At 44.5% G+C, this 60,948-nt stretch overlaps 1 protein-coding gene across 1 annotated transcript; it reads left to right on the plus strand.

The window, feature by feature from the left end:
• Positions 1-17,303: 17,303 nt before the first annotated feature.
• Positions 17,304-57,335, plus strand: TBX1 (T-box transcription factor 1). The gene is given in 8 exon segments (XM_072983741.2): positions 17,304-17,681; positions 17,683-18,038; positions 27,345-27,446; positions 37,520-37,691; positions 41,254-41,409; positions 48,510-48,577; positions 49,854-49,954; positions 56,457-57,335. Coding segments are annotated over 8 exon segments (1,653 nt in total). The 5' UTR covers positions 17,304-17,432; the 3' UTR covers positions 56,906-57,335.
• Positions 57,336-60,948: the final 3,613 nt, after the last annotated feature.

Below are 60,948 nucleotides of genomic sequence, written 5' to 3' on the forward strand. Positions count from 1 at the left end.
AGGCCCCCACGAGCGCTGAGCCCAAAGGAAGCAAGCCCATTCTTATTAAGTATTATTTTATTTGAGTAGCGAAACGTTTCAACCTAACAAGGAAGGAGTCCGGTGGCCATGACTCAACTCACAGATATTTTATTTTTATTACTAAAATTTGAACCCACGCCCCTCAATCCAAACAGACTTTAGAAGAAGGTGGGATCTGAACATCAAAGTCACATCACTCCAGTTCTGAACTTGGGGAATCTGTTCTACAGGTGAACAAGAGCGAGCTTTTCAAAGGTCTACTTATCATTTACAAAGGACATAAAATCTAGCAGTTTCTGGGCAGCCACCAAAATATATGCAGCGTTTCCAATGAATTTAAATGCCATGTGTTAAGTAGGGGCTCTGTAAATTTTAAGGAGTTCTAGACCTCTGTAGCAACTGGTACTAGTGAAGGATTAATTGAAAATATTAATCTCAGTTGATTGGGGTTATTAAAACAAAATTAGAAATCATGATATACTAAATAGTTATAGTTACATTTAAAAAACGACTGTTACTACTGCTCAAGATACTAATTCTTAAAGTATGTAGATTTGTATCAATTTTATACGCACAGGATTCTGCTAATCTTCCTTTGCTTGAACTCCAGGGAGACCACAGAACAAGTTCAAAAACTTGGCAAAGTAGTCATATTTTAGGAGAAAAGGCGCCCCTTCTTGCTAATATTTGCAGATTACAAATAATCATTCCAACTCAATAATGAAGGCTATCCCTGGTACAGAACATGTTCCAAAACAGAATGTTAATCTGTATCCCATTGAAACCACAGCATGTTCCCACCTCCACCCCATTTTGTTAAGGTATACAGCGCAAAATCAACACCAACCCACATACAAGGATGATCGTAATTAGAAAAACACCGAACCCCACCTAAATTAGTTCAGATGAGGTTGTACCAAGGCCATCTCCCAAAAGGAGCATCCTGAAATCAAACGAGAGGAAAAAAGTCACCCTACAAGCATGTAATGAGTTCATCCCTGAGGTTGGTATGTTTTCTCCCAATAATTTAATATTTTTCCGAATAATTAGCACCGATGGCAACTCGATTTTAGAAAAGAAACGCCATGAAAGAAATCTCCTTTTGTTATATGAGCAGGAGATTTTTACTAGCTGTGTGACACACATCTAGACGTAGGTAGAAAATAAAGGGAGTGTGCATTATTCTTTAGGACTTTTGTGGGTTCACACCCCACAGCCCAATAGGATGGGTCCATCCTCAGCTAGGCGGTTATCAATACTCCTCCGATTAAGACGTGTATGACTGGGTCAGCCCCTGCCCCGTAAAGAATCTTCTCTCTCTCCCCCTTCGAAGGTCATATCAGTGCCCGGCGTTCTCAAATTTCACATGGATTTTTCGTTGCCCTTTCGGTGAAACAAACCCCTTGATTCCAACAGCATTAAAGGAGGTTTAGGAAAATGGAGACGGGTGCAAATATTTTTAAAAAACTGCCCTGTTCAGGTCTTGTCCTAAGTCAGAGCAACACTAGGGCAGAGACAGTCAACATTCCCTTTGATTTTATTCCTGCTTTCAGTTTGTTAAACAAAGTGCCTTATTACACATAGATAGAGAGAGCAGACTTGAATTTTCACAGAGAGCTAGGAAACGCTCCCATAATTTCTGGGGCAATTTTTTCCCATTTCTTTTTTTTTAACTTCTATTTATTTTGACTTTGGTCAAAGGGGCATGGATAGGACCCCCTTCCCCACTCACTACCAGAGGGATTAATGCAGCACCTTAGGTGGGTTCTCAGCCTGTTATTTCTAGAAATTAAGTTTTAAACCCCTTTGACTACTTGCAAAGTAAAACAAGGGTCTATATATCCGGCTCACTGTCTTCTGTCTTCCATTGCAACCAAGAATGGCAGAGAAAACATGGCAGATCACAAAACTTAAATTTTTTAAAAAACGAACCTTTAAAAAATTAATTGAATGATATTAACAAACCAATCCTACACATATCTATCTGGGGTAAAATCCACTCATTTCTCTGGCTCTTACTCATGCAAGATCATGATCCAAAGTGACGGGGCTGCATCTATTAGCAATACTCTACATGTTTACTCAGAATAAACCTCACGGATTATTGACTTGCTAAGTGTGTATGCAGGAGTGGCAGCTCCCCGGGTTCTCGATTGCATTGAATAAGTTTACACACGTAATTACACACATGTACGCACATTAACCCCCTATCATTAACAAGTCTACCGAGAGAAGCCAGCCAAGCCAACATTTCCTTGCTTGCTTTGAAATTTGTGAATACAGTGGTGCCTCGCTAGACAGTTACCCCGCATGACAGTTTTTTCGCTAGACATTGACTTTTTGCAATCGCTATAGCGATTCGCAAAACAGTGATTCCTATGGGGTAATTTCACTGGACAATGTTTGGTCCCTGCTTCGCAAATCGATTTTCGCTAGACGACAATTTGCTTTTTGCTAGACGATGATTTTGCTAGACAGCGATTTCAGTGGAACGGATTATCATCGTCTAGCGAGGCACCTCTGTATAAGGAAAGACTCAAACACAAATCGCTTGGGGATGAAAACTCTACTCTTTGGGTTGATCTTGAGAAAGGATGAGCAAAAGGCTTGGGGAGGTGTAGCAAAGAGTCAGAGACAGTCAGAAAGAAAGAAAGAAAAGATTAGAAACTGCCTCCCCCAGTCTGGCACTCAACCTAATGATGAAGATTGTGGTCAAAACTATCTGGAGGGTGCAGATATGTTTGGAGTATAGTTCCCACTCGTTTATCCTGGTATCTGCCCTAAATAAACAGGTGTGTGTGTTCACATGGGGGCAGAATAAAGGAGAGCATCTTTTCACATTAACTTTTTATCTTGGAACACCGGAATAATATAAAATGAGAAATAAGGACGGTGCAGAGATCTGCCCTTCTTGTTCTTCACCCTTCCTTCCTTCCTGGTTTACAGGTCCCCCCCCCTTTTTTTTTTTTGGATAAATCAGGAAAGCTGGACATAATTTGCAGATGGATGGTCTTGTTGAAAGAAAGTCAGCAATTGTGTTCTTCCCTAAATTCAGAAGAACAGCTGACGAGATGAAGCAACGATGGGGGGAAGCCTTTGGTGCATGCTAGGTTTTGTCATGTGGGTCGAACAAAGTGTGGGGGGTGGTTGATCAGAGACAGGATCTCATCATGATGTCTGATAGAGAAAAGAGCATCCCACACATCCCATCCCTCACAGGCCTGGCTGAAATTATGGTCTGGCTCCTGTCTGTGTAAATAGGGCAAAGCTGGACAGAAGATAGATCAACACTGCTCGAAAGCTCAGTGGTTTAGGTGGAGCCAGAGGTTGGGAGTTCGATTCCCCACGGGGGCCTCTTTGACTTGATGATCTATAGGGTCCCTTCTAGCTCTGCAGTTCTAAAATAAGATTATTATTCCTATTAGAGCTTTGGGTGTCTGCAACACAGAAGCAAAGGCTTCTTTTGAATTCCCAGTCGTTCAAGAGTAGGTGCAACCACCGGCTTCCCCTCCCCTTAGCTTATCTTGCTGACATGGAGAGAATATGGAGGATAACAAGGAATATATTTGTGTTGGGAAAGTTCAGAGTTTGGGAAAGTTTCTTTTCGGATTACAAATCCCAGCATTCTGTGCATAGTAGGTGCAAAAAATACAGCCAGCAGCTTTTCCAAGATCTTGAAGCTGAGGATGAACTGAGGACAGTCCGAAATAGATGTCTAACTAAAAATGGGTGGTTAGATTGCAAAATGTTTTTTTCCCCAAGCACCTGGCTGTAATTGATTGATCCTCAGGTTCTGTTCAAAAGAAGAGAAAGGGGAGTTATGGACCTCCCACCCATTAAAAATATCTCTCTCCTTCCATTCTTAGTGTCCTTCGGAGCTGAGGAGCGTGGACTGTCTCTAAATTTGCACAGACAATTGTGTTTCACATGTAGGTGATCTTGAAAGTACTTCCAAATTATAGGGTTCATTAAGGTACATTTAGACCCATGGAGAGCATTGAGAAGACCACAATGTTTCCAAAAGTGTTTGCTTTGGGTAGGGGAGCTACAGAGGTTCCTGGAGAATCGAGCCTAGATGTAAGCTGCACCCATTAAACCAGAGTCTGATTTCCAGTTTTTGAAGAAGCAGGCAAGAAAATATCAGCCTTGTTGCTTTTCTGGATTTGGTTCTGTCTCATCAGGTTGCCCCTGACTTAATTATGTCCCTATAAATGAGGGGCCTCCAGAAGATTTGGTGATTAACAGCCCTGCTCAGTGTTTACAAATTCAAGACTTCAATTCTTTTATGGAGTTAAACCAACCCATATTTGGTTTTCTACTTTTCCTGTTGCCTTCAACTTTTCCTAGCATTATTGTCTTTCCCAGAGATACTCGTTTTCTCATGGTGTGCCTAAAGTATGATAACTTCAGTTTCATCATCTTTTGCTTCCAGAGAGTGTTCAGGCTTAATTTGATCTAGGACCCATTTGATTGTCCTTCTGGCAGTCCAGGGTATCCACAAAGCTCTCTTCCAGCAATAATATGTATCACATGCTGTCAAGTTCATTCCAATTTGTGATAACCATTCTTAGAGCCATCTAGGTATAGCATACTCAACCTGCAGCTTGCTCAAGGCCACACAGGCTGGTTCTTCTTCTGAGGATTAAATCCCTGACACCCATCACAGGCTGCTTCAGCTCACTGAGCTATCCAGCCAGCTTGATGTCGGTTAGAGACCGGCTTCCTCCTTAGGGCTTCAAAGGCGTCAGGTTCAGATTTTAGGGGGATGGGGCGGGGAGAAGCAGAATAAAACTCTGGAGAAGAGTCTTCAGTTCAAGAGGGGGATCTGTGCAAAACAATAAAGACCATCTGTCTTGAAACACTCAACAGTCCATGAAGACCATACTGCGCTTGATGGAGCAATAGTTTGATTTGCTTGGTATAGCCTCTTAGGTTCCTATCTTCAGAGAAAATCCATCAATTCAGTGGCAGAAAACCTGCTTGACATAATGAGGTTATCAGATCCAGTCCCTTGTATTTCTTAAAATGACTGGGAAAGACACTTATCTAAAACTCTGGAAAGATACTGGCCATCTCTGTGTGTCTACCAAGAGGTGGTCAAAGAGGCTGGGTGCGTGTTTGTTTTAGACTACAATATCTTATTAGCCCTGTCCAGCATAGCTGGGGGCAAGATAATGGACTTTGTAGTCCCTAAATATCTAGAGAGCCACATCTGGTGGAACAATGGTCTGATATAACATAAACTAGTTTCTTGTGTTCCTGCTGGAGATGGGTGTGTATGTGTTTTCTGGACTGTAACTCCCAGATCATGGATAAAAACTCTCAGTGACCAGATTTCCTGAAGAATTCTGGAAACTGTAGTCCAAACCTCACCTATGATGAGTTCAAGACTTCCCATGAACCCAGGAGAGGCACAATACGAATAGTATGAACTTTGCATATGCTTTGAGAAACTTTTTTTTTTGCATCTGCTTAGAGAAAACTCTCCCCCCCCCTCCCCAGGTATAGAAAACTGTTTGGGAGGCCAAGCCTTGATTTGACAAGATTTATATTTGATTCTTTCACGCACTGCTCGCTCGTCTTTCAAGACAGGAGTCCTTTCAAGGCGCTGAAAATCTCAGTCGGGCAACCCAATGTCAATATAACACGTTCATAAATCCATTTTAAAACAAGTTAAAATGAGTCGGTAACAAAAGCTAAGTAAGTAAGCCTGTTTCGCTTGTTTGCCCGTGGAGCAGGCTTTTAATAGGGCTGAAGGGTGGGTGACTGCAAGACTCTGAATTTTTTTTTATTTTTATTTTTTTGACTGAGACTGGCACCTTCGGCGGCATAAACTAGGCGGGCCAGGGTGGATGTGCATTGTAGTTGAACTAAATCTAGGCAGCCAGTGTTTGTTTCTCAGTCTGAATCATGGAAGAATCCTGTGCACATTTATTTACCTGGGGAAAAGTTTAATGGATCATAGTGGGATTTGTTTGAAGGAAGATTTGCATGAGTTGAGAAAGTTTTGCTCACAGACTGTGCTAGAGATTAGACACATTTATTTAAATGATACCATGAAATAGAAGGATATGCTGAATTATGCTAGAACGGACAAACATCCCCTTTTCAGGGTTGTTGTTTATTTCAGACTGATGAGGAGTGCTGTGAAACACAAAAGCTTTCACGTGTCCTTGTTCATCCAAAGGGAGAAAATATATCAAAATTTCAAGGGTAGTTTTTTTAAAAATAGCCTTTGAGATTTGGCTACAGACATAAAATAGGCAATTGACACCTTTTCAATGGAGTAAGGACTGATGTATTTCAGCATAACAAAAATGTGCAAGAAGTTTTCCAACACGTGAAGATGAGCAGAATTGTTTTCGCATGAGTTCCCCCCCCCCAATGAAAGGCAGGATAAAAAACATTTTAAATCAAATTGAATTAAATAATTTTGAGGGGGGGGGGAAGAGGGGACTGCCATTTGCAAAAGTGTTGCGATTGAGAAATCTGCCGGAATGGATCTTCAGCCCGCCACTCTCCCTTCTGTCCAGCTGTGCACTGGACACAACTGTACAAAGGGTCCAGTCCATAGGCTCTCCCACAAGTCTATCTGGTAGCCTTCAAGGGATCTGTTTTATTCATTTGTTTGTTTTTTAGGTGTCTGAGGGAGAGCAGACAGTTCTCCTCTGCCTCACAACCTGGCTGTTGTGTGCCGGCTCAGACATGTTGAGAAGTTGGTGGCTGTGAGATGAATGAGCCAGGACAGACCTATCATCTCCTCAATAGCAGTCTCTAGTCTGTCATAGGTCACCTCGAAAGCAACATCTTCTAGCTGAGCTGCTTCACACCTTCATTTGGGTGTAAGTCATCCAGTCATGGACGTGCATCTTTAAGGCCAACAGAAAGATCCAGTAATATCCGTGCTGTTTTGCTTTGCTTTGCTTTGCTGGCCAGAATCCTGTTGACTGGCTATGCCTGCATACTTAGAATCTCAAAAACTTTGCTTGTTTGTTTACAAACAGTATTTTTACCCTGCCTTTCTCCTTTAAAAGGACCCAAGGCAGCTTCCAATCATTAAAAAGACAATATTTAAAAGCAAAAACAGTAAGTATACAAATACTTTTTTTTTCCAAAATTAGACAAATATTATATTTAAAATGTTGAACTGTGACGGTGAAATGGCACTAGTGAACAAATTGTAACTTGCATCCACCACCATCCACCAATTCATGTGACTGACGCACAACTAGGGGATAAAACTGGCAATTTGTTAACTGCCAGCAATTCTCCCTGCAATTTACATCGCTGCAATTCTGCCAGCGTAAGTAACCAATATGATGCTAGTGTTTTGCATTGTAGCAGAATTATATCACACACTTTCAATCAAGAATGTCCAAGTACTATTGAAACCCAGGTGTATATAAATTTAACAAGTCCCAAAATGAGACCTATATCTAATACAATCCTATATACACTTAGTTAGGATTTTGTTGAGTAGATCTACTTACATCCACTGGGACTTACACCCAGGTATGGCTATGTATTGATAGCCAATATGTGTGGTGGATATAATGCTGGACTAGGACTCTGGAGACTTGAATTCAAATCTCTGCTCAGCCAGAAAAAAATTTGACCATGGAATCTCTGCTCAACCCAGAGGAGTGCAGCTAGCACGAAACACACCTAAAATATCTCACACACTTTGAACCCCCTATTAGGGTTGCTATACGTCATGTACGATTCGATGGGACATAACATACATGTTTACATAGCCCTCCAAATTTGGGGGACTAAAACTCCCGCCAGCTTCAGCTAACCACTGATGGAAAGATCATGAGATGTGCAAGCCAAAATATTTGGAGTGCTTGAGAGATTAATTGAAAGCCATGTTGAACTTTCCACAAAACAGCAGAATATGGGTGGGTGGGTGTGCATATGCATGTACATGCGCGCACATGCGCATGTGCTCGTGCGCACACACCCTACTCAGGCCTTGTATTTTCTCCATATCTGTCAATAACATCCATTTTTTTTTAACGATATGCCTTTTCTCACTTTCCTATCCATCAATACATCTTTAGCTTTCCTTGATACCCTCTTTACTGTTATGGCGAATATGTGGACAGCTGCATTCCGTTTATAAATGTGATTTTTTAAAAATAAAAATAAAAATCCACATTGAACATAAGTTAGCCTGCTAAAACATCATTGGATTATTGGAGGTACTAAAAAGCAAATGGGAAAACACATTTTTTGAGATAAATTAAGGCCCTTGTGAATAAGATTGGTGGGATCAAGGAGGTGTGTGTGTAGGGGGGCGGTAAGGTAAGGGGCTCCATGGGGTGGCCCTCCAGGGGGTCCACCCTCGGGGGGGGTATTTTTGGAGCGGGTGGGGCGAGGGGCGTGGCGTGGCGGGGCTCCCTCCGGCCTTCACCCCACGCCACCCGGTCCTGTCCCCCGAGAGCCTTGCGCGCTGGCCGGACTCCCGCAAGCGGAGCGTCTCGGGTTGCAGGCGCGCGAGGTCTGGGGCCGGGGCAGCTCCGATTTCCCTTCCTTTCCCCCCGGGCTGGCCTTCTAGGGTTGCAGCGGCGGGCAGGCCGCGGCCGGAGCCTCCAAAAGCTGGCCTCTAGGGCCGGCCGGCTTCCCCTTCCTTCGACAGAGAGGCCCGGGAGCAGCCTCAAGTCTCCAAGGGACGGGCCAGGTTGCCCGGAGGAAAGAAAGGGGTGTCCAGACTTGGCCAGTTGCTAAGTCGATTCTGGAGGGGGCCCACGAAGCTTCCAGAATCATCATCCTCCAGGGTACCAACCACCCTTTTCTTAGGAACCATACCTAGAAAATCGGCTCAGAGGAGCGATTGTAGAACAGATCTGTTGTCCGCCGACAATATCCAAGTTATTTCTTTTGCATTTCTCTCTAGAGAGGAAAGGATCCAAAGTTATGGGACTTCCCATGAGATTCCTTCTTTCCTTCTTTTTTAAGTCCTAGCGTTTTCCTCCTCCTCCTTGATCAACGCCCCTCTTCCGTGCTCTGTCCAGGTTTCACAAAACCTCAATGATTCGCGTGTACACTGTTTGTACGTTCATAGCAAAACGTAAAAACACGGCCCCCGACTCATGCCGATCATACAACTTAGCAAGAATTGTTATGATTAACTTTTTCAGGCTGTGATGAACTTGACCGATGGTCCTACCGGAAATTGATTTAGCCTTCTTTAAACTAAGGACCTCATTCTTCAATTGCTGTATGATCAAAATTCATTTTCAATACGGAATCGGAATCAGAATAGCCCACCATTTTCGTGGGGGGGGGGAGGGGTCGATTCGGATTCGGTCATCATTTCAGCTCTGGGACAATTTTGCTTTAAGATGTATTTCAACGAGATGTATTTAAATAGACCCTGTCCGCCTAGATAAGTGTTTTTTTAAAAAATTCTGTTATCACAAATAAGCAGTTTAGTTGAAGTTCTTGGCGGCTTACAAGAGGCGTGGGGGGATTCTAAGAATGGCAGTCCACGACAGTAACTTTCTTGAAGGTAGCTCGGAATGAAAATCCAGACAGTCGCTGGCGAGTCGAAAATCTTTTGCGTCCCAGGATTTAAGTTCGCGGCGGTCTAGAGAGTTCAGGTCTGCAAGTTCGATTCCCCCACTGTGCCTTCTGGGAGGAGAGCCAGCCTGGGTAGCCTTGGGCAAGCTGCACAGTCCCAGGATCTCGCCCCCCCCCTCGGAAGAAGCCGATGGAAAACCACTTTACCTGGAAAAGCTTGAAAAGGGTTGCTATAAATTAGAATTGACTTGACTGCACGTGATCAGATTATTTAAATTCACCTCCCTATTAATTTTGACAGGTGATATTTGGATGGAGGGTGGGGCGGGATTTAAGGCGATTACGCTGAGACCTATATCGCCTCCCCCGTCTGGTGTCAGGTTTATGGGGTGGATGATGACTTCTCTAAGAGAGATGGGGAATCCACCAGGCTTCTCGTTAAGACTATAATGACGGCTTTATGTAAGCTTCGATCCCCTTGAAGGCCGTGGAGGAGGGGTGAGAGGAGGAACGAAGAACTTGAATTCACCAGGAATTCGCTTCTGCGTAACGAGCTATAGGACTGGAAGTAACGGGTGGGAATGGGGGGGTGATACCCAGATGATGAGGAGGACTGGTCAAAAACCAAGACACCGGCCTCGTGGTGAGGCAGAATGAGGCTGTGGCCTCAGGAGAGAGAGATTCTGGATTTTATCTAGTGGCACCGAGTGGTTCACTACAAAACGACAAATGTTTAGTTAATCGTTAATTCTTCTCCCCCCCCCTTTGTTTTTTCTTTTTTGCTGGTGCTTTTTAAAGATGGAACTATTCTCTATAGCTTCCAGGATCCAATTAGATAGAGGGACTAATTTTGCTCTTATTATGAATTTTAATATTATCTCTTTAATGCTTTTAAAATATTGCAACAACGCATTATTTAGATTTCAGCTTTGTTTCCTTTCATACTGTAAGCCGCCTCAGATGGATAGATAGATAGATAGATAGATAGATAGATAGATAGATAGATAGATAGATAGATAGATAGATAGATAGATAGATAGATAGATAGATAGATAGATAGATAGATAGATAGATAGATGGGAAGTGGGAAAGTTTTCGAGGCTGTTTCCCCCTAAATAGAGCGGGAGGGAGGGATCTGACCGACTTGAGGCCAAAGACCCTTTTTCTATCGAATAATTCTGTTCTATTGGCCTCGGTTCGATTCCAGCTACCAACTCAAGTGGGATCTGCAGAAGCCTCGACTCCCCTTCCAGCAACCGAGTCAGACTCTGCGCCTAGAAAGCTGGCCGAAAGATCGTCTCGGGCAAGCTCTCCCTCCACCCCATGCCTGCATCTCTCCTTTCTTGGGGGGGGGGGGCTGGCTCATCGTCTCTCTCGTTTGTCTACCCCACCCCCATTGAGAGACTTATTTCGCTGCGATGCCGCAACTGCTTGATTTATAGCAAAAGGGGGAAGAGTGGAAAAGGGTGTGAGGCCGCGTTTACTCCCATGGACGCCGCAACCTTATGATATCATAACCTTTGGGGGGGGAAGGGGGGGAGGAGAGTTTTTTTTCAAAGAACGGGGGGAAAAGGGGGTTGGAGAAGGAGTTGGGGGGGGGACACACAATGGCGTTTAATGGCATAAATTATGATCCCAGGCATAGGGAAGTTGGGAGCATCTCCTTGGAGAAGGAAAGAGAAGGAGAAAGGGAAAGTCGGAGGGGAAAAGAAGGAAATGAGCAGCTAATGCAAGCTGTACCTTAGAAGAGAGAGAGTGTGTGTGTTTGCAGAGCAACAGGAGGCAAAAAGAGGCGGAGGAGTGTTTTGAGTGGGTGAAGGTTCCGCTCGCTCCGGCTCCCAGCCCCTGCCTCTTGCTCCGGCGGGTGAGTCCCGCGGCAGGCCTGGAGGGGCCGGGAGAGGGGGGGGCGCGATCCAGCAAAGGAGACGAAGGGGGGGGGGAGAGAGGTGGCGGGGCCGGGCAAGAGAGCGCACGGGGCGATTTCCCGCCAGCCGGGGAGGAGGGGAGGGCGATGGGCTGCGGAAAGGGGGGGGGTCGGGGCAGGGACGGGCCTGGGCGAGGAGGAGAAGTCGGGGCCCCGATCGCCGGGAAAAAGCTCTTCCCTTCGGGCTGGCCGCGCCGCCTCGGGAGCCGTCCGCCGTCGGGGGCAGGGCTCGGCTGGGCTGGGCTCCCTCGGGGCTCCGGCTCGCCTCTCTCTCTATGGACGACGCCAGTCCCTTGTCGCCCAAGGCCAGCGCGTTCAGGATCGCCTCTCTGCTTTCAGCCGCCGAGCAAGCCGGGAAGGAGGAGGAAGAGGAGGAGGAGGAGGACGACGACGACGCCGCTGCCCTGGACGCCGAGCCGAGCGGCTCCGCTGCCGGTGGGGGTCCCCGCAGGTCCTACAGCCCCCCCCCCCTCCGCCGCCGCCGCCCGGAGGAGGATGCATTTCAGCGCCGTCCCCCGGGACATGGAAGGTAAGTGGTGGCAGCGGTGGGATCTTTTGGGGGACAGAGGGTGGCGTGGAAGGCTGGCCGCGGGGCATGGGGGGGGTTAGTCGGTGCGAGAAAGTGGGGTTCCCCCCCTGACCCGAGGGCCACGCTCAGGGGATCCAGTGCAAGAGGGATCGCTTTGAAGGAATCGATCTCGGATCTCTCCCACCCAGCCACCCACCCACCCACGCCCAAGTCCTATAGGCTTTTGATGACAGAGCCGGTGTAGTTGCTTTTCCGCGCGTGTGAGAAGATCTCCCAGCTGCTGCCTCGGAGGAGGACTCTGCCAGCCTTGGCTTGTATAAAGCATCGCCGAGGGTCCCTGTCCCCCCCCCCCCACCGGAGCCGCACAGGCACCGGCTTTGCCCCCTCGGACGTGGCCTGGTGCATTTGACAGTCTCCGCACGCCGACCCGGGCTTGGGGTGGATCCACCTCCCGGGAGACCCTCCTATGGATCTCTTTCTCTCCTGCCTGCGCCCCGTGGCCGAAACGGGCGATTTCTCCTTGTTTTAAAAGAAGCCAAGACGAAATAAAAGATCGCGCTTCTAAATGGAACCTGTTTTGAGAAGCGTAGATTCAGGAAGGCTGCCTTATGCAGAGCCGGCGCTTTGAACTATTAGGATCCTGTTTGATCTATTTGACAGTCGGGTGTCTGTCGCCTGCGCACGCCGGGAATCGAACCGGGGATCTTTTAGATCCGTGTTCTGTGGCCGGACCAGGCCGTTCCCCAAACATAGCTTGCTTAATGGGAATCCACGGGCCTAAAACGAAGGCATGCCCATTTTTTAAATTCCAAACGGACCTATATTATTCTTATTTTTCGTCCTGGTTTCGGAGTTAAGTTCCTTTTAATTCGGCGGGGGCGAAGGGGGTGTGCAAAGGCTGGAGTCTTTTCTCAAGGAATTCAGCCTCAAGGTAGCCCTTAACCCTTTTCTAGTTAGTGGGCGAATAAACTCCGACTCACTCCCGGGCGCCACACCTTTTTTTACCTGGCACTATCAGCCCCCGTCCTGCACAAGGGAACTGATTTCAGAGTAAGCTTACACGGGGGTTGGGCCGCCTATAAATATTAGTCGTTGAAGCCAACGCCCACCGGGGAGGGAAAAAAAAAAGAATAAACACACACACAAACAAACCACAGACTCTCCAATCGGTAGTAAATCTAGGACAACCTCTATCCTTGTAATAATGCGCAGCTTTCCTGTCAATTAGCAAGTTCGCCTGAAGGTATGCAGTCATTAGCTGCAATTACAGCACCCTAAGGAAGAGACCACGTGTATGGGGGGGGGGGGAGAGAACTAGTTGTATGTAAGAACAACAGGTATAAAGAACACCCAGTTTCCTTCCGTATGAAGACAACAATAAGACGGACGAACCACGATTTCAAGTCCACTTAATTAGAGTGGGAGAGTTCAAAGCCCAATTAACCCGTTTTAAAAATCCACTTAATTAGAATGTGGGGGGTTTAAATATTTCTCGCTTTTGAAAAAAATAAATAAACCGAACCAGCTTTACTTTCACTGAATGGTTTCCACCGGCTGTATTTATATATAAGCAATTTGCGTTTGCTTTATGTTAAGTTCCGGCCAAACTCCACATTTTTAGTTCCGAGTAAAAGGGCTAAGCCCGAGGAAGAAAGTTGACTTGGAAGTAAGTTTTATTTAAGTTTCTTTTCTTGACACCTCAGTGTTAATAACAGGGCATCGACCCCAAATGAGCTCCATCGTCTCGTTATAGTATAGTTTCGATACTATCCAATTGAATCGATCTGTTCTCCTGAGTTAATTGATGAAGCTACAGGGCCCGGAAGGAATTAAATATTTAAGAGACAGAGAAAAACGATGTATTAATATTGTAGAATATTAACCATATAAAAATACTGTATTACAAGCCTAATAACGTGTTTTTGCATAGTTTCCACCCTTACTCACTGAGAAGGCAGGGAACATGTGTAAATTATATTTTACGCTTGTTTGGAGAAAAGGCAAAGTATAATGAAAAATTATTAATAAACTAATGAGTAAACAGATGGTTTTAAAAATGAATAAACGCATTAAACAAATGCTTCCACACAAACACATTAAAACCAATCACACGGGCTTAATTCCCAGGCAGTGCCAACTAGAGTAGAGTAATCCTATTCAAATCTATTGGATTTACATAATAGGTTGGCTAATGAAAACGCCTCCATTTCAGTGGGTCTGCAACTAGATTTAACCTAGTAAGAGACTGCGCGCGATGGCTTAGACGTTCTCGGTTCTAAACGTTGCCGTTCTGGAGAAAGCTGAAACCTCATACCAAAGAAAAGGAGAGGAAAGAAATGACACACGAATTATCTGTACACTGTAAAGGACACCCAGATCAATTACAAAGACTAGATAAACGATACGCGCTATAGAACCATTATTTCCAGGGTGGCTCTTGAAGATCGAAGGCAGGGGATGGGTCGCTCGCGTCCCTCCAGCTATTTATTGCCAAGGGCACAACACTCCTTGTCCTCAGCCCTCGGCTACGCTAGCTGGCGTTGAAGAGGGATGCGATCCAAAAACACATCTGGAGGATCCTAAATTGTCCGTCCAGACACACAGGGTAGAAAGGCGGGATAAAACATCTCTGTTAGACAAGCAACCAAACTACGCTACAAATTTTCCAGGTGAAGGGCCGTTGAGATGAATGAGAAACGTATCTCTCCAAAATCTTCCATCACTTCTTCAGTTTTAGAGTTTTGGTTTGAGACTTGTATTATATTCCTGCGGATAATTGAAAATACAAAGGCTTCCACGCTCTTCCGTAAGTTTTAAAGTAAGCCACCGTCATTTTTGAAAAGGGATTGTTTTAAAACAGACCCTAAATATTCGAATAGTTTTATTTTAAACAAGAAAATGTATGGGATATTTAACTGAATCGAGGAATGCTGTCCCAATCAGAAAGCCGTCATGATTTCCCCTATATCTCAAGCCAGATAAGTTTTTTTTTTCCCTAGAAGTAAACTAGGCAAAGGCCTCCAGATAATTCCCCAGGGTGAAAAAAAGCCCAGGAAGCGATGATTCCACTGATTTGATTTAACACCCTTCCCTCCCCACGTTCACACACAGAATTGGGTTTCAGTGGATCCTTCCTCTCCTAGGAAAACATCGATACTGTATTTCTGTTCTGCTTTGTCGCGCTTTTAATAGAGAAAGCCGAATGAGCATGCTTAACCGACCCATGAGATCGTTTCTGATTGTCTCTTTGAGGGGGGGGGGCTTTTTAATGAAACCTGGCATACAGAAAAGTGACTTACAGTTCCAAGCTGGCAGTGCGATCGAGGAAATAAATAAATAAATAAATAAATAAATAAATAAATAAATAAATAAATAAATAAATAAATAAATAAATAAATAGGATTTTTTTTTATTCCAGGGATTCTCAGTCCTGATTCCCCCCCACCCCATCCCCGAAGCGTATTCTTTGTTTCCCGAAGCCTTCACTCACCTAATATTCTCCTTTCTGATACCATTTCCAGCCTCCGCCCCGACCTACCAAAGGCGCCCTTTCGCTCGCGGGCCCGAGTCCGTCCCCAGTTAAGGGGGGGGGGGAAATAGGGAGCCTGCCCAAATGCACCCCATGAGAACCGAGTCGGGGACCAGGGTGAGGGGAGTAAGGCATCCATTTATTCCCAAATCCAGCGGTGCTTAAACCGGGAGCGGGTTTCGCTTCCAAGGCGCTGCTTTTAAAGGGGCGCGCGGAGGGGGGGGAGGTCCCGATCCTTCCCGTGGACTAAGAAGGGGCGCCCAAGATGAAACGGAGGGACGGAAACCAGACCAGCGGGGGCTGCTTGCAAATGATTTCCTCTGCAAAATAATCGGGAGACCGGGGAGGAGGAGAGGGGGGGTTATTTTTGCGCGCGGTGTGTGCGCGTGGGGGGGAGAGGCGAGTTTTGGAGTCCTGGGTCCTCTCCGGGGGGAGGGAAAAAGGACGGCGCCCTTTTACCTTGCAGGGACTCTTTCCCCCCCCCTCTCTTGTGCGCTCTCAGCCGGAGGAGAAGGAGCCCAGAACCGGTTTGGTGGCAGCCCCGAAGGGGGCGGGCGTGAGAGTGAGAGAGAGACGAGGGGGGGGAAAGGCCCTCTGCCGAGCGATAAGCGCACCGCCTCGCCCGGAGGAAAAAAACGGGGGGGGGGGAGCGAGCGGGGCTCCTGGCGCTGGAGAAGCCCAGGCTGGCCTCCGAAGGGGCGAGCTTTTGGGCCGCCTCGCCTCCCTCCCTTCCCGGGGAGACGCGGGGAAGGGCTGCGAGGGAGAGAGGTAGACAGGAGAGCCTGGCCAGAGCCCTTGCTTGCGCTCTCGCGCCCGCCAGCGGGGGAAACCCAAGAGGCGAAGGAGCCCTGGCTGGGGGGGGGGGGCGGCGGGCGGGTGCGCACGCGCGTTTGGCGGCTGTGCCCGGTGGGGGGGAGGGGGCTTGTGAGAGCGGCTCTCCCGCTCACCCCCCCACACAGACCTTCCCTCGCTCTCTGTGTGTGTGTGTTGAGGGAGAGAGGGAAGTTTTCCTTCTTTAAAAAAGGCGCGCGCGCTCTGCCTGGCAGGCTGCCTTTTGGCTTGGGCCAGCCTGTGGTTCGGGGTGGGGTTTTTTTTGGGTGATTTAAAAAAAACAAAACACCTCCTTTTTTCCCTCACTCGCGCGCCTTTGCCTCTCTGAGGGCGAGAGTCTGCCTGCCTGCCAGGGGCGCGAGCGAGCGAGGAGCCGTGAACGCGCAGAAGAGGGAAGGGAGAGGAGAGGAGAGGGGGAAACACCTCTCAGAAAGCCAGGAGAGGAAGGGAGAGAGTGTGAGGGGATTTGTGTGCGCGCGGGCGCGCTCCCGCGCGCTCTGTGCCCCCGCAGTCTCCCCGAGCGCGCGGCGAGGAACTGGACGGGCAAGGAGGCCGAAACGACCTGAGGGGGAGACGGTGCCCTTCTCCTGCTCTGGCTCTCGGAGGCGCGCGTGAGCGTGTGCGCGAGCGTGCCCTGGCTGGCTGGCTGGCTGGCTGGCGGAGAGCGGCGAGGGGCGCTAGATAGACCGAACGCTAGATAGACCGACCGACCGGCTCGCGGAGGGCGGGCTCCGACGGGGCGGCCCCGGGGAGCGCCGCCTCAGCGAAAGCGAGCCTGAGGAGAGAGATAGAGAGAGGGAGGGAGGGGAAAAAAGGGGGCGGCCCTCGCCGCCAAAAGCCCCATAAAGCGGGGTGGGGGGGGAGGGAGAAGGAAAGGCGGCGCGAGCGGTCGAGGCCACCCGCTGTTCCCCTTGTTTATTCGGCGTGAGGTGCAGAGAGAGTGAGAGGGAGATATATATATATATTTTCCAAGTTCCTCCCCTTTCTGGTCTCATCTCTGCCCCTCGTTTTCTCTCCTTTCTTCCTGCCCCCCCCCTCTCCATCTCGCTCCCTCTCTGGCTGTCCCCGGGAGGATGATTTCAGCCATCTCCAGCCCTTGGCTGACGCAGCTGTCCCACTTCTGCGACGTCGCCGCCTTCACGGCCAACAGCCTCAGCAGCCTCAACGTCTCCTCAGCCGCGGCGGCGGCGGCGGCGGCGGCCGGGGGCTACCACCACCTCTCCCCCTCGCCGGGGGACCCTTACGGCCAGCATGAGGCGCCCCACTACGAGCCCTGCTCGGCTCAGCAGCAGCAGCAGCAACAGCAGCACCCGCCGCCCCCCTCAGCAGCAGCAGCAGCAGCAACAGCAGCAGCCTCACCACCATGGAGGGCCACCGCCGCCGCCTCAGCAGCACAGCTATCCTTACACAGGCGGGAGCGGGGCCAACCCTCCGCCGCCGCCACCGCCTCCCCCGGCTGGCTCGGAGACCCCCGAAAGTGGTGGCGGTGGAGGAGGAGGAGGGGGTGGAGGGGGTGGTGGTGGAGGAGGAACGGGCCCCGGATCGGCTCCGGCTTCGTCCAAGGCGCCGGTCAAGAAGAACCCCAAGGTGGCCAACGTCAGCGTCCAGCTGGAGATGAAGGCCCTCTGGGATGAGTTCAACCAGCTGGGCACCGAGATGATCGTCACCAAGGCTGGCAGGTCAGAAAGCGCCCCCCCCCCCTTTTTTTTTTTTTAATGCTTTGCCCCCTTTCCTCTCCCCGCCTTGCTACCCCCGCCATCACCTTAAGCTTGGAGGGGCAGGGAAGGAGTCTGGAGCTCCCAGCACTTCTGGCATCGGGGCTCCTAAACCCCGCTGGGAAAATCCGAGAGCTCCAATGCGATGATCCTGATGATCATATGGCTAAGCTCTTTCTCTGTCTCCCCGCTTCCTGGACGCTTTTAGCGAGCAGGTTTCCTCGGGAGTAAAATCCCGGGAATCGCAAGGTGCTAAATTGCGCTCCGAACTTGAGTCAAAAGTTTTTGGAGTTGTTTGTCTGTTTGTTGTTGTTGTTTTCCCCGTTTTTATTCATCCTCCCTTCCGAAGTGGCGGGGAAAGGGAGACCAGGCAGATCTTTTCGATGCATTTCCAAATGCTTTCCAAGCAAGTTTTTTTTTTAAAGCAAAAAAAAAGGTTATTTTAAGGCACGATTCTGGGGCACAGCTTAAAAAACGAAACAAATCAAATGCAGATCCCCGTTGATTTGAGCAGGGAAATCGGAAGAAATCCATGGCACCTCGGAGTACTTACCTGCTTTTCTTTAAAACCCTTTCAAACGCAATGAGGCTTACTCCTGAGCAGAGGGACCCAATCCCTTGCGACCGCTTGCATGTGCGCCCTTTTTGCAGGCCCTAAGACCGTTCCTTGGTTATCTGACAGTTCCCAAAACATGCCTACTCGGAGGTAAATTCTATTGGGTTGGATGGAGGTATACTCGCAGGTAAGCGTGTATAGAATGGCAGCAGGCAGACTATAAAGAAAATAGGATCCAAGCGCACATATTCACGTACATATATTATATGTTTTTGGTCTAGCGTCCGCTCCTTTCTTCATTCAAATTTTTATTAACGCAGGAGATTCACAAACTAGAACACAATGTCAAATCCTTACTATTTTCTCCGACACTCCTTCATTCAGGAATATTTATTTTTTAAGAGAGATGACGTGGCCAAACCGTGATCTTTTTAAAACCAGCTCGGGATGTTTTGACTTGGAACTTACTCATGGCCATAAGCCATGATTTCGTTATATTTATTTAGGTTTTGGGTATTATTATTTTTTTTAAAAAAAGCTCATTTTGGTTAATCACTCAATTTAACAATCTCCAATATGCGTTGGGTTCATGGTCTAATACAAAGCGTCAAGGGGTTGATCGGTAGGTCTCTAAGAAGAGAATGTGTAGGAAGTAGGTGTGGATTAGATCTATTTATTTTTTAAAATTAAGACAGTGACAAATGATTAGTTCATTACCAGCCTTGAGGGGAGCGGGTGAGAGAAAGAAACAACATAAGTGTTCGTTTGCTTTTAAATTGTTTTGAGTCCTACCTCTGCTTCAATGAAGAATGCTCGTTTCGTTATTTTTCATTACTGTTTTTTTTCTTTAAACTCCGGATCAAATCCTAATAGTGACTGTTGCATGAGCGTTACTCCCAAGTAAATGTGCCAAGGATCGTAGCCTGCTTTTCCCTCTAGGGACACTTGTTTGCGATATCAGCGCAACCTGTTTTCAAGGAGCAGCTTGCCAATTACTTTACCAAACGTAATTGAACTTGAGTTGACTCATTTGCTTTCGCTCTAAACACAACGAGGTGTGTATTTCATCGCTGGTGGTTTAACTGGGTGCGTTTGCACCTAAACTGTTACAGAATTTGGGGGGGTGTGGGGGGAGAGAGAGAGACTAAGGCCGATCCTTGAAATCTTTCACTTCCAAACAAAAGTATTCTGGCTTATTTTGTTTGTGGATTGCCCTGGCAGTACCTGCCTCTAATCAGCGCAAGACGTCCTGTATTTGAGGCATTACTAATATACTCCATGCTTTTTTTTCAGTAGAGTCTTGAGATTCGCTTTAAATATGGACTTAAAGCTTATTTTACACACGCTACATTTTGAGTTCGGTTTGTTGCTGGCTAACGCCGTAACTCCATTAAAATGTGGATTCTTTTTCTGCACCATTGAGTTTTAGTTTTGCTTTTTTTAAAAAAAAAATTCCTCCCACAATGTCGTGCAGAAATTTTTGGATTCCTATTATGAATGCCTCTTTAATAGGCTTCTTGTAAAACACGCTAAGAAGGAATGAAGTTCAACTCCCTTCGGGGGGGACAGACAGGCTGGAAACATTTTATAGGCCTGTTCTGGAAGAAAATAATATATTAAAAACTTCACTGTTTCAGGTAATCTGCTTTCAGTCATTTATGTTTTTTTAAAGGGAAGCCCTGTGTTTTGTCCCAGAGTATATTGGGGGGGGGGGGGAGGCGGGGAAGCTCAGCATAGGCTATTTATGCCACTGTGAGAGGCATAAGACTTCTTTTGGAAAGCTCATGTTTAAATTCATTTAAAAAAAAAAACAGAGGAAGAAGAAGTAGAGAATCATGCCAATAGAGAGCCTTTATTGCTGGTTTTTTTTATTGGGGGGGGGAATGGCAGGATTTTAGACAATATTTTTCCATATCTTCACAATCATGTTACTGTGAGAAAATAATGAAAAAAAAATTACATTTCAAATCTTTTTCTCTTTGTGAGAATGAAAGGGCAAATAATTATAGCAGGCCTTTTTAAAAAAATATGCCACAGAATGTTTTTTTTAAAAAATGTTTTAGAGTACAGAATATAATCAAAGATAAGGATCCTTCCTTCAGTGAGGTGTGCTTCAACCTTTCTGGAAGAAAGGCTAATGTTTGCTTTCCGATGGCTCTTAAGAGCAATAATAATAAACTGAAATGTAGAACGCTATCAAGCTGCTAATTAACTTATTGTAGCATCCACGTCCTCTGTTTCCATCAGGCACTTTAAAAAACAGCAGCAAGCACGCACAATGTTCAGTTTACTATCCACATAAGCTGAAGCCTAGATAAACGAGAATTATTGTTAGAACTCTGATTATAAAACAGCCTCCTTTAAGTAATGAGGTGTATGCAAGTCGGGAGCCCTTAACTTCCACGGAAGGTTCTTTTAATGTCAACCCAAACTTTCATTCTGCGGAAGAATCTGAAAGCTGAACCTGGAGAAAGGAGACAGAACTGCAGGAATAGAAAGAGGCCAGGCTAAACCCAACAGGGCAAATTCCTGATGTCCTCAAAAGTTAGTTTTCCTTTAAAAAAAAGAAGCCTCATGCCGCTTGTGGGGCTTAAGAATTTGCTTCGCTCCTATAGCTTTTTAAAAGGAAAAGATGTTCCCCGTTTTGGTTTCTGGAGGAAAGCCAGATGGGGAGAAAGGGCTACCGAGGGCATATAGTGGGAAAGTATCAGATCCTTTGGGGTAATCAGTTTGGAAGCTTGCTTGCTTGCTTGCTTGCTTTCCTGAATTACTTGATCTGCATGCTTTCAGAATAAGAAATGCAGAAATCTATGTGCCTGAGTCCACCAACACATTTAGGCAGCTCTCCAAGAGGTTGAAACAGGAATTATTAGCTGTCTTCATTTTCAATATTGCCCCCACTCCAAGTCCTCCTTTTCTGTTTCCCCCTTCTCTCCAAAATATAGCAGGAAGGATATATCATGAAACACCTGCTGGCAGTCAATGGGCCCAATCCAAACCATTATCTGGGTTTAAACAACTTCCAGGGCTGCAGTCTTATGCACGGTGAAAACGGTGGCACTTACTTGGATGTAAGAAATGTAAGATATAACATATGCATAGGGGTTCGCTTTGAACTGCAGTGGCTTTTCCTTCTCTGCAGTCATATTAAAGACTGCAATCCTTTGCAAGACTGGCTTCTAAATCAGCCGCATGGAAGTCAATAGATTTTTTTCAGAGTGGTCAAATGATCACCCTGTAAAATTCTTTCAGGGAACTCAGACTTAACTTTTGCATCTCTCCTGTTTGGAAGACCCATTCCTTCTTTCCTTGGAAAACAAGGAAATTGGCTTAAAAATTCTATGATTAGACGAGGGGGGGGATTTTCTTGCACGAGCAAAAGAAAAGTAGATTGATTTGACACGTGTTGCTGGTCGTATTTAGATTCCTGTTGGTAATAAATAATCAAGAAGCCTCGTGGCAAAAATGGAAAGTTGTTTTACCTCTTTTCTACTAGACGTGTTGTTTTACTCTAAAGTAAGTTCAAATGTATTGCTACAGGCCCTTCTGCTGCTGCCCAAAATAAGCACAATCCTTTATCTGAGTACAGGATTTTGCACTTTAAAGAGTAGATGCACAGAGCTAGCAAAATAATACATATTTGTTTTTAATATATATATATATTTGTAGTCCCTTTAGATCTAAATGAATAAAGTAGAGTTTCAGAGCGCAGGGTGGGGGTGTATGCAGTGACAGTGAAGCTTCAAACGGCCCTTAAAGTATTTAGGGGAGCCCCTGACCAGATTTAAACCTTCCAAAAAAGGAAGATAGAGATGTTTCTTCCTCCTCAAATTCACAAAATTTTATGGCTTGCACTACTCCTCAGTTGGTTTCCCTTGTTTTTATTATTATTATTATTATTATTATTATTATTATTATTATTATTATTATTATTATTATTATTATTATTATTATTATTATTATTATTATTATTATCATCATCATCATCATCATCATCATCATCATCATCATCATCATCATCATCATCATCATCATTATTATTATTATTATTATTATTATTATTATTATTATTATTATTATTATTATTATTATTATTATTATTATTATTATCATCATTATTATTATTATCATCATTATTATTATTATCATCATTATTATTATTATCATCATTATTATTATTATTATTATCTGGTAGAGCCTTGGAATAGTTTGGCAGAGCCGAAGTTAAATGCCTGGGGGATTGTTGCAGGAAGGGTCGTGGCGGAATCAAAATCCTTCACGCATTTATTCCAGTTTGCTTTCCTAACATGGCATCTTTTCCCCCCACGAGATTTCTTCAGTCTCCTGAGGAAATACTTGGGCGGCTTTGAGGTTTGTTGCTGCTGTCAGTTCTTGTTTCATGATTTATTTATTTTTTGTGTGAGTGGGGATCTGAAGATCATTTTTAAATTTGATTTCTCCATGGTGTTCTGAATCCTGATTAAAAGTTATTTTTGTGATTTGCTGTTGTTATAGTTTTAAAAGGCAAGATCCGTCGGTTTTACTTGCTCCCCTGTCAATGCGTTTAAGGCAATAAAATAAAATAGCCCTGTGGTGCGTAATTAAACATCCAAAATTCACACAAGATTGAGGGTGAATAACATGGAAATAAAACCCAACATCACATGTAAATAACGTCTTGCAAACGGAGATCAAATGGTGTTTTCATCCATTTCTGTTTTGGCTTTTAGTTCCCTCATCAGGTCACAAAGCAAGTGGTTATACATTTTTAAAGGAAATTCAATAAAGTTTTAAACTGCCATCCAGTTTTTGGTTTCCTGGATCTTCTGAAGTAATTTAGCAATTTTTAAAAAGTTAGTTTCTGTGTTCTGGAGGTTTGCTATAAGACTCCAGAAAAGGGGGGGAGGTGAAGTATCTGAATTTTTAACTCGTTTCTTTTCCTTGATGATCCCACAAAGAATTAAGAGCAGAGCAAAAATGTAAAAACTTGGCAGACAATAGGAAGGGTATTATTAGCAACTGTCATCATCTCGACACAGAATATGAATCTTGTGTCATCCTCTTCTGTGCATATATCAACTTTTGTTATGGTCACACTGCTTTAAAAAATGTTGAAGGGCTACAAAACTTTTTGGCTGAAAAACCTAAACCTTAAAATGAGCAGAACAAACCAATCCAGTTACTAAACAGTCTTCTAGTCCCTAGTGGGGACCTCATGCTCCCTCCTTTAAGGACTGTGTTTATTTTAAAGATTCAGCATGTCCCACTTCAGGTCTTGTTTTAAGCTGGAATATTCCCCCCCCATCTAAGTTAATTTGTTTGTTTTAAAGCTTCCTTACATTGACACACAAAGGAGAGTGAGGTTAATAGGGATCAAAGCCTTTTAAACGTCACCCTTGACCAGCTAACGGCAGGCCTTAAAAATCAATGATGAGAGGGTGTTCCTTTATTCATTTGGGAATATTTTATATATATATAAAAGTGGACACATTATAACAAAGCTGGGTTTTTTTTAGATTTCTTTTTGCCTTGAAAATTTGTATGTGTCCAGACTGTCTAAAACAAGATTTCGAGCTGTACACACAAAAGAGGGGCGATGGTAAATGTGCCCGGAGGAATGCTAGTCCCCATGAAACACAAGGAACAGAAACAACAGCTGTCTGAGTGCGCAACCCACATTTCTCTGTGTCTTCCTGCTCTCCATAGCCTGGGGCTTTTATTTCGGCTTCACGGTGAATGCAAGAACTCTCGGAGGGATAGAGCCATGCTTAGAGGCTGCTGCAATAGGAACAAGAATGGGTCTTGTGCGTGGGCCTTTAAAGACTAGGCGATTTGTTGTGGTCTGCATTTCCTAGGCGATTTGTTGTGGTCTGCATTTCTTTCTCTGCCGCCAAAGGCCCACTTCTTCTCTTAAGGAATGGATCCTAGCCCGGAGATATCTGTTTAGTCTTCAAAGCTAAGAGGGGGAAGCCTGTGCGAGCCTGGCAAGATGAGGGTCCAGCCCTTCACCAGGCTGGGTGGGGGTAAACCCAGAGGAATCCAGCAGCAACATCTGGTGGGGCACAGATAACTCAAAAAGTCCTTGTTTTGTTTTTGGGAAGAGAAACTGAGTCCGCCTATCAGAGTCTCCTATCTCTTTAGTTAAGCAAATCCACACCCTCATTTCCACCAAGGCAGTGTAGCTTGCAGGAGGTGGGGGCTGGGTGTCTTTAGGAGGAAAATCTCCCCAGAAAGCAATGATGAAATGCAGAGACTAGTAGCAAAGCTTTTCTCTTTCAGCAGTTTCCCCAAAGTTACTGTGGCATAGAGTTCGGTGTATTATAGTTTCCAAACACCCAGCTCAAAAAAAGAGGGAACAGCCTTATTTTATTTGTCAAGGTTTTTAAATTAAAATTCCCCACTTTTTAAAAAAAAATCTGTTATGTTCCCCTACACATCTTGGCCTATCCATGGTTTACTTAGGAGTAAATCCCCATGAATTGCAGGCTGCCTCTTTTTTTAAGATTTTTTTTTTAGAAGGCAAAAGGGGGAGCTTTTTGGATAGAAATCTAAAAAAATGTTCTTGTGTAGCTCATAGATTTTTGCAACCCAGTTCTGCTCAATTTGTTTTAAGAGGATATATTTGGAAGTAAGCGTGCTGAGCACTGCAGATGTCCATCTTCTCCTCTGCCTGACAACAGCTCCTGATCTGAAACTATTTGTCTGGAAGAAGGTTGCTATGGGTTTCAATAGAGAACAAATTTCTGCATTCAGAAAAAGTATGCAGAATTTTACCTATCGCCAATAACAGAATCAGGGCCTTGTATGTGCAGAAGATGTTCTGCACTGGGACTATAGGTAGCTCCTCTACTGGGACAAGGGGGTACCCCTCCTAAATTTGTGTCCCATGCACCACACCCACCTATTCCATCCTGATCTGAAAATCAACCTGGAAGGAATAAATTCTGCTCCTAGCCAGCAGAGTATGATGCTTATAAAATGATTTAGTCAACCTTAAATTGGACCAGTGAGAACTGAGGTCCTTTATGGTTGTTGTTTTTGCAGATATGCTTTACTTGGTGTGCAGGTGAGAATTTTCCTTCAGTCTGCAGGTGATAATTTATTCCACTTTGTCTACTCCCTGGCGTGTCTCCACTGCCCTTTTTATCTGCCTATATTAAGCCTTGCGACCCTCTGAAAGAAAATCTCATTACTCGAGGAAGTTTGGTGTCTGGGTCCTCAAAGCTGCTCTTCTGTGGGACCCCAGTCTATGCTGTTGAAAGGAAAGATGGTGCTTTTACCAGGGCCACCTAAAAAAACAACAGCCCCAAAGTAGCAGTAAGAGCCTGAAGGCCAATGTGGTGTAGTGGACGGAGTGTTGAATTGCAGCTCAAGATAGCTGGTTCCAGGAGCTAAAGACTGGGGGGAGATGAGTGCCGGTGTGTGGCTGGACTCCTGAACAGGTGCTGCAGTTTTGTTGCAAGGTGCATTTATCTAGATATGGAAGGTCTTCTTCTCCATTTGCTTCCCATTCGCTACTCAAAACGCAGAGGTGAGCAATGCCCACTTAAAGGAAGGAGCTGCAAATTTGTGAAAAAAATATGCAAGATTTTGAGTTCTCTGGACAAAAAGAAAATCACTTTGGGGAAGAGGAGGAAAGCCGTGGAGTCCAAACATTTGGATAGGTGTTCCACTTCTTACAGTTACTCTATCTACCCACATTAAAACAAACAAACAAACAAACAAACAAACAAACAAACAAACAACAACAACAACAACAACAACAACAACAACAACTGGCCTGTTGAAGTGTTCTAGAGAACTTGAAAGCTTGTCTAGCTGATTAAATCAACACCGATTCTAATAAGGATATTTCCATTTCTGGAGTTTTCTCCCCCACATCCATGGGATCAATATGACATTGTTTTGGTGGTCAGGGAAGTGTTGTCTTCAATTCTTTAAATCCTTAATGTGTAAAGCACGAGAGACAAGGGCTAAAGTCTTTTCATTTTAAGTTCCCTGGATTCCTACTTTTGCCAAGTCTGTCCCCTACTCTTGAAAAGTTCCCATCCACTCCTAGACCAACCAGTGACAGGGTGGCAGCTCAAACCTAAGGCAGGTATGGATTCAAGCCCCTTCTTTGCCTTCATAAACCATTTATTTCTCAGAGAAGGAATGGGCTTGAATCAAAAGACTAATGGGACAATTCAATCGCCTGGCAGGGGCTTAAAAGTGCCAATATGAAATAAATCTGTTGGTCCCTTTGAGATTTCCAACCAAATATCTTGGTTTATGAGGTTGTGAACCCACTTAAACACATGCAGGACACAGAGAGCTGAGGCTTTATACTGCTGTGTTTGTCCATGGCTGCATGCTTTCCATCCCACCCAGTAGCATCTTTCTAGGGCCTCAGGCAGAGAGAGAGATCTTTCCCATCTTGCTCTGAACTGGGAAATGGGAAGGGCTGATCCTGGACCTTCTGCATGTCAAGCACCCGTTCTGTCATTAAACAAAGATCCTCCCAGGACTTCCATTCAGTGGGTTGGGGAGATTCTCAATAGGATCGAGTAACGCCTTTATGAATCTGCTCCTCTGTTTTGCTTCTCCCCCCCCCCCAGGACAACCCACCTGCCTCTCTTGCAAACCCAGAATCAGAAACGAGATGTACCAATTTCTCACTCACCTCGTGTCTTCTGATTCTCCCCCCCCCCTTTTTTTTCCACCCCTGATTCCAGGAGGATGTTCCCCACGTTTCAGGTGAAAATTTTTGGAATGGATCCTATGGCTGATTATATGCTATTGATGGACTTTGTACCGGTGGACGACAAGAGATACCGGTAAGTAACCCATCTTCTGTTTCCTCTCCTGCCCACTTCCTGTGTCGAGAAACCAAACAGCTCTTTAAGTCTGCCCTGTTGCAGAGGGCATTCCTAAGACTGTGATTCTACCCTACCTTATCCTGGAGAAAATCCATTGAAGGGGGGGGGGGGGGAGAGTATCTTCCCTTTATTAAAAACAGGGCTGTCATTTTCTTTGCAAAGATTGCAGCCTTTAAGGGGCCTTCTTATCCTTTCGGTTGGTGTCTTCTTTTAATTCACTGTGTTGCCTTTCTCCTAGGATTTGGACGGGAGGTGGTTTGCCATATAATTTTAGAAAAATAGCACTGAAATATAATAAATTGCAACTATGAAATATAAATACTGATGTACCTATGGACATATCGATACTGCTGTTTCCCCTTCAAACTAAGATTCAAGGTTCAGTTAAACTACTTTAAAGAAAAAGGATAAAGGTGTGGATGATTCCCAGTCATGCCAGTGGCTGCTACTCATTCTATCAGGGGCTGTGTATTTATTACTTCTAGAGTCTGAGAGATTGTGCATTTCACTATTCCAGGAGAGGAATAATGTTTTCCTTTCAGCTACAAGGGCTTTTGATCTTAGCCAGCATGGGGCTTTCCACCTTCTTAGGAGATATGTTCAGAATAGCAACATTCAGATTATGACATCAGTTCTTAAAAGGTCCATTTCAAGCCAGTGAACTTTTCTATATTTTGGACTTCCATTTTGCATGATTTCCTCTTTTATTCACCCATTACCACCATATATCCCAACCTCTGTCCCCCCCCCCAATCACATATTTGAATGATCACCCCCTTCCCTGATGAAAAGGCACAGGAAAAAAAAATAATTGAAGAAGAATCTGGATCTATTTTGCAATGTGTTCGTAGGTAGATTTACTCAGAAGTAAGCTCCATTTGAACTCAGTGAAATTTACCGCCCTTTCCAGCATCTAACTTAGCTGCAGAATCCTAGCTATGTTTATTGATGCTTGGTTCAGCTGGTTTACACTTTGATGATGATGGTGGTGGTGATTTTACCCTTTCATCTCAGAATGGCTTTACAAAGAGCAGTAAAACAGCTCCTGCCAACAGGGCTCAAAGTGGAAAGACTAGCCAAGAGAGCAAAATAGACTTGAAAGGGGGGGAGCAATTAATATGCTAATTCTCAGTTATAAGACTCTTGAGAACCAGATGAAATAAAAACGGTGTAAAGAGAGGGGGGAGCCTAAAACTCCTAGTTTTCCAGCTGAACCAAGAGAATAAATTGTTCCTGATTTCTTTTGCTTATTCTCCAGTTGGGGAAAAAGAAAAGGGGGGGGGGCGGAAAGATGTACAAAAACTTGTTCAAAACCCTCAGGCAGAGTGGGTAATTATTAATAATACAATAATTGTGTGTCATCAAGTTAATTCTGACTTATAGTGACCCTTTCCAGGGTTTTCTAGGTAGAGAGCACACAGAAACCCCCTTCTTTTTTGTGGGGGGGTCTCCCTGGGACTCTGCAGCTTGCCGAAGGTTACACAGGCTGGCTCTACTCATAGGAAGCACAGTGGGGAATGGAACTGCGACAAGCCAGATAATTAATTACCTTTATTAGGCCACTAAAATGTCAAAGGGGAAAGGGGAAAAAAGGCTAAATTTGGGTTCTTGTGGGGCTATTCTTCAAGCTGGCAACTGCAGAGCTTGGGGTGAGGGTGGGGGAGAAAGCGGAAAAGCCCCATCGCTGTCCTTCTGGCGAGATCATAAGGCCAAGGTCAGGCAGTTCCAAAGGGAGGTTCCCAAATAGGAGGCTGAAGTTTTGTAGAATGAGCTCAAAGTATCAGATTTCACCTGCAGGGGATATAGATTGCTCTACCTCCTTATGCAAAAGGCTTGCCAGTCACTCAGCATCCGTCCCATCCTCTTATATCAACAGATTGCTACTGTTTGGCTGGAAACAGAGGTACTCAAGAATATGGCAATCCTTGCGTGAGAAAAAGATGGAGGTTAAATTGAGTTGACACCCCAAGGCAAAGATGCAGTTGTCTGGAGCCAAATTAAGAATATTCCCTCCTGGTTGGAAGAAGAGGTCATTCTTAATGGGGTGGTACGGCCCTTTCTTAAGGGAGGGTGGATTGCCCAGACTGCAAGAGACAATAATGGTAGGAAAAGTTGAAGGAAGCGGGAAATGAGAAAGTTTAAATGCAAGATGGATTGACTCCATAAAGAATGCCACAGCCTTTTCACGAGCTGAGCAGGGCTATTGAAGAGGGGACATTTTGGGTGTTATTTGTTCATAGATTCACTTCACAGCACCTAACAATAACAATAACAACAGATTGCCTTTCTCTAGTTGTAGGTCATGATGGAATGAATGGCTGTAGCACTGTGGCAATTGACAGAGGATAGAACAGGCTTTCCAGCAGGGCTGCCGGAATAGGCTCCCTTGTATCTTAGGCAGCCTGATAGAATGGCTGCTGATAGGTGGATTTCATTCAGTCGGATTTACCGCAATGAACGGCAGCACCAGGAGCCAGGTGGCAGGAGTTCGATTCCCCCTCTGTGCCTTGTAGGAGAAGAGCCTTCAGGCAATCCATGGGGGTCTCAACAACCTCAAAAGAAGGGAAATTTAAAAACATCGGAGTGCTCTCTAGACCTAGAAAACACCTTGGAAAGGGTCGACCTAAATCCCTATCAACTTGACTGCCCTTAATTATTGAAATGTTACCTTAATGCCCCAAGAGAATTATGTCTTATTAGGGAAGTATTTGCAGTGCAAACCAGCCGTTTAAATATCCATGTTTGATCCTCTGATTCATAGGCAGACCAGACTGTCCATCTAGAAAGACGAGCACCGACTAAATAAGAAAAGGAAGGAGGGGGAAAGCAGAAAAAAAATGTATCTCAGACTTTCCTCTCAGGGCAGAAGCCAGTTCCAAAGCTGCTGTTCTAAAGCACATGAGTTTCAGGCTGGATAGTGATTAGAAGCAGATTTTATTGCCTCTCTTAATTTTTGTTTTCGCTCCCAGGCCTCGGTAATTTGTCAGTGATTATCTCCAATTTTGTACTCAGTGCAAGAATCTGCCTCAAAGTCGTCTCCTAAACGGGTTCGGGGAAAGTCCGTTTTCTCAATCTCCCCATGAATTTCTGAAGTTCCTGTTTTCTAAGAGCTGAAGAGTCCAAAATTAGCACTGAGTAGCATGGGGATCGGTTCTGGGTTGAAGGCAAACCACCCAATCTTTAATGGACCAGTTTGTGTTGTATTCTAACACTATTTTGTTCATGTTTACCTTGAAGGAAGTTGAGGACCGAGCCTCACATTGCAATCTTCCAAATATTCATTCAAAACGAAGTCTTTCTGCACTCAGGGAGACCTAACTACCTGGTACATGGATACTCAACCTATCAGGACAATGAAACAAAAAAGTTTGAAAGTGCAGAACCTTTTGGAGTGGAGATGTGTCTCATCTAGAATGCACCTCTATTATTTATTACTTTAATTTCTATACTGCCCCTCTGACCAATGGTCACTTTGAGTGGCTCACAGAAATAAGTGACGTAAAAAGAAACATAAGCTAATCTGTGCCATAAAACTAAACTAAGTTATCAGAGAACTAAACAGGGATGGCATAGCAAGGAAGACACAACAACTTCAACTATGGTTGATATAGAAATATTGTGGAGTTAAATTCTGGTCTTTTTCCCTGGAATAAAAAAGGGGCTAAAATATTGAAGTGGGGGAGAGGCAAAAAAAGAGGTCTCCTTCTTAGACTTCATTTTCCTGACACCCGCCCCTATGTGCTGGACTACACCACCCACTTGTTGATGGGTGGTGTAGTCCCACCTGGATAATGTCAGTTTGGGGAACGTACAGCACGTCTGTTCACAAACCAATGGATTGGTCTCTTTCTCTGGCAATTGCTGGAGGAAAAAAAAATCCCAGCAAAATGGAAACAAGGGGCAAAGTTGGCTGGATGTTCTGCAAAGTTCTGCATCTCGCGGGATCTAACCAGAAGCCAGTTATTTGTCTCTTTTTGGACAGAAGAAAGTTCTGCTTCGTCCAGGGTGAGGGGGAGTCCTGTCAGTCTGTGACAGACTGCAAACCCAGCAACCCGAGGGCTTTGTGGCACCTTAAAGACTAACATTTGGCAGAAGATCTCCTTAACTGCGCCCTCCCTCTTAGGTGCCCGGAGCTGGCCCAGATGTTTATACAAGCTTGTCTGGGAGGGATATGAGAAGAACCGAAATGCAAAGGAGATAAACATGAGTGATTATAGAAGAGTGGTCTTTAACAAACCGTCATTGAGAGGTGGCTGGGCATCCTACCGCAGTTAAGCACATTTAGACAGCTAAATTCGTGAAAAACTTTTGTCCTGTACAAGTTAGGAGCAATATTGTTGTTGTTTAGTCATGTCCGACTCTTCGTGACCTCATGGACCAGAGCACACCAGGCCCTCCTGTCTTCCACTGCCTCCCAGAGTTGGGTCACATTCATGTTGGTCGCTTCGATGACACTGTCCAACCCTCTCGTCCTCTGTCCTCCCCTTCTCCTCTTGCCTTCACACTTTCCCAACATCAGGGTCTTTTCCAGGGAGTTTTCTCTTCTCATCAGAAAGTATTGGAGCCTCAGCTTCAGGATCTGTCCTTCCAGTGAGCACTCAGGGTTGATTTCCTTCAAAATGGATAGATTTGTTCTCCTTGCAGTCCAGGGGACTCTGAAGAGCCTCCTCCAACACCACTACCGCGGATATAGTGTCACTAAATCCGCGGTAATTCTTCTCCTCTCCCCACATGCAACCCTGCAATTCGAGGCTTCAGCCTAAGCTGGGAAAACTCAACCGCTTCACCTCGGTATAAGTCCCTCTGGACCCCCGTGGGGTTTACTTATTTCCTAGCTAACATCCCTGAAAATTGCTGGACCATTTCTAGCTGGGGCTGGAAATCATTCTTAGCGTCTCCCCAGAAATGGATCCACTAACTCCCTCCGCATCTTAGTCGCAGGTAAGGGCATAAAGGATGTCCGCCGTATTAGGGACTCGAACCTGCTGTAAACATAAAAGTGTGGAGCCTTTTAGGAACAGGATTGCTGGCGCCTCGTCTTTCTTTCCCAGTGCAGGAGAGAGAAACAAGACGGCAAGACGCGCGGCGCGCCTCGTTTTCTGTCCGTATTCCTTGTCTTTTCTGCCTTCACCTGCGCCAGCCACAAAGTCCTGACTTTTTTAACATCTTGAAAGGCCCGTTTATGCATCTCGCTCTAGAGATCCAAGACGCCTGGAGGGGGAAAAATGCGGGGGAGGGAGGACCCAGTGCGCCTATGAATTGCGGTGCCGAAGATGTAAATATTTAGACAGATCGCCGGCTTCCAGGGCGCTTTAGTAATGTTTGCTTGTCCAAGGAAATGAGATATATAACATCCAATTGAGTATATCTTTCTTCTACCACCGTAACCCCCTTTCTTTGGTTTGCGCTGATGTTGCTGCAAGACTCAGACGCGAGAACCATCTCCCCCGTGAGTCAAAGAGGGTTTATTTTAAATAAACACGTGCCCAGGCGATCGCTCCGACGTTGCGCCTTTGAATCAACGTGGACTTTGAAAAGTGCGACCTTGGCGATGGGAGGGAAGGCGAGGGGGAACAAGAGCCGCCAAATGTGCAAAGCTGCAATACCCATGCATTATTTTATTTTAAATATTTTTATTTCCCCGCCTTTCTCCTTGAATGGATCCAAGGCGGCTTACACTGTTAAAAAGGACAATATTTAAAAGTTAAGAACAAATATTTTAAAAAGGAATTAAGCAAGTATTATATTTTAAAACGATAAAAAATGGATTGTAATCTTGGAAATAAATTCAGCATCACACAAAAATGCAACACTCATTTTACCTGGAAGTAAATCGTTCTCGAATTTACCATCAAAGGGAAGGGAAACGTACAATCATCTTGGTCAATGTTCTTAAATGAGTACAGGATTTAGAATATTGGTTTTTTAAAAAATATGTCAAACATTAATACTGATATTTATTTATGTATTTATTTACAAGATTTTTTAGCCGCACCATATTTTAGTGTGCCAGTGGTTAGCTTAGGGTTAGCAAAACGCACTCCTTCAAATGTTGAAAAACAAGGACAGGTCAGCCTAGGTGTAGTAATAAACTTGGAAGTACAGGTGCTCATGACATCACAGTAAGGAAATTCCAAAAATGCAGGCAGCAGTCCCTATCAACAAACAAGGAACAACTCTTTTGTAGAACAAATGGCTCTTAACTGCATATTTTAAGACTTAACTGCCCTCCTGTACTTTGCAGTAGAACAGGTATGCTTCACAATGGATTAGCCTGGAGGGAGTGGAGTGATACCATTGTTCCTGCTACTCCAAAAGTCCCAGAGCTTAGATCCCATGAGCCCCAATACCACTACTACATTGTAGGGCATTGATTCCCAACCATGGCTAACCCAGGTCTCCTTGAACTGCACCTTCTAGAAACCCTGGTGGTGAAGGCTTCTGGGAGTTGCAGTCTACGAATATGTTGCTTACCCACATTTGGGGGCCACTGCGGTAGGAAATACTTTTATTGGACCACTGAAATATTTTAAAAATTTCCGTGTCCTGTACCACTCTTCATTAAGCTGTGCATAAAGAAGAACGGCTAGCCAGTAGAAGATGCTTGTACTCAAAAGCTCCCCCTGTTTTTCATATCTCAGTGAGACAATAAAGGTTTCGCCCACACTTTGTTTGAATTTTACATGAAGACCTCACCTTTCGTTTTGACACCTAACCATTAGTGATGCTGGTCCTTCAGACCTTGTCCTCCTTCAGCAATGGCTGGCTAGGGTGGACGAGGGTTGTCGTCCAGCAACATCTGTAGGGCCACAGTTAGCCCATCAAGGACTGGGCTGGAGTGTGAGAGATCCAGGTTCTGGTTCGTACGGAGTAACTTATGAAACTCTCCCGGTGGCCTTGATCCACTCAAGCTCTCATAGCTGACCCACTTTACGGGGTTGTGATGAGGATAAAACAGAGGAGGAGGAGAGCCGTGTAAACCCCCTTGAGCAAGTATTTCAAATAAAATCCTGCTTCCCCAAAAATAAGACCTAAGCTGAAAATAAGCCCTAGTACGATTTTTCAGGATGCTCGTCATATAAGCCCTACCCCCAAAATAAGTCCCAGTTAAGTGAAACCCCGCCCTCCACCCTTGTGCAGTGACCAGATGACATGACTGTATTTGCATAAATGTAGATAGTTGAGACCCTGATGTTGGGAAAGAGTGAAGGCAAGAGGAGAAGGGGACAATAGAGGATGGAGATGGTTGGACAGTGTAATCGAAGTGACCAACATGAATTTGACCACACTCCAGGAGGCAGTGGAAGACAGGAGGGCCTGGCGTGCTCTGGTCCATGGGGGCACAAAGAGTCGGACACGACTTAACGACTAAACAACAACAAGATGGTTGTACATGAAAAAAAAAACATCACCTGAAAATAAGCCCTAATACATTTTTGGGAGCAAAAAGATAATGTAAGACCCTGCCTTATTTCTGTTGAAACACGGTAGACCAGGGATCGGAACTCAAGCTGCAGGACTTGTCAAGTCAGACTTAAGTCACACCAGTGACTTGATTCTGACTTGACTCTTTTTTTTTTTATTTGAGTGACTCGGACTCTTGGAGACTCAGAACCCACCTAACCTTCCAATTTTTCTGCGGTGAGAAAAAGCTTGTTTTGAATAAGAATTCAGACTTGGGGCTTAAGACTTAAGACTTGGTACCCAAGACTCAGACTTGGGACTCGAACCCCAAGACGTGCCAACATCCCTGCAATTAACCGACTCACTTCTGAGTAGATATGCATGTAAATAGCACTGTAAGCATTGTATTCAACTTGCAGCAGAGGCTGGAAGAACTGAATTTTTTTTGAACCTCAACATTGGAAGTCCCTAGTGGATTCTGGGTGTTGTAGTCCAAAATATCCCCCCCCCAAGCTCTCTTTGGCAGGAAGTGCCATTGGATTCTCTGGGCTTTACTTCTGAGTAGACATGTACAGGTGCACACTATGAACTGCACCCAGAGATTACTCCCTTGTCTCCGGCTGAAATTCAGCCACCGCTGTGCATGCCTTATTAATATTTTTTTAAAAGCAGCAAACCCCTACTAAATTCGGCACATCATAAACATCGCTATTGTCCAATATACTGTAATCTCTTCCCCTCTTCTTTCAGGTTAAGCTGTTGCTGACAAATAGCCACAGACATAACAAGTTTGCGGCAGGCTTTGTTTTAAATAAAATAGACCCTTCACAACTCCCTTCTAGTATTGTCCCCATTGCCTGATCTAGAAGAATCAACATGGCCACAGTCACGTCGCCCACCTTGTCGCCGATTGATCAGTGTGGTAGAATTAATACCGTTAATCTGTCAAATCCATGCCGATGTCCCTACTAAGGATAGCAGTTCTGAAAAGCAATGTTGTGTGTGTGTGGTGGGGAGGATGATGAGATGAGGCCCACAGGTGCCATTTGTTATGGCTTCCCTCCTGGAGTATCTGGGAGCAGAGTGCAGGACTAGATTGAGGCCAGCCCTTCCGTTTGATAGAGGGAAGTGCCTGTTTCAGGCAGCAGATGCTAGGAATAATTCCAGTCCCCCAGACCCAGAAGCCATTCCTCTCCAGTATTGGAACATTCCAGGTTTTTTAAGGTAGAGGTGACTCAGAAGTGGTTTACCATTCCCTGTTTCTGTGAGGACCCTGGGAGGCTGGCTTTACAGTGGTGCCTCGCTAGACAGTTAACCCGCATGACAGTTTTTTCGCTAGACATTGACTTTACAGTGATTCCTATGGGGGAATTTCGCTGGACAATGTTTGGTCCCTGCTTCGCAAACCGATTTTCGCTAGATGATGATTTTGACAGCTCCCCCTGCGCTTGCAAAACGAGTGTTTTCGGGACCTAATCTTCGCAAGATAGCGATTTAAACAGCTGATCGGCAGTTCGCAAAGCGGCTTTCCTATGGCTGATCTTTGCTAAACAACGACGATTCTTCCCCATTGGAACGCATTAAACAGGTTTCAATGCATTCCAATGGGGAAATACTTTTCTCTAGACAATGATTTTGCTAAACCACAATTTCAGTGGAATGGATTATCATCGTCTAGCGAGGCACCACCATACTCCCAGGAGGCATACTAAAACCACTGAACTATCCAATCAGCTACAGGCCCATTACTTGGCAATCAAACCCGTTAATGTGAATTAGCTGTTATCCAAGGATTGAATGTACATACAATTTACGTCCTTAACCTTCTTTCCTTCAAGAAAGGCTAATCCACAACGACCCTGTGAAGTTGACTACGCTTAAGACAGATCGAAGGACACCCCCATGAGCTTCATGGCCATGGGGGGAGAGGATCGAAAGGGAGTCAAATGCTTTAACCCAATGGACCCAGGCTGCACCTTTCTGATAATTTTTAGACTACAAACCCCATCAGCCATTTCAGTGGTAGGGGATGATGGGATACATTGTACTCCCATTATACGTGGAGGGTGCTAAGTGAGGAGAAGGCTGCTCTAACTGCTGCACGGCAGAGGCTCAAATGAGGACGTGACTGCAAAAAATTTACTTAGTTGCAATCCAACATTCAGCCATGTTTGGAATATCCTTTAAAGATATCTAGCGCAGGGACTGAGAGGGTGGCCATCGTTACTTTTGAGCAGGGGATTGATCTTTTGAGCTATTAACTGCCACAGTGTTTTGCCATTAGGGAGTTTAGGGCCCAAACCTCTGGAAAATCAAGTGTTCCATATTTCTGCTTTACAGCCAGCTAAAATTCCTCATCGTTTCTTCTTTTCATTCTTTCTGCCTACTTTGGTTCATATTACTGAGTTTTAAACTTCATTACCATCATCGTCATCATCATATGGTATTGTTATATATAGCTCTGCTTTTGAATTCACTTTGGTTTCAGATTCTTTTCTTTTAAAAAAAGGGGGGGAAGGATATCGATTTTAAAACAAAGTTAAGGCAAGAAATGTAAATTGAACTGACTTGCACTTTTAACTAGCATGCCGGTTAACACTGCCCTGACTTTCTCCTTCCCCGCACAGGTACGCCTTTCACAGTTCTTCCTGGCTGGTGGCTGGCAAAGCAGATCCTGCAACGCCAGGGAGAGTCCATTATCATCCCGATTCTCCAGCCAGAGGAGCCCAGTGGATGAAACAAATTGTTTCCTTTGATAAACTGAAGCTGACGAACAATTTGCTGGATGACAACGGACATGTAAGTCTTAGCAGGGAAATGCAGAGGCTGTGTGGGGAAACAAGGAGGCATACACTATTCCAGTATATGTCTGGGAAGCATCATTCTCAATGATTAGCCCATCTTCCATCTCACAATTGTATTTTTCAGAGACAAGATGCCTCTGCAATTACATTAGCAAATTGAGCCCCTGTTTACCTTCCAATGGCCAATCACAAAATAATGCTAAATGTTGGATAAACAGGAGGAAAGCCACATGCTATGACAAACCAGATGTCTTTCACTTTTGGAGGGAGCACCTATTATAAAAATGTCCTAGATAGACAATCTGTATACAGTGGTGCTTCTCTTGACAATGTTAATTCGTTCCAGCGAAATCGCTGTAGAGCGAAAACATCGTCAAACGAAACGAAAAAAAACATTGAAATGCATTGAAAACCATTCAATGCGTTTCAATGGGCTGAATACTTGCTCGTCCAGTGAAGATCCTCCATATGGTGGCCATTTTCTGGTGCCTGTAAAGCAAGGAACCCGTCCTAGAAAACAGCGGGGGGGCATTTGTTCAGCCGGCGGCCATTTTGAAACCTGACGATCAGCTGTTTGCTGATCATCATAAAGCGAAAATCAGTTCCCAAAGCAGGGAACTGATCATCACTAAGCTAAATTTCCCCATTTAAACCATCGTTTTGCGATCGCAAAAGTGATCGCAAAAACGTCAACGTAATGCAGATTCGTCGTAGAGCGGGGTAATCATCCAGCGGGGCACAGCTGTATATGTATAATCTTGCCAGCAGTTGGCCATACATTCTTGTTGTTGGGCTACTGACGGAAAAGCTTTTACAAGGTGTTCCAGCTCAAGTAGTTTGGGATAAATGTATTCAACAAAACGGAAACTGTATAGGTTATTGTTAAAACCAGGTTATAGGTTATAGCTGCAATGCTTCCTATTTCTGTGTTATCTCAGTGAAAAGGTTGTCGAAGTCTATGTTCTCTCTACGCTCACAGATTCCCTATGAAGAAGGTCATTGATAGAATAGTTAGATACAATCATTAAGAAAACTGCAAACATAAGAAAGATTTTATTGTCATGAACAAAAGACAAGCCATTTCCTCTGTTAACACAGATAATGTTTTTTTAAAAAAATAGTTGCAGTTTTTGAAATATTTGTTAGAAAGTTATATTAGACAAACACACATACATGAACAAATGGAAACAGAAAAATGAGAGATGAAACATTGTGATATCCTAAAAATTTCTCTAAAGCTTTCACAACAAGGATCTGATGGTTGTTGTGGGTTTTTTGGGCTCTTTGGTCATGTTCTGAAGGTTGTTCTTCCTAACATTTCGCCAGTCTCTGTGGCCGGCATCTTCAGAGGACAGCACTCTGTGCTCTGGTGTAGTTTGCTTGGGAGTTGAGTATTTATGGTTGTGAGATAGACTTTTGTCCTATTCAGGAGATGGGTGATTAGTGTGTCAAAAGCCTATCTCACAGCCATAAATACAGTGGTGCCTCGCTTAGCGAGTGCTTCGCTATGCGATGAATTCGCATAGCGAGGGGGTCCGGGCCATCGCTGGAGCGTTCGCTCAGCGATGGCCCCTATGGCGATTTTTCGCTTTGCGATGATCGCTAAGCGATTCGCTTAGCGATCTTCGCAAAACGAAGCGGGGGAGAACAGCTGATCGGCGGTTCCAAAATGGCCGCCGGAAGGTCCGCGCCGCATTTTTGCGCCCTGCCCTCGCTTACCGAGGGCGCGAAAATGGCGGCGCTATGGAGAAACATCGCTTAACGGTGAGTTTTCAAGCCATAGGAACGCATTGAACAAAGTTCAATGCGTTTCTATGGCTTTTTTAGTCCCGTTTAGCGATGTTTTCGCATAGCGAAGGTTAATCCGGAACGGATTAACCTCGCTATGCGAGGCACCACTGTACTCAACTCCCAAGCAAACTACACCAGAGCACAGAGTGCTGTCCTCTGAAGATGCCAGCCACAGAGACTGGCGAAACGTTAGGAAGAACAACTTTCAGAACACGGCCAAAGAGCCTGAAAAACCCACAATAACCATCTTAAAGATTATCTGGCATATTTTAACGTGAGCTTTCATGGATAAAGTCTACTTTCTCTACCGGATCCATGAAAGCTCACAATATAATTCGGTAGTTAGTCTTTAAGGGGCCACAATGTTTTCGTCTTCTTCATTTGTTTTGTTTCTGTTGTTTGATGTAGAGTAGCTGCCTAGACGAACACACCTATTTCTTTTAAAGTTCCTAAGTTAGCCTCTTTTGAAAATAAAACTTACATAGAAACACAGTCTGAAGTGGCCAGGGCTTCATTCCACTGCCAGAACAGAATGCTATGATGAGATTACAGGATTGTCTACAGATCCCATTCCAGAGATGCAGGACTAAAGCTGACATACACAAAACATCTGGTTTGCTTATGGCTGAATGACAAAAGAGAATTCAGGTTTTAACCACTGTTAATACTATTAGTTATAGTATAGTATTATATAGGGACGTGGTGGCGCTGCGGGTTAAACCACAGAAGCCTCTGTCCTGCAAGGTCAGAAGACCAGCAGTCGTAAGATCGAATCCACGCGACGGAGGGAGCTCCCGTTGCTTGTCCCAGCTCCCGCCAACCTAGCAGTTCGAAAGCATGTAAAAAATGCAAGTAGATAAATAGGTACCACCACGGTGGGAAGGTAACGGCGTTCCATGTCTAGTCGCGCTGGCCACATGACCACAGAAACTGTCTACAGACAAAACGCTGGCTCTACGTCTTGGAAACGGGGATGAGCACTGCACCCTAGAGTTGGACACAGCTGGAGTAAATGTCAAGGGAAACCTTTACCTTTACCTAATAGTATTAGCATTACACTATTTAGCCTAATAGGATATTATCTGCATAAGTACTTGGAAACAGAGTTATGTTTTGCCAATTAGTGTGATGTTATCAGTGTTTATTATGCTCTGAGTTCAATGGGGCTTCCTCATAAAGACAAACTTTAAAAAGTCTGGTCAATTAAAAAAGTATACCTAACTAAACAGGCAGCAGGCTTTTTTTTAAAAGAAAAGCCATTATTAGTAATAACAATAATACTATATTACTAAAATGATTAACAAAAATGACTTACATACTGAAAGTTTCACTCACATCCAGTGAGTTAAGTGTGCCTAAGACTCCCCCCCCCTTAACTTCCATGCATGATGAATTTCCCTCTTCCCTAAATCTAAGACTATTGCTTAGATTTTTTTTCTTAAAATCTTACACAATTTCCCAAAGCCAAGAAGACAGACTTCTTAAAGTTTTGCAGGGCTGCTCCACTGGGCTAACAGCATCCCTCAGAAATGTCCCTACGAAACACAAGACCCCTAGCATTACCCCAGCCTTGCTGACTTCATGCTTCTCCGCATGCAGATGTATTTACCCCTGTATTTACCCTCTCCTAGTCTGTTTCCACTCTGACACTGTGCAGTTGGTAAGCTATGCAGGGTGTGTGGGGGGCCATCCTCTCTCAACGGTACCATCTTGGTGAAGTGGAATGAATCAGTCATATGATCTCCCTTGCTCGTTTTATCATTCAGATCATTTTGAACTCCATGCACAGATACCAGCCTCGGTTCCACGTGGTTTACGTAGATCCAAGGAAAGACAGCGAGAAATACGCGGAAGAAAACTTTAAGACCTTTGTCTTCGAGGAGACCCGTTTCACGGCCGTGACTGCCTACCAAAACCATCGAGTGAGTATCTGCTGATCGTTAACAACAACAACAATAACAAAAAGCAGCCATCCTCTCAGTTCCAGCAACATGATGGATGGGCGGCAGGAAAAGAGACGGCAGGAAAAGGAGATTGTCCAGTGCGGTCAATCAGTCGAAGCCACCACCACCACCACCCCAAATAAAGCTGTGATCTATGAAGTGCTTTAAGGGATCTAGTTCCAATGAGATGAGGTTGAGCAGATGGGGTTCAACTGTTTTAGATGCAAATCTAATATTTTAAAATTGTTTGCAGACTGCAGTTCTTAGCCAGTTGTTTGGAACTGGATAAGCTGCGTTGCATAGTTTGGGGTCAAAACCCATTCCTCTATCATCCTCCTCACACTCTGCATCAAAGGGGGGGGGTGGAAAGAAGAAAAATGTTGAAAGCAAAGCTTCAAAGGCACTAAAGAAAATTATATGACCAATGGGCAAATTTTAAGCTGATTTCTTCTTATTTCCCATGTATTTTATGTACAACACTGGGAAAGGGCAAATGCAATTCTGAGATGAATTAATTCATTTTCCACTCATGCTCCTCACGCTTTCTTAGGGGGTCATGGGGCAATTTCTCAGTGGTCCTTCCCCCACTGCCTGCTTTTAGAACTGACCGTGGTTTTTTTTAATCTGCATATTACCAGAGGCAGCCAAAATGGTTAAAAGAGTATGATTTAGTGCTTCTTTAAGAAACAAAAACAAAGGATTAAAAAAACAGATCAAGATCTACACAGGAGGAGGAAGGAATTGCTAGACTACCAGCCACTTCTGGTGTTGGGACTGGCCCTTGTAGACTTGGCTTGAAGCTTATAAACTCCTAGCTGTGGCCCCTCCTGCACAAAGCATGAATGTTTTTCTCCCCAAAATGAATTGCTACATATGGGGTGATGATGATGTCCCCAATAGGATCACAGCCGAAAGAAATACGTAGCACCCAGAGCATAGGGGGAAAAAACTTTTGGTGATTACAGCTCTTAGAATACTATAGCCAGCATGGTCAGTTGTAGTTGAAACTTCCATTTAAAACACTGGTTCTTAACCTTGGGTTACTTAAGTGTTTTTGGACTGCAACTCCCAGAAGCCTTCACCACCAACTGTGCTGGCTGGGGTTTCTGGGAGTTGCAGTTCAAAAACATCCGAGTAACAAAGGTTAAGAACCACTGATTTAAAACTTATTTTTCTTCCTGAAAGATATTTCAGTGCTGAAAATTCATCCACAGGGATTTTTCGTCAGTGGCTTCTTGGAATTCACAATGCCTCCATACATTTTCCACATTACAAGGTTCAGTTTCAGCGAAATTGACTTAAAACTGTTTACTTGGGCAGAACTCAAAAAAGTTACTTTTTTTTTTTTGAATTACAGATCCTAAAAATTTCCTCCCTCCAGTCCACCATGACCAGGAGTAATCCTAGTTCTGCTCTTCACAAATTCTAATGGCTCTTATGGAACGCAGCTTCCAAATAAATGTAGATTAAGAAAGTCACAAACTGGTTTTTAAATGCGAACTGGGTCTTTAAAATATATTTAATTGTCTTGTGAGCCGCATGAGTCTACATGCAATGATGGGAAGCTGCTTTTTCATTACGACTTATCATGATTTGGAGACTTTCCCCTTTTTTGCAGTCAATACTTCAGCCAAAGAAAATAGTACAGTAGATGAAAAAAAAGAAGAAGAGTAACTATAATGGATCTCAAATGGGACATATTTACCCTGATTTCTGCACTGCCTCCAGAATGCATGCTTGTATTTAACTCACAGCTAATTTTGTTACCTCCTATTGTTTTCCAAAACAAACAAGGAAATACAGAATGACATTTTAGCCTCAAAAGAAAATTCCAAGTATATGAGTTAGCCAAGAGAGTAAGTTATTTCCTTCTCACTCCCCGGGATTTTATTGGGTTAACTCCTCCCCAATCCTGGAGGAGGGGAGGACTGAAAATAGTGCCACAGAGTGTTGGTGCCCGACTCCCCAATGAATTATTCTTAAATAAATCTAAATGCCCCAGCTTAACAGATAAGTTGATAGAGCCAATCTGGTTTAATCATTAAACCGTAATGGATAAGAGCTATCCAGTTCCCCATCAAGCCATGAAATTTACTGGGAGGCATCACACTCTCAGCCTGTCCTACCACTCAGGGAAGCTGTAAGAGGAAAGAAGAGAACCCTATACAGTGGTGCCCTGCAAGATGATGTTAATTCGTTCAGCGAAAATCGCTGTCTTGTGAAAACATCGTCTTGCAAAATGCAGTTCCCCATTGGAATGCATTGAAATCCATTTAATGCTTTCCAATGGGGAAAAATTGTCGTCGTTTTGCGAAAATCGGCCATAGAAAAACCGTTTTGCAAAGCGCAGATCAGCTGTAAAAATCGCTGTCTTGTGAAAAATGGTCCCGAAAACACCCGTTTTGCGAGTCGTGGACACAGCTGTCAAAATCGTCATCTTGTGAAAATCGCCCCCCAAAAAAAACATATTGCGAAGCACGGTCCGAAACATTGTCCGACGAAAATCGTCCATAGGAAACACCGTTTTGCAAAGCGCTATGGTGATAAAAAAAACTCATCATCTAGCGCACTGGTTCTTAACCTTGGGTTACTCAGGAGTTTTGGACTGCAACTCCCAGAAGCCTTCACCACCAGCTGTCCTGACTGGGGTTTCTGGGAGTTGCAGTTCAAAAGCATCCAAGTAACAAAGGTTAAGAACCACTGATCTAGCGCATCATCTAGCGCACGGTAGTTGGGTCATTTAACTAAGATCTGCTTAGGAGTAACTCTATTCAAGGCGCCTCTTTGGAAGCAAGAAAAACCTGAGCCTATAATTCTCATTAGTGGTGTGCCGATATGTGCTTTTGGACTACACTACCTAGGATTTGTAGTCCGTAAACACAAATCTGCGTACCTCTAATTCTCAGAATGGCTCAGTTTCTCCAGCATCTCCTATGCCAGAGGGATGCCCTAGGAAGGTATTGTTGTGTTTTTATCCATGTAAGCCGCCCCGAGTAGATGTTGTCTCGGGGGGGGCAGGGTAAATGTCTAATAACAAATAAAATAAATAAATAGAGGAATGGGTCTGAAACTGGATTGTATTTGCGGTGCAGACCAGCCCATAATGTGAGTGCCTGTTGAAACTGGTGATGAGGAAAGGGGTTGGGGAAACGCTATGAGATTCATCTCACTGCTTTCTCTTCCAGCCGTCTCCTTTTCTGCATGGCTGGCAGTTCCTCTTGCTGAATAATTTTTTGCATTCAGCGTTTGAGTCTCAGTGCCGTTCTGTAGACTGTCTAGGGAATGGTCCTGCTTCTCGGGCAGTTGGTCTGCTAAACCCGTTGCTTGGTTTCTGACGGAATTTGATCACCCTGGGAGGCCTTGGCATTTTTATTCCTCGGAAAGAACCTAGCAATGCTTTCATTCAAAGATGACCTTTTTTTGTTTCTTGGGCTTTGCATTAAAAACATAATTGTGGATGATCCAGTTTATCTTACTTTTTTTTGGAAACATATGGCATGAAAATTATGTTTCTAAAAAACTACCTGAATACCACTTCTATTTTAGTAGTGTGTACGTCTGTGGACAAGTGAGAAAAAGAGAGAGTTTTAAACCACTTCTCCTCAACATAAATATACATTCTGTTTTCTTAAGGCCATAAGGATTATTTTGTTAAACTCTCTAACCAGCACTTTAACTGTCTTAATTATACCTCTAAGCATAAAAAGGTCTTTAAAATTGCTTTCTGAGCTCAACAATCATTTATCTGTAGACTAGCCTATTTCTTACACAACGGTGGAGACTTTTATTATATGTAAAGTATTTTCAAGATAGCTAAGGTATAGTTACTTAGCACAGGGAGAACCTACAGAACAAGCCTATGTAACATCACACATAATGGCCAAAATCCTGTTGGAGTAGTCTAAGCTCATTGAATCAATGAGGATTTAGCGAGTCAATGCTTCCATTGATTCAAATGGGCCTACTCAAACTGCAACTTGCTTTGCTAAGCAACAGGATTTTAGCCAGTGATTATCATAGTACTCTCGCAGTCAAATATGTGACCATCCTCCTTATTATAAACCTCGCAATCTATGTGTTCTGCAGATAAATTAGGCCTTTGTGGTTCAAAGATAAATTGAGGGTCCAGTTCTTTTTTTAAAATTAAACACAGACAAACGTACAAAACAAACACAAAACATATATGCGGGGAGAATATATCCATCTGACATATAAACCTGACTACATAAACCATATTGCCCTACTAAGCATCTCTAGGCCATATCCATTTAACTTATAAATTTTTTGAACTGTTACCGTCTGGCAGAAGATATAGAACAATTAAGACTCGGACCACACGCTTTCTGAATAGTTTTTATCCCAGTGCTATAATTGCAATTAATAATGAGCTTAAAGACCACCAATAGTGAATAATTAGTTGGACTGTGTTACTTGGCCTGCGGTGTAGATGTTTGTATTTTTAGTGGGGGACTTCTAGTGGGTGGGGAGTGTTTGGGGAATTTTATGTGTGTGCATGTGTCTGGTCTCTGGGTGTCTGTGAATTTCGTTGTATGGGTATACTGTGTATATACTTACAATGACAATAAATTATTATTATTAATATATAATTCTGACTATATAAACCCTAAAGATTAAAAATACATAAATTGTCTAATATATCAACTTAAACCTGTATTGATCTTATATTCAAGCCGTTCTTCATTGCAGTTCTAATGCATGCTTACCTGGGAGGAAGTGTCACAGAACACAGTAAGACATTGGAGAAATAAACATGCACAAGATATATAGGTTTCAAACCTCTGTAGGCACATCTAGTCTCACTGAACGGAATGCCATTTACTTCTCAGTAGAATCTTATAGGATTTTGGAGTCGGTGACGCTGATCGAGAAGTAGCTTGCACTTCGAAGTCTGCCGTGCAGATATTATTATTTTATTTGTACGATCAGCAGATCAGATGTGGCCCTGCAGATACACAAGGGTTAGTGGATCCTAAGGAAGGGACCCATGTTATTATTGATAATAATATCTTGGAGGGTATTGAAAGCAGATCTAATTTTTCCATTTTTTAAAAAAAATCCAGCGAGGGTGGGAGCAGGATGCTGTGCCTTTAAGAGCCTGCGGAGCCCCTCTAGAAGCAGGACGTTCAGCTGATGGCTTTGGACAGCTGCTCCATCTCTTCTGCTTTCTATCACTTTGACCTCTAAGGCTGGAACTGTCAATGAGGGGGCTTAAAGTTTGTTTTTCAACCCATTCCGGAAACTTACAATCACATACTTTATCCGTGGATTTGCTTAAATATAGGGGAGAAAATTGCCCAGCCTGACTCCCTGGTGAATTAAATAAATACATGGTTCCTATACAGAGATGTGATGGCAGAGGGTTGTTTGGAAAATGGAGTGTGTGTGTGTGTGTGTGAGAGAGAGAGAGAGAGAGAGACGCATATACAGTGACATCTTCTTGCAAATGTATTTGCGTTTCAGACAGATCAGCACTGCCTTTCTTTCTGTGCTTGGCATTAGCAGTATACAGAGTAAAAGTTTGCATTTAGGAGCAGAGGGAAACCACACCATTGCATTCCAAGTTTTAAAAAAAGGAGAGGGACATTAAAACAGACACAGTACCAATTTTCAGAACAGATCTGGTGCGGAGAAACCCCTCTGAAAACAAGAGAGGAGCAAAAACAAAATATATATTAGACCTTCTGCAAGTGACCGAAACAATTTTCTTTAGTGCTTTTAAGCTCACCTTTTAAGGTTTTTGTTATTCTGCTCTCAAGCTGCCTGGCTGAAGGGAACCAGCCATAACAGAGGCGTGCGGGGAATTTGATCTGTGTACAGTTGGATCTGAACCAACCTGTTCTCCATCTCCCAGGTGAATGTATGAATCAGAAGATGGTCAACCTCTTGGTTTTTTTTGTACTTCTCTGGATGTTTGCAAAGCAGTTCTTCATTCTAAAAAAAAGAGGATCTAAATGTGTTTTGAAATCTGAATTTTCAAGATAAACATAGGCTCGGAAATGTGGGTTGAATGCCAGTTTTCTTGCAGAATTTGGGAGAGGAGGGATTTTTTAAAAATGTTGTAAGAATAGGATGAACCCAGAAAAAAACTCACACAAAAGTGTGCCCAATTTATCACAGGCTTCTTTCCATCCTTAGAGGCTTGCTCTAGGTTTGGCTTCCAAAGATCCCAGGTTCAATCCATGCCAACCTCAGCTCCAGAGAATTAGTTTCAGTATCTTCCTATATAAATCATATAAATAATCCTATTTTTCCCTACTTAGTTATCAATTAATACATGTTTATTCCAGGAGGTAGGCTGGAGAGGACTAAACTCTACCTAAGATATTGGAACAGACCACTAGAACTATCCTGACATGACTTATGCAGTGATCCACCAACCTGGCGCTGAACTACACTCCCTGTTGGACTACACTTTCCATCGTCCCTAGCCACCATGGCCATTTGAATTGGGAGGATGGTATTTCCAGCTCAGCTCTGGAAATAATGGTTTACATGTAACACAGTTATGTGTAACAAGTCATTTAGGGGATAAGTTATGTTTGAATAGCAGGGTAATGAGCAGGAACAGGGTGAATTCATTGTTGCACAAAGTAATGCTTTATCATTATTTTAAGGGCTTGTTTAGGAACGTGTGGAGGCATTCTGATATGAAAGAGACGTTTAAAAAAAGCTTTCTGCTGCTGTTTTATCCATTCTAAGTTTTTGTTTGTTTTTGCATCAATCACAGAAAATAAACAATGGGATAAATTGCTTAGCAATTAATTTCCTGTTCAACAACTGTAAGGCATAAAACATGGCTTTCCAAATGCTCTAATGGATTACGAGAATAAATTACTTTTCAAAAGTAACTTTCCAAACTCTGGTTGCGGTATCTTTAAAGGTTGCTGAGACTGGAAAAACTGACATGGTGCATCATACCGTGTAAGAACTGACCGTAGCTAAAAGAGGGCAGCATGCTCTCTTGCTAACTGGAGGATTCCAAGATTTAAGGTCTCTGCATCACCATTTCCCCCAAATCAATCCCAAACCCACCCCATCACCAAATTTCTTCTCTTTAGATCACCCAGCTTAAGATCGCCAGCAATCCCTTCGCTAAAGGTTTCAGAGACTGCGATCCGGAAGATTGGTAAGACCATTGGAGTTGTTGTTGTTGTTGTTGTTGATGTTGTTGTTGCTGTTGCTTTGAGATTTCCTTCTTCTGCCAAAACTCTGGTCCGCCCTTGGCTTGGCCTCAATGTGTCCTTATCGCACAGACCAGATTAAGATGCATCTGAATGTGCTAGTGATGATATATCAATGTGTTTCTTGGGATGTGCGCTGCGAAAATATTTCAACTTCTTTCATTTCGGGTCCTTTAGGAGGCACCTCTTTCAATCCTCGTATTTTTCGTGCACCAGTCCTTTTGTTTAGACATGAAAGGAAAACACCAGTTTGGGGTTCTTTAATCCTGGGGTTTCCATTCTTGTTTCGTGGCACTCCAGAATCCCTAAAGAGTCCTTGAAAGGGACTCCAAAGGAGCAGAAGCCACGAGATGCTAAACAGACAAGCATCCTTCCTCAGTTCCATTCTCTCAAATTTGGTGCCTCGCTTTGTGTCCACTTTTGATCTTGTGGACAAAATTACATCCCTAGCATTTCTCTTCTCTTTCCAGACTTTGGGAGGTGAGAGAACAATTTCTTTAATACATGCTTCAGGGTTTCTCTCTCTCTCTCTCTCTCTCTCTCTCTCTCTCTGGAGACTATTGATATATCTGAATATTCCTTATTTGGAAAAACCTCCAGATTTCCATCTTTTCCATATGGTGCACTATACTGTAATTGGGAGGCAACACAGCCAAAGGGATGATTATGGCAGTGATGGAAGTGGATGCTGTTGTTCAGAAAGATGCTAGGCTGGGGAAAAAATGAAGGCCAAACTATGACAAATTCGTTATGCACAAATATTTGCGGTGTAAGCAAAGTGGTGTCGGCTGCAGTGGCACATTGCTGCTAATGAAACTGTTCCTGCTTTGATGCCTCTTTGCTTAAATTTGGGGTCTCACTGCATGCATGTGGGGTGGCTTCATGCGCAACCCAATACCCAAAGCAAGGACTTCTTAATTAGCAGCAGTCTGATTTATAAAAGGATGCCGCAAATTAAAGAGCCCCCACTTTGATTCCAGGTTGTACGAATCGCTCATTGTTAAAAGCTGGAAGGCATTAGTGTTTTAGAGACGTGATTCAGGTGGCTGAGACATCGTGCTCATCATTTTAAAAAAGTTTGGTTTTGGTCCAGAAAATAGAGGACAAGGGAAAATAAATTAACCACTTTCTGTGCTTCCTAAAAGCAAGTTACTCATTTTTATACATGCAGTACAACTCTGTTCTTTTGACTCTCTATTTTTCCCCACTCCCCAACACTAGGCCTAGGAATCACCGCCCGGGGGCGCTTCCTCTCATGAGTGCGTTTGCCAGATCCAGAAATCCAGTGTCTTCTCCAGTGCATCAGAATGGGACTGAGAAAGGTGCGTATCCAGCGAAGCGATGCTGATACTTTCTCTTAACACCCCTCCACACACACACCTCTCAGGGCAGCAAGAACCTCCAGAGATGTACAGTGGTGCCTTGCTTAATGATATTAATTCGTTCCAGCGAAATCGCTATAGAGCGAAAACATCGTCAAGCGAAAATAAAAAAACAATTGAAACGCATTAAAACCCGGTTAATGTGTTCCAATGGGCTAAAAACTCACCGTCCAGCAAAGATCCTCCATACGGCGGCCATTTTCGGTGCCTGTCTAGGAAGGAATCAGTCCTAGAAAACAGCGGGGGGCCATTTTCTTCAGCTGGTGGCCATTTTGGAACCTGACGATCAGCTGTTCGCTGATCGTCATAATGCGAACAATTGGTTCCCAAAGCAGGGAACCGATCGTCGCACAGCACATTTTGCCCATAGGAAGCATCGTTTTGCGATCACTTTTGCGATTGCAAAAAAGGCATTGTTAAGCGGATTTGTAATTATACTGGGCAATCGTAAAGCGAGGCACGACTGTAATATTTACACAAACCTGTTTCTTTTTGCTAGTAAGCTGTTGGATAGAATACGTTCTGCAAGGCTTGCATTCATTTACCGAATTACAGGTAAAAGCGCCGGGGAAAGCACACGGCTTGAACATTCTAGCCCAATTCTTAGAATTATTCTGCTGGCAATACTCTTGTAGATCTAGATGTCGTTATGACCAGCGATAGCAAAAATAGCAGACTGAGTTCTGTATTCTCAAAGGCTTTCACAGCCGGGATCCGATGGTCTGCAGAACATGATCAAACAGCCCAAAAAGCCTACAACAACCATCAGACTAAGTTATGTTATCATTGCTACCATTTCCACCTAATAAAAGTTCTACCCGGGCAAAGTTGCCAGTCTTTAATATGAGACAGACATTAAAATTAGGGACAACCCTCCTATTTGGGATTTCGCCCTGCGCCCAATACTTTAAAAGCGAGCACTTGGCTTTAAGCGGTATGACGCATAGGAACTGAAAAATTAAGTGTGATTAATAGGTTAGATTTGCTAACTCGTTGAAACACAGTTGCTTGGACGTTTGCCAATCTGGTTTATGGCCTTACAAGAAACACACCTTGCTCGCAAAAGAGCTAAACGTCTAACAGAGCTCAGCGGATTGGAAACCATGTCTTCTTCGTTGCAATTTTACAAGTCAGTCTGGTTATTCTTCTGGGAATTTGCTTTTAACGCACAGGGTTGCAAGACGGATCCATTCCAAAGACTTAATTACTGGGATGGAAAGCATCTCCATCGGCTGCTTCTCCCATTTAAGCAGTGCAATTGCTTCAGTCCGGGGCCTTCCATCTGCACAAGGAAACAGGTTTCCACAAATATATATTCCATATTATTATCATCATGTGCTGTCAAGTCAATTCTGACTTGTGACAACCCATTTCTGGAGAATACACAGAAGTGGTTTACTATTTTTCTTGGAGTGCCATTGGACCTGTGCAGCTGGCCCAAGGCTACACAGGCTGGCTTGTCTCCCAGGAGACCTAGTGGGGAATCGAACTCCCAAACTCCAGCTCTGCAGACAGAAACCTAAACCACTGAGCTATCCAGCCAACGAAATATTCCATATTAGCTACATAAAATCTTTCTAGTCTAAAGAAATTGTAGGATGCAGTCCAGTAACAAGGAGTTCGTGAATCCAGGCCCTCCAAGCCTTGTTCAACTCCAACTCCCATTGCTGTTGAGTATGCTAATTATATCATCGTGGGAGTTGTAGTCCAACAATATCTGAACAAAAAAACATGGTTGTCGGATTTAATGTCTTATCCAATAGGCATCTCTAGTTGCTCCAGCGTAGCATGCTGTCTTCTGTTTAATCAGCACATACGACACTGTTCATTGCTTTTAAAGCCATCGTACTCAACCTCTTCCTATCCAGACGTGTTGAGCTACTGTTCTCAGGGTCCCCCAGATAGCAGGGAAAATTTTGTGACTTGAAATCCAACACATTTAGAGGCCATTGTGTCAGGGAGGCTGTTTTGCTGTCTAAAACCAACCGCTAGTCCCAACTAGAGTTGACCCCTTGCTGAAGGGTGAGCCCATACTTAGTTAAACCCTGTTGATTCCATGGGTCTAGTCTAGTTTGCATTAACAACTGGATTCCGGCCATAAGAGTTGAATGACACTTTATAGACTAAAAAAAACTGATTATGGCACAGCCTTTGTGAACTTGGATTCGTTTCCATCAGATGCAAGACAAAATGTAGGTAGGAAATACAAATAGTAAGTACAGTGGTGCCTCGCTTAACGAGCGCACCGTATAACGATGAAATCGCATAGCAATCTCTTTTTTGAGATCGCTAATGCGATCGCTTACCGATGGCCTCTATGGCCAAAACTCACATTGCGAAGATCGGTAAGCGTTTCGCTTACTGATCTTTGCATTGCGACGCCAGGAAATCAGCTGTTCGGCGGCTCCAAAATGGCCGCCAGATGACCCAAAATGGCCGCCGCAACCATTTTCGCGCCCTGCCCTCCCTACCGAGGGCGCGAAAATGACAGCGCTATGAGGAAACTTCGCTTAACGGTGAGTATAGAAGCCATTGGAATGCATTAAACTAAGTTTTATTTATTTATTTATTTACAAAAATTTTTAGCCGCACCATTGCCAGTTTAATGCGTTCCAGTGGCATTTTGCGTCCCGTTTAGCGATGTTTCCTCATAGCGAGGGTTAATCCAGAACGGATTAACCTCACTATGTGGGGCACCACTGTATTTTATAAGAAGAATGGGAAGAGGAAAAAGAACTACCACCGAACTACAGAGCTGGAAAGGGACCTACAGAGTTCGATTCCCTGCAGAGTCCGACCCTTGTCAAGGAGGCACAGTGGGGAATCAAACTCCCAACCTCTGGCTCCACATCTGGATACTAAGCTATTCAGCAGTTCTGGTCTCTTGAATGTCCCCTTCTTCAAATTTATTTTTTAATTTTTGCAAAATGCTGCATTTACCCAGTTAAGTCTATCTGGATATAATAGTAAGTAAGTGGATAAAGGTTGCTGCGGAACACTTCGATTTTATGTATATTTAATTAGATTCAAATCAGTTGGACCCAGTGGAGCATGCTTCCAGACAAGTTTCAGGTTTCAACCTCAATTTTAAATGTGTTGTCTCTTTGAAAGCCCCAAACAGCTCGTCTAAGTTTTCAGTAATACTCATTCACAAATTCTTGCTAGTTATTTAATTCTGATAAGAGCTTACCATAAACTTTGAAATATTCAAATACCGATTGAACTCGAAAAAGAATAAAACATCAGATACAAGAAGCGTGCTTTTAATGTTCATTTTTGTTTCCAGGGAACTTAAAATTAATTTGCACCTTCGTACGGCTTTTCTGCCGTTTACTTTTTTTCTTTAACGTTTTGGGGTTTTCTGTAGCTAATACCTGCCAACTTTTGCGGGAGTGGAATGTCTTAGATGCTCTGTTTTCTTAAACAAAACCTGTTCAAGAACTGTTTCTAAAACCCGCGTCAACAAAAAACATGATATTCAGTAGTCGCATTTAACCTCCTGAAAACCTTCCATTAGGATTCTTTCATTGATTCCATTTCCATTATGCAGAGTAAACAGTTACACAGAGAAACCTGGGGGGCCCTTTTCCCCCACCACACTCCAGGCCTATTTAAAATAAAGAGAAGTCTCTATTTGTTTAGCGTTATACAATTGCAAAAATTTCAAGCGTGTGCAAACTTGTCACTCAACTCAGCCTCTATTTATCACCGTCAGAATGTCTTCTCCCAGGAGCGCAGCTTTCTGCCGAACACAACGTTAAACATTTAGGAAAGCAAGCAAGCAAAAAGCTGCTATTGCTGGCATTCCTCCACCCCTCTCTGTTAACATAAGATCATTGCACCAAGAAACAACAAGAACGCTCTCCTTTTGTCTAGCTTTTGTTTAAAACATAGTGGCACGGACTTGACTTGAAGGGAGCAGTCTCTGTAGGAGGGCCTATGGGGGGGTGCGTGCGTGCACGCAGAAGGTGATTCTAAATCTTGGAACAGCCAAAAAAATGAATATCTATTAAAACTTCCAACGTTCTTTAATTCTTTTATAATTCTATTATTTGCTCCATAATTCTTCACTCAATGGTGTTGCCAGGGTAGAATTTGGGGAGGGGAAAGGCAGGCAGTCTTCCTAACCCCACTCCATTGAGTGAGCAGGCAAACCCATAAATGCAACAGGGCTGGGGGGTGCCACATTTTGAAATGAGGTATCTTCCGGAGGGATCTGTCTTTTCCTTAATGTATAAAGCCCTAAATAGCTTTGGTCCAAGTTATCGAGATGACTGCATGAGCATTTCATGCCTGCCTGGGCATTAAGATTATCAGGGGAAGCATTGTTTTTCAGTCCCGCCACCCTGCGCTTGGTGGGGACACAGGAGAGGGCCTTCTCTGTGGCTGCTCCTAGACTCTGGAACTCCCTCCCACTGGAAGCCAGCCTGGGTCCATCTTTGCTGTCCTTTCAGAAGCAGGCAAAGACCTCTTTCTTCAGGCAGGCTTTTCCTTAACAACGGGTGGTCTGAGAGAGTTTTTTAAATGGACTGTCGTCCTTTGTTGTTTTAAACATGTTTTGGTAATGATTTCATTTACCATTTTAAATATAATCCTTGTTTCATTATTTTTAAATACAGTGGTGCCTCGCAAGACGATGTTAATTCGTTCCGCGAAAAACACATTAGGGCTTATTTTCAAGAGATGTTTTATTTTACAGTCATGTCATCTTCTGGTTGCTGCACAAGGTTGGAGGGCAGGGTTTCACTTAACTAGGGCTTATTTTTAGGGTAGGGCTTATATTACGACCATCCTGAAAAATCATACTAGGGTTTATTTTCAGGTTAGGTCTTATTTTTGAGGAAACAGGGTATTTATGGTTTAATTACTGTTTGTTGTATCGCTGTGTTGTTTTTGTTGTTTTTATGAGTTACTATTAAGTTTACATTTTTTAGAGTTTTAAGTTTTAGGTTTTGTGTAATCCACCCAGAGTAGCGCATGGGCTAATGGGGCAGTATATAAATTGAATGAGCAAATGAATGAACGAATATTTTGTTAAAGAAAACAGAAGCAGCTTTCTAATGGAAAGTTTGGATGTAGTTTCGGTAAAGCCCACATTATTTAAAAATCCACAATATGCTAATATCTGTACATACCAAGTTAAGAAGAACACTGTCTACCGTACATGGTGAATGAAATCCCAGTAAAGTTTATGCTTGGCAAGGAACCTAAGGAGGTGTTTTAGAACTGCAGAGCTAGAAGGGACCCTATAGATCATCAAGTCCAGCCTCTGTCATGGAGGCCCGGGGGGGAATTGAACTCCCAACCTCTGGCTCCATAGTCAAAGGCCTCAACCACTGTAAAAATGCTTATCTGCAAGGCCTCTACATAGACCTTGTAAATATAGATTCTCACCACGTCTGCTTTCAAAGAACACAGAAGCCAAACTGATTGGGCCAAGCACACCAAATTTCTTGTATTTTTTTTTATTTTAAAATGTCAATTTAATTCAAAATAAAACACTACAAGACAAATAAGTGAAAAGCCCTCTACATCAAAGAAAAAACGCAAAGAAGCAAAAAGAAACTACCCCACTGCTGACTAAAATAGACCCTCCCCCCTTTGGAGCCAGAGACCACCGCATCGTTTGGCTCCTGGATTTCTCCAACTGGTTCCCAGTAAGAACAGAGTACCTAGATGATCAGGTTCACCCTAAACTCCTGTCTTCTCCTGGGCCCAAAAATATATTAGTTTCCAGCTTTGTTTTACACAGTCTCTTGGTTGTTCCCGCAATGCTTCTGAAATTTCTTGTATTTTAATGAGTTTGCTTGATGAGACGAGCTGATTGGCTGTCCCTTTTATTACGGCCAGGTATTCGATCCATTAATAGGGACGTGGTGGCGCTGCAGGCTAAACCGCAGAAGCCTGTGCTGCAGGGTCAGAAGACCAAGCAGTCGTAAGATCTAATCCACGTGACGGAGTGAGCTCCCGTCACTTGTCCCAGCTCCCACCAACCTAGGGGTTCGAAAGCATGCAAATACAAGTAGATCAATAGGAACCACTTCAGTGGGAAGGTAACAGCGTTCCGTGTCTAAGTCACACTGGCCATGTGACCACGGAAGATTGTCTTCGGACAAAATGCTGGCTCTATGGCTTGGAAACGGGGATGAGCACCGCCCCCTGGAGTCGGACACGACTGGACAAAAATTGTCAAGGGGAACCTTTACCTTTACCTTTATTCGATCCATTGGCATCACAGCTTTGGAGATGTTACTTTTTTGTACATACAATTCCCAGAATGCCTTTAGTTGGCATCCTTGCCACGTGGCCTGCAGATGTTGGGAGTCCAAAATAGTCAATGTATCTGCCATTCTCCAGACTAGGACCTTGAAGAATGACCAATCCTTGTCCTTTTCACCTCCCCCTTTCCCTTCTCTTCCTCCTCTTTCTACATACATTGCAGATGCTGTGGACAGTCGACGGGACTACGAGCGGGAAGCCGCCGGAGGGACACCCCTGCATGGAGACCCCGCTCACCAGCAACTCATGTCGAGGGTCCTAAGCCCAGCACTCCCTGTGCCTGGCGGAGGGGGCTTAGTCCCACTGACCAGTCCAGCAGGAAGCCGGCCTAGCCCCCCACACCACGAACTGCGGCTGGAGCCCTCCGCTTCGGAGCCCCTACACCACCACCCTTACAAGCATCCCGTCTCGGCCTACGACCATTACCTGGGAGCAAAGAGCAGAGCCGCGCCCTACCCTTTGCCCAGTATCCGGGGACACAGTTACCACCACCATCACCACCACCACCACATGAATCCCGCCGCTGCCGCCGCGGCCGCTGCCGCTGCCACCGCTGCCAACATGTACTCCACGGCAGGTACTCCGACCGGCTATGATTATGGGCCAAGATAACCTTTCTCGGAACAAGGTCCCTGAGCGGTGACTGGCTTTCTGCATGGTTTGAATTGCTCACTATCCTACAGTGTTTTGGAGAGCACTATCTTGTTGAGCGAACATGCGCTTGCACCCCCTGTTTTCTATGAGGAGAAGGGGGTCTCTCCTCCTTTCCACTCCTTTTCTCTGCCACCACCGGCCTCCTCCTCCGCTTATGTCGTCAGATTCATCAGTCAAGACTTCTTTCCTTCCTCATCCCAGAGGACAAAAAAAAAATATGGGCCGGCCCTTCTGTTTGGCTAACCTGGCATGTGTGATGGATGGGAGGCTGGGGGCTCCCGCTGGACTGTTTTGCTCCACCTCATTTGAAGGACATCACTCTCTTCTCCCCGATACCTTCCTTGGGACACCGTGATCGGCAGCTGCACTTTTTCTTTTGCTTTATAAACGAAGCCATATGTTGTGCTCTTCCCTGCTCTGCTGCTGCTGCTGTCATCATCATCATAACCTTTTGGCGCCTATGCATTTCCTTACCTGTTCAGAGCATTTGATGAACGCTGTTTTCAACATTGCCATGAAATAGGTCGATCGGACAACCCCATCAGTAGGTTTGCGAAGCTAAAGCCGAAAGCCCGAGCATTGAAACTATTGTAATTTATTTTTTTCCCCCTGTAGCCAGGGCAAAGCAATCAGCCGTGTGGTTAAGCTAAACACAGGGTCGCTGTCCAGATGTGCCTGGGCTCCAGCAGCCATGATGCCTTACTACGGATCATGCTGCCTAGAGCTGATGGGGGAGGCAGGTCAGCAACACTTTGGAAGGACACATATTTCACACTTTTTGATGTTAAGTCCATCAGTTCAGCAATCGTAAAGCCCTGCTTCAATACCAGCATCTCCACTGTAAAAAGGTAAGGTAGCAGGAAATAGAATTATACCTGGGGTTATGAGCACAGAAGGAAATAGACTGCATTTTGGACTGGTCGTGGAGCAGTCTGGTGCTCTCTGTTTCCTAGAAATGACGCAACAGGCAGGGAAATGATCTGTGCCGTGTCTGGACTTTTGGTGGTCCAACGGTAAGGCTTCTACTTTTGGGGCACAGGCTAAATCGATTCTCTGGGTTGCTTGAAAGGGGGCTGTGCCTGCTAAAGTGCCTCTTTTGCAGGCACAAGCCTTTCCAGCTGTCTGATCACGCCTTGAGACTCTGGAACACCGTCAGAGTGGGGAATTCTAAATGTGAGATGGAGTGTCACCGAATACAAGGCAGGTTTTGCAAAGGGCCTGCTGCTGCTTGACGGAGCCCATGCTCTGCATTCAGGAAACTGCAGGCTTAGCCATTGGTTTCTCCAGTGAGAAGGCACAGGGTGGCAGGAAAACTCCTATCTGAGACTCCACAGAAGGTGCTGCTAATAAGCGAGACAGGGCTAGATATATACACCAGGCCTTGAGGCATCTCCCTGCCTTTCCTTCCAGCATTAGCAAAAGCATTAATCCACAGCAGGACTGTGAACCAACCTACAAGTTGACCGAACGTCCGTAATCCCTACAGCGTCCAGAGCTAGCATAGCCAACTCTGTGCCCTTCTGACCTGCCGCCCGCCTTCCAGAAGACCAAAAGCAGGACGCCATCTCAAAGCAGGGGCAGAAGTGGCGAAAACTCCAGATGCTGCTGGCTGGGGGAAAAATGAAGGTGAGACCGACAAGCAGGAAACACACCCTGTGTGAGTCTGGTAGCTGAGAGAGGGAAACTAGCTGTGCTGGGAGTTCTGGTCCAAAAAAAAGTAACTTCTCCAAGTTCGCTCTGTCTGGCAGTGACTATAAGAATCAGTTAGAGTGTCCTCCCTGAAGTGCTGCTGCTGAATTGCCCTGAGGAAAGATGACATTAAAAAAAAAAAACACGTGTTAACGCTTGAAATAAACGTCTTTGTCCAGCATCTGGAATTTTCTCCATTTCCTTTCTCCCATGAAAAGCACACACACGTTCAACAGCAATCATTGGCTCGTTTCGTTTTCTCATTACTCTTGTTTCTATATGGACAAAAAGGAAACACCGTTGTATTGCATTTTGCTTTTTTTTAAAAAATGATCCCAAAGAAGGTGTCTTCGTGACATAAACAGAAGCACAGATTTACTTTGCCAGGGGAGTGTGCTTTCCGGCTGGAAATTGCCAAAATAGTGTTCCATCAGAGGGCCGGTTATTTGAACACCCAAAGGGAGCCCTGATTTATTTCAATGGTTCCTGCCGATTTAAACACCTTTGTCACTGCAAATGGCCTCTTCGGGGAGCCAACAGAGGTGGTGGTGGGGAGGTGGCCGCAGAGATAAGAGCTGGTTTTTTTGGGGGAGAACAGAGGGGTGCAGGGAGTCTAAGAGAAAGGGAAGGAGACGGCCGGTCCAGTGCAAGCTTGGAGGAGAAAAGAGCTATCTTGGTGCAAAAAAAAATTTAAATAATAATAATTTAAAAAATGAATCAGAGGTACAGATCCTCATGGATCCATATGGTTTTTATGTGGGATCCTCCACCAAAGCAATCTCAATCCACAGAGTACTGTTCCACAATCAGCTTGGGAACTGATGTAAGGAGGCAGCTGCTGTTTTCTAGGAATTACCATCTGAGGCAGTGGCCTCAACTCTGCCTCATGTTAGGGCTGGCCCCGGTTCTCAACCTCTTCCGTCACCTGCTGCGCCGGCGTTGTTTCAAACCACAAGCAGCCCGGTTGATCAGCAGAAGCAGCCTTCCCATCATTCATCCCGTAGTACGTACTTCCACCGAACACAAATTCAAGTCTTCCAAGAGAGGTCGGTTCTAGGAAATCTCCCAGAAGCGGTGGAGATCTGCGTAAAAAGCGCGGTAGACATTTTTATCTATTTATTTTTCAAAGTTTAGGGACATTTCTTAAACCAGTGGCTCCCAACCTTGGGTCCTCCCAAATGTTCTTGGACTCAAAACTCCCAGAAGCCTTCATCCACAGCCGTGCTGGCCAAAATTTCTGGAAGTTGCCGTCCAATAAGCTTCTCGGTGCACCGCAAGGTGGTATACTGTAAAACTGGATCTGTTGTCGTTCTGTATTAGGCTTGACCCCGGACCTGAGGTCTTCCACCCAAAGGCATCCTTCCATCCTCAGGTATTCTGAAGGTCTGCTATACATCAGTTAAACTCTTCTGCTCTTATCAGCCAGAGAATGAATCTTTCAAATGGCCATTTCCAGGAACATCCGTAAGGCTAGTTAAGGACAGAAATTTTTTGCTTGGGAATGTGCCGAGTTATTCTGCTTTGTGATGTGAAACCTACTTTATGCAGTCCCTTGAGCCAATACTTAAAGAAAAAAGACTTGTTTTTTTAATGTTAAAGAGAGAGAGAGAGAGCTATGCCCCTCCTGGCACTAAATCCTGACCTTTCCCTCCAAGCCAGACACCAGTTCCTGCCTCCATTTATCATCACTTTTTCTCCATGCTGTTGCATAGCAGAGCTGTTCCCGATAAGGGAGGGCAAGAGAGCAGACATTCTGCATTCAGCAGGTCCCACATTCTACACCCGACATCCACCAAGACAATGACACGTAGGAAGGGACTGGCCTCTGCCAGATGAGGCAGTCCTCAGCTAGACATTGAATAAGTAAGACCGCCCCTTAGCATGGGAGGACCTGGCTGGATAGCTCAGTGATTAGGGTATCCGGCTGTGGAGCCAGAGGTTGGGGGTTCGATCCCCCCCACTGGGCCTCCTGGGGAGAAGAGCCAGCCTGGGTGGCCTTGGGCCAGCGGCACCATCCCAGGGCTCCCCCTAGAGGAAAGGAATAGTATACCACTTCTGAGTACACTCTATCTAGAAAACTTTGAAAAGGGTTGCCACGAGTCAGAGAATTAAGCTGATGGCGCATGATGATTCTTAGCATGGGGAGAGAGGGCTAGTTTGGGTGAAGGAGGAGCACGTGGTCATGCCGCCATATTAGTGATGCAAAGCAGGGCTGGGAAATGTGTTTCCCCTAAATAAGTTTGGTGTCACAACTTCTATCATCCGCATGCATGTTGGCTGGGGCAAATGGGATTTGTGGTCCCCAAACACCC

This window comes from Pogona vitticeps, chromosome 14 (genome assembly GCF_051106095.1).
Source record: "Pogona vitticeps strain Pit_001003342236 chromosome 14, PviZW2.1, whole genome shotgun sequence".
Lineage (NCBI taxonomy): Eukaryota > Metazoa > Chordata > Lepidosauria > Squamata > Agamidae > Pogona > Pogona vitticeps.